This window comes from Anticarsia gemmatalis, chromosome 13, assembly GCF_050436995.1.
Source record: "Anticarsia gemmatalis isolate Benzon Research Colony breed Stoneville strain chromosome 13, ilAntGemm2 primary, whole genome shotgun sequence".
Taxonomy (NCBI): Eukaryota; Metazoa; Arthropoda; class Insecta; order Lepidoptera; family Erebidae; genus Anticarsia; species Anticarsia gemmatalis.
The window spans coordinates 2,574,564-2,633,150 of record NC_134757.1 but is presented as its reverse complement, the minus strand read 5'-3'; the positions used below and the strand labels follow the sequence as shown (position 1 = coordinate 2,633,150).

Here is a 58,587-nt window from a genome sequence, read left to right as displayed (position 1 = left end):
AGAAATATGAAGTAAAACAAGAATCTTTCTGTTGTTGTCCTGAAAAAAAGAATGGATCTTCCAGAATAATACCGTGCGGTACTTGAACAAAACAGACACGTTTTAATTTGCTCTTCAGTTATAATTTGTTTTCAAGTGTTAATCATAATTTCTTAACGTTTGAAATATAATAATATCAAAGTAAAACCGTTCATCTAACTTTTAGTGAAAACCGTGTATCAAAACTCCTAATATTGTGGAAGATATCACCAAAATAAGTTTAAAAGTTTTTAAAAAACCGTCGCTGTCCCTGACCTGCCCCAACCCGCGGAGTGCCCGCTGTGACGTCACCACGCACTTGTGCTGCGAGCTGTGCCCTGCCGCGCGCGACACATTTACTTGCTCCCAGTAAATTTAAGTTCCTGAGCCAGCGACATGGTCAACTACGCCTGTAAAGCTTGCGGTAAGAAAATTCCATCATCATTACAACACCTGGAATGCTCTAAATATAAAGAGAGGTTCGACTTAAAATGTCTTAACTTTACTACGGAGAATTTTAATAAACTAACGGAGAGGGGAAAAAAGCAATGGTCATGTCGGAGTTGTCTGGACTCCAGCCCAAAAATAGGAGAGACTAGTACGCCTTCGCGCACATTGGTTGACTCAGCAGCGAGCGAGAATGTTACAACCACCCGCGGCTCCCGCAGCCAAGCCGGCCATCGTTCCTGTGACGTGGGGACCGAACTCTGTCAAGCTGAGCTACTGAACCAAATAAAGCTGATGAGGCAAGATATACTAGACGTTAAATCCCAGTTAAACGTAGTAACAACAACTCTCAACCAAAAAATTAGCGAATATGAGCGGCGACTCGAGATAAAAGATCACGAAATTGTTGAACTGAAAACGTTTCTCACTAATCTACACTCCTATATTAATACTCAAGAACAATACCAACTCCGAAACGAGCTAGAGATTGCGGGACTTCCGGAAAACAACAACGAGAACTTAATGCACTTGGTGTTAGTCACATCCAAAAAACTTGGAGTGGACTTGTCGGAGTCCGATGTAGACCATATCCAAAGAGTTGGTTTTAAGCGCAGCAACTCTTCGTCTACTCAAGAAAAACCTAGGCCAGTGGTAGTAAAACTGATACGCAAAATAAAAAGGAATGAACTTTTATCTGCGGCTAGAGTGAGACGTAACATCACGTCGGAGGACATCGTCAATGGCCCTCCCTGCAGGCTGTACTTCAACGAACGACTTACTAAGTCCAACAGAAAGCTGTTTAGTGAAGCTCGGAAACGAGCAAAGCAGTACAAGTTCCGCTTTTGCTGGGTCCGAGACGGAGCTATATTTGTGAAAAAAGCGGAAAGTACTAAGGACCAGAAACAACGTGGGATTATTATAAGATCGCATGAGGATCTTGAACAGCATGTCGGCCCTGATAATTTAATGGATTCGTCTCGTCCCCATAGCCAAAACGACTCCTTTCGTTCACTCACTAATTAGTACCAGACGCAATCCTATGAATATAAGTAAACTGTTGATCTTGTCACACATCCTTAAATTTTATTATTGTGATTTTAATTGTAATATAATTATCTATAATACTACCTTATCGCCAGTCAAAACTAATTATCACTATTGTATAATGTTTTTAATTGTTTTCACTACATCAATTCTAATTGTATGTTATTGTACACATTACTACTGCATGACGATTGTTTGTTATATAATTGCACATATTCTTATTCATATTAATAAGCATGGCAAAGATTTGCTAATATTAATACATTGTGAGATCCTTCACAATTGCTTGCTAATTGTAAACATTGCTCTTTATCACTCACTCAGTATCTTCCACCGAGTGGCAAACTTTTTATCGGATAAATTAATCTTAATAACTTTAAAAATCAAAAATGACTTCCTTACAGCACCTTGAAGATATTGATAACTCCTTCAATATAATATGCCACAAAGTTGAAAATGCTGAGCAATGTAATCCAATACTTCAGAAATACAATTTTAAACTTTTAACCTTCAATATTAGAAGCTTGCAACACAACCGAGAGGATTTTTTGGTAACTCTGAAGAGATCTGATTTAAACTTTGATGTCATTGTTCTCACTGAATGTTGGTTAGGTGAGGAATCAATAATTGGCCAAATTGATGAATACTTATCATTCGCTACGTCAAAATTTATAAATCGAGCAGGAGGAGTTGTCATATATGTTAGATCATGCTGGTCTCCAATAATAAACGAACCTGACTTACTTGATGCAAATTGCTTGCAAATACACATACCAAACTTGGTAACTATTTTAGGCATATACCGTTCACCATCATTTTATAATACAGACAATTTCTTAGGCTCACTCGAAACAATTATTAACAATATGACTTGTAGTCCTTGCCATATTCTCACCGGTGACATAAATATTAACACGTTATATCCGGAATCCTGCTCAGATTATCTTTGTCTTATGGCTCATCTGGGTTTCCGAGCTGCTATAGACAAGCCCACTCGTAAGGACGCGTGTCTCGACCATGTTTTTGTTAAAACTTCTGCTAATCTTGAAGCGTTGGTGTGCATGTCTGCTATTACTGACCACGATATGGCGATGGTTGGGATAAATACTAATATTACCAAATGTAAACGACAACGGACATTTCAAATTAAACTCGATTGGAAGGCTATAAATACTGAACTTCTGAATACAGACTGGTCTTCAGTGACTGGCAAGACGTGTCCTTCCGAAGCAGCCAGTACTTTTATCGACATTCTATCGGGTATAAAGGACCGGAATTCTCAATTCATACAAGCGAGCAGACGAAAACACATATTTAAACCTTGGATGACTCCTGGTCTCATTAGATGCTCTAAACACAGAGACAAACTTCATTTGGATGCCAGGAAGAACCCCGACGATCGAACGAAACTTCTAATTTATACACGGTACAGGAATTTTTATAATAATCTAATAAGAAAACTGAAAATACAATATGACTCTAACGAACTGGAAAAAAACAGCGATCACCCAAGAGAACTTTGGAAAACTATTAAAAACATCACGCACACAGCATCAGCCAAACGGCCCACACACAATTTAAGTAAAATTAAAGAAAATGTTGTGAATTCCGTGAATTATTGCAATAAATTTTTCGCTTCGGTAGGACAGCGGCTTGCTAGTCAGATTTTAGACCGTCTGAACGTATCGCAGGAAATATTAACCTCCAGAGTTGTGACTCCCATTGCCGATACTTCAGACTCCTTTTTTGTCAATCCTGTTTGCACAGCAGATGTTGAAATTTTAATAAGAGAACTAAAAGACAACAGTGCTCCGGGACTAGACGGAATTACAAATAAATTTGTAAAATTTGCGAAAGATCATATAGTGGTACCTCTAACCCACATCTTTAACCTAAGCATAGCTACAGGAACTTTCCAGAAATTTGGAAGATCGCAGTAGTTACACCAATACATAAAGGAGGCGCGACCGATGATCCCAATAACTTCAGACCTATTTCCTTGCTCAGTACTTTTTCAAAACTGCTAGAAAAAATAATTAACAAACAACTTGTCGGTTTCCTCGAATCGCATAACCTTCTCTCAAATCAACAGTTTGGCTTTCGTCGGGGCAGATCTACCGAACATGCCGTTACACAGCTAACCAACGTTGTCGCAAAATATCTCGATGAAGGATTGGCATGTTTGGGTGTTTTCCTTGACCTGGCGAAGGCCTTTGACACTGTTTCAATTCCTATTTTACTCAGGAAGCTTGAGGTTGTTGGGATCAGAGGAGTCTGTCTGGATTGGTTCCGTAGTTACTTAACTGGTAGGAAACAACGCACAAGGGTGGAACACTTGAGTGACGAGCACGATGTCGCGTTCGGTGTCCCGCAAGGCAGTATACTCGGTCCTACCTTGTTCCTTGTATACATCAATGATCTTTCGACAAATTGCCCATGAAACGCAGACATAATCAATTATGCAGACGATACGGAGATTATATTCAATGATAAGTCTTGGGATGAGGTACTACGCACTGCACAAGAAGGCCTCACACGTGTATGGGAATGGTTAGACACGAACCTACTAACATCGAATATAACAAAAACCACCTACATTTGTTTCCACAAAACCATTGCTTCCGCACCAGAACCGAGTATGAACCTCGTGGTACATACCTGTGGAACTTCAAGCTGTCACTGTCCGCCAATATCGAGGGTCAAGAACACCAGGTACCTGGGAGTAATAATCGACGAAAAACTCACCTTCGGGGAGCATGTTGTTGCCATGTCTGCAAGAGTCAGAAAGCTCATTTACGTCATGAAGCAACTTAGGGACGTGGCATCAGCAGGCCTCCTGAGGACGGTATATGTTACGCTCGGACAATCCCTCTTGGAGTACTGCATCTTGGCGTGGGGTGGTATTGCGGCCTGCCATCTAATTCTATTGGAGAGAGCCCAGCGTGCAGTGCTCAAAACCATGCTGAAAAAGCCTTTCCGGTATCCTACCGTGGACCTCTTCAGCGACACTCATGTACTTAGTGTGAGGAGATTATTTATTAAAAAAATAACTCTCTTAACGCATAGGGAGGTTATTTCTTCAAACAATTATCAGGACATGGTCGGGAAACGCGTGTTTACTCTCCCCCTTGTAAGAGTTAATACAATCTTCTCCAAAAGGTTCTCCTTCACACTGAAATCTTACATCTATAACAAAATAAATAAATATTTCAACCTCCACCTCCTGTCGTACCACGAAGCAAAGGTCAAATTAAATAGGTAAGGGATTACTCACCTGGACCTATGATGAGACTGAATGTATGTTAAAAAGAATTACTTAGTTGTTGACTGGTTTAATTCTCCGTTACTTTGCAATTATTACTTTTGTTTAAATTAATTATTATGACTGCCTTAGCTTTTAGTGTTCACACTATATTACATCATAATAAATGTTACGATTATTAAATACTTAAATAGATATATATTATTCATGTTAATTCATTTTATCTAATTTAATACTTGTTAATTAACTATTTTAAATTCTCAAATCTGAAATTATATTAAGTAAATGTTACGCTTTTGTTCACTACCGCATAATGTACTGTATAAATACGTACCTGATAAAATTCCCTGCAGGACAGGCTCAGCCTAGTGCAGGGGTTTTTGTCCAATAAGTGATTGGAATTTACGTTTTGATTTAAATTTTATGTATCAAACCTGAATTTGTAATTTCTTTTGGGAATAAACTATTACTATTAGGTACTATTGAATACGCTGCATCTTTACTCAATAGTTCTCAACATCTTCGAAACTCCATTCTTCGCATCGTTGCGTTCTCGTTCTTGCCAGACGTCCGCACCGCGAAGCAGCGCCGCTCCTAGTGAACGCTCACACGTGGAGGACGCGATATTTATGCGATGCACAAGCCGCGAATCGTCGCAACGATTCACGCCGCGCCCGCACAACACTAGCACTGCGATAACATGGTTAGTTGGAAATAAATGTATGGTTTGAGTTACTCTTGTCTTTACAAGTTCTTGTCTTTACTTTTATTACTACGCAAGTATTCCGTTCAATACAATTTCACCTAAAAGTCTGCAGATAGTAAGTCTGCAGTAATGCAGATAACTTTAAATAATACTAGCGAATGAAGTATTTTTTTAGTTTAGTTTGGTAGCGACCGTGGCTTTATGCCTTAGTCCGACAATGACGCAATATTGAATAAAATATATCAAAAATCATTTCTAAATCGAATTCTTTTACTGCTGAGCAACCATGTACAATATTTTACCTCGTAGCTTTTCAGTGATTTTAGTATTTCAAAAAATATATACAGCTGACAACCCCCGCCATCTTGTAAACGTGTTAAATATTCGTCGATGAGTCAGTGTGGCTTGATCTGAGTTATAGGATCTTTTGGGGTCTTTTATAACTTCGCTCAAAATTGTAGTAATAATTGTTGTTTAGTATTCTTCCAATGGTAAAAGTGTTTGTGAATGTTTAACAATGCATAAAACAGCAATTGTTCCGAATGTAAGTTTGGAATAAATGAACATAACAATATCCGTGTATCTTCGTCACGTGTTCGTGTACATTAGTTTGGAGTGTATCAAAGGGTGTGTTAGTGTATAACCATGTTAACGAAACGTGTGAATTACGATATCTTAAATGTGTGCAACCAATACCAACCGCGACCACATCTACGACAGAAATGGTTGCGCGTATGGCTTGTGAGTTACAAACGAAAGTGCAATTGTTTTACCTGACGGCACCCTAATCATCTGCAATAGATGAATAAAGGCTAGACGATCATGACATGTATTGCTGTTGTGTTAAGTGTCTGCTGTACAAGATCAAAATAAGTGAGTATTATAATACAATACCATAAAGGCTCAGTCCTCTACTTCTAAGGCGATAAGCACACGGCGCGCGAAGTTGCGTCTTGCGGGGGAGGGGAGGGTAGCCTCTCCTCAAAAGGAAGGGGCACGGAGCCCCCCCATTTTTGAGAAAAAATGAAAAATACATTTGGAGGTTTGGTTAACCTAAAATCTAAAAAAACTATGTCGATAGGCCTAAAATTTCGGAGATATAAATGAAGGCGCTTCTAAACGGGCCATATTTTCCTGCAATATGTGGTTGCAACATAGTGGCCTGGCCGGACATATTGCGAGCAACTCCAGCCATACTACGCAATATTGCAGCAATGTCTCAGACATATAGCCACACATTTTTGATATTGCAGTGAATGGCCGATATTGTTTTGATAGGTTGCCGGACGATCGCTGAGCTACCGATTTTACTGCAATGTTGCCCGGCCAGTTTTATTGTTGTTTCAGTCGCTCACTTTTGTTATGATATAGTGCATCCTTTTCTACGCGATTTATATGTATTTTATCATTTATTATTCAATTTTTTATCAAGCATTAATTCTTGACATAAATTGTCTAATGTTTTACGCCTATTGGCGTAAGGTCGAATCCACTGTCTCTGCTTTTTCCTTTTTGATTTTTCTCGTAAAACGACATAGGCTGCTGCGACGAGTGTCGCAGCAGCCTATATACCTACGTGGAAGATTTCGTCGCCTATTTAAGTAAGGTCGAATCCACTGTCTCTGCTTTTTCCTTTTTGATTTTTCTTGTAAAACAATATAGGCTGCTGCGACGAGTGTGATTTCGTCAGCCATTATTGCCGGTTTGTGTGGCCCGTTTAGGAGTCTGCATCATGCTCCATACTATTGACAGACATATTGCAACATATGGCTCGGCCATAGATTGCTCGGCCATCGTTGCAATAAAATATTTTTGTGATGGCCGAGCAATAAGTTGCCAATAGTGCAGCCACATATTGCAGGAAAATATGGCCCGTTTAGAAGCGCCTTGAGACATTGCTGCAATGTTGCTGCAATATTGCGTAGTATGGCTGGAGTTGCTTGCAATATGTCCGGCCACTATGTTGCAGCCACATATTGCAGGAAAATATGGCCCGTTTAGAAGCGGCTTAAGAAACGTTTGTTTGGCAACACTGAGTGTTGTATAGTCGGACAACTGACAGTTCCAGTGTTGCAGGTTATTGTTGCTTGATAAATAGTTACGTGGCTAAATTGAACGAGATTGAATACTTAAATAGTTCCATCAGTTTCGATCTTTAATGTCTTCAGAGGACAAAAAAACTTTTGACTTTGTTTTCTTTTTGAGAAAAATAAATAAAACTTGTTTAAGGTTTAGAAATAAATCAAACAATAATTTGTAAAAAAAATATATTCTACCAATTTCACTATGAGTATCTGTTAATAATACTGTCTGTAACATATAAAACAAATCTGTCTGTTATACTATCCATTAAAGAATCCAGCCTGTCAATAAGTGCACTATTGCGTGATCTCGGAGTGTAATTATTATGAAATTCACGTGTTGCAAAAGTTTTCTCAGTCTCTTTAGACACATTGCGTAAATTCGGATCATTGTTTACAATATCTAATAATCTTTGCGATAGTTCACATAATAGCGGAAAACGTAAACTCATTAAATACTTCTTTTAATGACAGTTTTGGGCCAGGATTTGAGGAGATTTTGGTGGTTCTTAATTCTATTTACATTTCTTTAGTACATAATAATTACAAGACGATTTCCTAGTCCACACTGCCTCTTTGGGCGGTGGATAAGCTGTCTCAGGCTTGTGGGCCTTTTACAGTAACGGTCCAACCAATCCTTTAAAACGGGTAGGCTCTTGGGGCGGTCTTTGACCTTATAGTTGTCCTTGGTCAACTTGGAGTGAGGCTAGGCGTCGATAGTGGCATCGACCAGCTCACGCTGATAACGCTTGTCGGACGCACGTGTTGTGGGGCTATTCAGCTTAGGAGCGTGTGTGACTTGTCCGCGCCTCCGTACATTCTATTAGCGAGGTGGCCCTGAAGTCCAACCCCTCGACCTTGAGGTCCCTCTGGACCGTGGCGTTCCTCTCATAACGGGTCTCAACGATCGCTCGGAGCGAGAGGTTCTATATGGCGCGGAGGCGCTTCCTGTTAGACTCCGAGTCGAAGTTGTACCAGGCAGAGGCCGCGTATGAAGTTCTTATAAATGTTGATCTTCGTACACAGGGGAGCTTGGATCGAAAGAACGGATTCAGCTTGCATCACTATCGATTCAATAAAGTTATATTATGTAGTTTAATCTTCTCACTGTAATTGCCTTTCTGAATACATTTGCTGCATTTTAATAACTGTCGAAAGATTAAACAGTTTTAAAATTGGCATGGAGTATAAATTGGGAATCTAAATTAATTTTATTTTGTGAATGTTAACGATCTATTAGGATAAGTTTTTGAGAGCATCATTTTTAGTTAGTAACAAATAGTCACTAGAGGATATTTACATTTTTGATATTTAGTCAAATCGAAGAATGTTTATCGACATCTGCGTTTAAAACGTAAATGTAAACGTCAAAATTGACAAATGTCAAACTCGTAATGTGAACATAAGTATGCTTTATTGTTGTTTTTACGTTATGAACATTTATTTATTCTAAATGAAATAAATGTAATATTTAATCCATTATTATCCCACTTCTGAGAAAGTGTCTCCTCCTGGAATGAGTGAGGGGCATGGCCTTGTGTCCATCACGCTGGCCAAGTACAGGTTGGGGACTTTGTATACCTTCAAGAACTTTTCTAAAGAACTCTCAGGCATGCAAGGTTGCATGACGATGTTTTCCTTATATTATTATGTATATCTCGGGACTACAGAGTCCCGGACATTTGGAAGGCGTGCGTGGGGCCAAAGCCAACAAGTAGAGGACCTTTTTAGACAACTTTAATCTTTAAAAAATGTATGGTGACACAATCTGGTCACTATCCCTGTATGCACTATAAAATGCACCCAAGGACAGTCACTGGACTGTGCGGAACTATGGCAAAACTAACGGGAAAAACTACTTGGGCTATTGGGATGAGGTGCTTATGGACTGGGAAAGTAGTAGGTATTAAAATGTAATTGTAGTATTTACTGTGGAATTCTTAACAGTTTTCCATCATACCTACTTTCTAAATCTTTCTTGTTTTTTGTGCTTATGGTATTGGGCACAAATAAATGTAATTCCACATTATAAAGTAGGAAATTGTTCCAAATCACTGAAATTCTCTTTTATGTTAAATAATCCTGGCCTAGGTATATTCCCCTAAAGAAAAGGATAATGCTGTATCTCCAATTTTATTTTGTCATGATTTATTCATATGCAGCTTGTTGATGAACAACAACAGTCACTTGACTTGACAATCACAGTAATTACACTCTTAAGATCCTGGGGAACACAACTTTTCATTATATATTTCCTATTACTCCAAAATATTTCACACGCAGGTTTTTTTTCACGCTAGGAACCAAAAGTTATAAGATAGAATTCTTTGTTTGATTGATTTGAAGGGACTTGCCACTAGAAATATCACAAAATAGCATTTTCTTTTTGATATTCTTTTTTATGGCTCTGTTATCTAGTTATGTTATCACTTTTGAGCCTGTCAGAACAGCATCATTTTGTTTTTATTGCCGCATGCACAACCCATTTGTACAAACACAATAAACATTTGAACTTGCACCCAATGCCATTTATAAAACAAGAAGAATCAAAATTTTGATCCTTAACTTTATTCTTTATACCTGAGTTATCTGAGTACATTAAAGATATTGATAAAGTTTACAACATTACACAGGTCCATGATTTTGTAACAAAACATTAAGTAACCAGTGTCAATGTAACGAGTAAATCGTAAATAAAAGTATTTATTTGTTTATAATTCCTATTTACATATGTACTTTTAACGTTATACAAAACTAAACTATAAATAACTTTTAACATTAAACTAAACTAAACTATAAATAATTAACAAAAAACAAAATATTTACAATTATACAATATATTTACAATATAAAATATGCATACAAAAGGAGTGTGTCATGCTGGCAGCATTGCTACGTTGGATTGCAAAAAGACAAATAGGGATGTTGCCTCTTAGACGAATAGGCAAGGAAGAAACAAAATTGTCATAGGTTTTAGTTAATGCATCTTAGAAATGAAATGGCGGACCAATAATAGCATCTTCGAGAGGCAAAACCTTGATATTTCCTTATTTGGCAGTTAGCTTATTTGAAAATTCCTCGTCTCAATTACTCAAAACCATTTTCCTTTTAAATACCAAGTAGGTACCTACCATTTTTAATTAGATAGGCCCGTTTTTACAATCCTGCCACACACTTTCTGTGACTGTGAGCTAACATGGAAACCATGTCATTAGTTACTAGTTGCTAAATGCAACCTTTATGTTTTCACAACAGTTTTTATTTGTGCTCCACTTCTTTTAGTCATTTTTCTTTGGCTAGGCTGTACTATTCCACTGGTCATCAAAGGCCTCCAAGGACATTATTTACTGATCAACACTATCGCCTGATTCGTGTGTCCAATTACTATCAAGTCATATAGTGATGTTATTTACTGTTTAGCCCTCCGCATTTAATTGTCATTTAACACAGCAATTCTTTGTCATCATAACGATTTTCTTTACCATTTATTTGTGTTCTTCTTCTTATCGTATTGTTAATGGACAACCTAGTGTTGGAGTTGCTTAAGCCGTCCGAAGGCCTCTTATCTTAATTGACAAAAACCGGGATCGACTATTTTGGTGTCCTGTGCATACCTACATAAATTATTACTATGCTTATTAAACCTGATTGTTGAGAGAAACGTAGACATGCAAAGCGCCTAATAAAAGTTAATAGCAATGTTTCACTAATACTACAAATACTTTGTATTGACCTTGACAGGAGTTCTCTCCTAGCACGTAGCTTTAGGTGTTAGTCCAGTCATTATAGTAAGTTCACCTCGGAATTCGAGATACCCAGCTGTAAATCTGTAAATACTTGTATATTGACATCCTAAAACTTGTCTCAAAACCTACATATGGTAGGGTGTACGCAACTATAAAATTTCAAGGTAACAAAAACCGGTTTTTTGCGCTTTTTTTGTAAATATCTCATTTCCTATGGAATTTTTGCTATGTGTATTCATTATTAATATTGTACAGTATAAAACTATCTACAAATTTTGTTTGCAAACATTTTTTTTACGGTGAACCGTTTTCGAAATAACCAAACCAGTATCACTCTGTCGCGCCGCGACTACAAATTATTATTATATCATCTGAACTCGCGAATTCGGCGCCGCGCCGGCGCGTCTCGACTCAGAGACGACACAGTAGGGATGATCGATATTAAGAAAACATCGATATTGATATCGATGTTAACATCGAACCAAAAGCATCGATGTACGGTAAAAATTGATCCAAAAACATCGATATGTGTAAAACATCGATGTTTTTTTTTAAATAAAATAAAAGCGTCTATAAATTATATTTATGAAAATGATGTATTGTTATTGTAATAACAAAAGTTAAACAAAAATATTAACAATCCCAGTATCTTTTGTCGACTGCGACTGAGACGGACGCGAACGTTGAATTGACGCAGACCTGACACTGTCAGTATTTTTTTTTATCGGTCAAGAAATGTGATGAGATAACTATTCATACGGCATCATCCGATTTTATTGACAATTAGTGTCAGTCATGTAATGTAGTGCATCCGAAATACGCTAGATGACGCCCAATTTTTTTTTTGTATATTAATTTTATAATTTATTTATTATTTTTTTATGACTTCAATTGAAGTTTTCGTATAATAATATTGAAGTCATAACATCGATGTTAAATGTTTTCCAGCTAAACATCGATGTTTATTCAACATCGATAAATATCGATCATCCCTACGACACAGACCTTCGAGCGGCGAATGCGCTACCTACCTACCTACCTACTAACGAGTTAGTTAGTATCACACAATATACCTATAAGTGACATAAGTGTTGTTACTTATTAATCTTTACTTATCACTTTGAGCGTGTTTTAGGAAAGCACTGCGCAGTATTTAGGCGTAGGTACGACGAAGCACAAGCGTCCTTTTTGTCTAAGATTAAATAAAAAACATTGAATTTAGCGTGTCAAGGCCACAAAACACTAGTTCGGGGCACAGTCACACTGGCGCGAATCGGCGTCATATCTAAATAGATTATAGTACATTGAACTGTGCTGCCACGTTGCGTCGCGTGCGCCGCCCGATAGCAGACTTCCTAAGAAAGAAAGGCATTAGTTCTTATAATAGCATTCTTTCTCATTTTAGTTCTATTGATTCGAATATCCTATGACTCGGAAAACCCGGGGGACAAGCTTAAAACTTAGAATGCGTTTTCTGTGTTATTAAATAGAAATAATAGTGTTATGTGATAGGTACTCGAAGATTACTAGGTTTTTTGTGCTTACTGTGTACAATAAATACCTATGTACCAGAGAGGGATAGCGATATATTTTCTATTTTCGTTCATAAATGAAAAAATACTAAAAGAGGAGTTTTTGTAAAAATAATTAGTTTTTGTACAGTTTAAAGTCTTGATTTTATTCATCACTATTGGTTTGATTTTATTCATCACTAATGGTAAAGGCAGAGGCGTGTACCTACATACAATTGTATTAATGTATGCTTTTCTCCTAAATTTATTTGGTTTAGCTACTTCGACAACAGCGAAGCTAGTAATTTAGGACTAGCTGACACGCGCAGCTTCGCTTGCGTCACATAAGAGAGAAAGGGTCATATTTTCCCCCTTTTTGTAACATTTTTTACTGGTACTCTGCTCCTGTTGGTCATAGCGTGATGTTATCATGCCTATAGCCTTCCTCAATAAATAGGCTATCCGACAGTAAAATAATTTGTCAATTCGCAACAGCAGTTCCTGAGATTAGCGCGTTCAAATAAAAAAACTCTTCAGCTTTATAATATTAGCATAGATATACATATAATGGCTGTAAATGAGAATGGATATTTATTGATAAACAAAGCAACAAATTTAACAGTTAATACCTAATTTATTGTCTTCCACAATTTGCGATTATAAACTAAACTAGGAATATGAGATCAATACAGAGAGTCTATTTTCTATAGAAATATTGGGAAGAAGGTAAAAAGGCTTAAGTGCTTATACACTACAATATTTACATAAAATTTAAAGCTTAAAGTCAGTCTTATGTAATATAACCTAAGTATAAATACAACAAATCACATGACATATAGTAATTTTGTTACACAAAAATGTACAAGAATAAATTAATTTACAATTAATTAATTAAATTGTTATTTTTTCACAATTATCATTATTTTGGTACATTTGGTACATAGGTTACCTACATTTATAAGATAAGTTAAAAATGTTAATGAGATTGACACATTTATTTAGTTATTTTTACAATTGGACCTATTTTCACAAAACAGAACCAACCCACATGAAATAACACTATTCAATAATATTCAAGCATTTCTTATAATTAGGTAGATACATATTTGCGCGCTCGTTCGAGTGTTTTAAGTCAGCTGGGTTACACCAGACGGAAGCAAAAGTAATGTCAAATCGAACTTTTAAATTCCAAACTAGCGCGTGATCTAATAGGTACCTAAAGTAAATACCTAACTCTAATTTAAAATAATAAAATAGTCTAACCCCCGGTTTCTAAGGCGCATTTAGCAGTAGTTTATCTATACAATAGCGTGAGATTAAAGGCAGTTTAATAGATAAACTACCGCTAAATGTTTCTAGTGTTTAAACACAGTTATAAAAGTAAGCACTATTTTCGTAAAATGACGATGTAATTATCATTGTCGTTTTAAGAAAATCCTTCAAGTAATAATGTAATAAAGGCATAAACGATCGACGATTGTAATATGTTCTTAGTTCATTCTAAGGCCTATAAAGACGGCTTTAACATACTCTAGGATTATTTTCGTGCAAACTTATATCACAACTACTACACGTAACTAGTCGGATCTTAAGAATATTTAGGTACCTACTAAAATATACATATAGGTAGGTACTGTCGATGAACATGCACAATGTTCAGCGAGTTTTGGAGCTCACTGTTTGAACGCTATACAGTCATTAGAGAAAATATATAGTACATTTATAGGTACTTTCATATTTTCCGTAATCATTGGCTTCCTGGGAGGCAGAGTATGCCAGTGATAAAACGGCCTATGTGATATAATTTTATGCTTGCATTTCATATTTTGTTCATTTACAAAAAAATTAAGCGATTTTAAAACTTGATCCTTGATTTCTCATTTGACTTGTTACAACTGCATGTTGTCATTAAAACAAATATATTTATCTTTGATGAGTCATTAAGTACTCTTGACGCGCCGTAAGTTTTATTCTGCATGCTTACTGCCGGCAGTATCTATTCAAAAATTAAATTCGGACTGCGCGGAGCAATCCGTCCGGTTGAACCGGTTTGTCACAATAAGGTGCAGCGCAGACGGCAGACTATCCGTGACGCACTTTTTAGTCTGTGAAAATAGAACTTATGCCATTATGTGCAGTAACGCACACAACGCGCAAAAAGTCCGGCAAGTTTAGCACAACAAACAAAGAAAACTAATTGTTTTCTCTACTATTTATAATGTACCTAATTCAATTTTGAATAGATATTATGACTAGGTCAATTGATTTATGGGTATGCGTCACATTAAAAGATTAAATTGTATTGCACTAAGTTTTCTTAGTGGCTCGACCCATATAAAAACCCAACACGAGAGAATTTAGGAACAACCGATTCGATGATTTTTAGCTATCCATAAAATATAATGAAAATTTTGACTGTGCGTTTAAGAGTAACCTAACTTACCCCCGGTTTCTAAGGTACGTTTAGCGGTAGTTTATCTATTCTATAGCGTTTAAACTCATTTAAAAAAACGCTATTGAATAGAGAAACTACCGTTAAAAGTACTCAGAAACCGTTGGTTAGTCCTGTGTTTTGATATAGGACTTCTAAAGATAAAAAAATTGATTATGCATTAAGCGAGAACGTACTTCCAAAGTCATCTCTTATACCTCTCGCCATCGTAGACGAATATGCTTGAGAGCATTCTTTTATCTCGGACAACCGATGCCACACTTCCATTGAATGTCAAACCACAATATTGGAATAAGTACTTAAAACAAAAAAAAGAGACCAGTTTCAAAACTTACGAATAAGTTTTCACAGTAATGATACACGAATTAAGTCTACGCCGACTGCATTCCAACTCAATCTAAAGTACCTATGGCATTGAAATGTAAGCTCGTGCTTAATATGAAACGACGCGTCGACCACGTTTAGACGATTATTGAACAATTATTATTTATGTACAATTCATACATACTTTAACCCCCGGTTTCTGAGGTACATTTAGCGGTAGTTTATCTATTTAATAGCGTTTAGACTCGTATAAAAAAAAGCTATTCAATAGATAAACTACCGCTAAATGTACTCAGAAACTAGGGTAAGACGAGTTAAGATACAGCTGGCGTTGAGATAGTTAAATGTGCAAAAAGTCCTTCTAAACTTGATTTCTCAGATACTTATCTGTGAGTGATCAAACCGGTAGTGAACTTTAAGAAACAGACGTTCAATGTAAGTGTAACCTTGGAAACCCGATACAGAAGCCTGGTCGCAAACATAAGCCTCTAAGCCACCGAATGACATAAGAGATCCCGATGGACCGACGACCTTACAAAATGTCCGAGTCAAAATATTTACGACCGCATATCGAACATGGCTCGTTGCTATTTTTATCCACTTGTACCTATTTAATAATAGAATGTAACGTATTTATGGTTAACGCGAAATGAGTGAGGATATTGAGATAGAATACTAAACATTGGAAAAATATTTTTGGCATAATTAACAGCAGCCGCGCGGATCGATCTCTGAGGTTGCGCTACACCTGCCGAGGTTGTTCTGTGGATGGGTGACCATTTTATATATATCGAATTCCTCCGTGTTTCGGTAAGCACGTTTAATTGTAGATCTTTGACAGTCGTTAACAGTTAGTCAGAAGCTTGAAGTCTGACAACCCGTCTTACCGAAAGGTATCGTATTATAACCCAGGCAACTGGGTTGTGGAGGCCCGATAGGCAGTTACTTCATATAAAATAAAATATAGGTAGGTACCCACGTTTCTCCACTAACCTACTTGGTTTTATATTTAGTTACGTCACAGATATTCAGGGTTGAACCGATTAGTTTTTTTTTTGTGCCAAGTTTCGCTTTCGTTGAATTATATCAGGCGCCCAGATCTGATGAGTCGATAAAAAGTACGGCATTTTTTATTAGAGAATATTATTCTTTGTAGTCGGTGTAATTGCTAATACTATTCATATTCACTTGATAACTTTGATGGCGGCTCCACATTATTGCCGTGAATTCACGCGCGTATTCTCGCCGTGAATTCACGGACCGACTCCATGCCCTCCACATTCACGGAATGCTCACAATAGTTCGAAGCCCTCCGCGAAATGGACGTAGAAGCTGCTGCTGCGATAACTTTATTTGCTGTGTTCCTATACCACTATATAGATGTCAAAAACAAGAAAGTTGTTGTTCCTCACACCATTTTTCTATAATCTGAAAAACTGAGCGCATTATACGGTCCGTACCCCTTTATAGTCCAGAGTAAACTGCGCCGGGGCCGTGAATGTGTATGTGTATGCGTGGACGCCGCGCGAACCCTTTGTCACGGGACTTTAATACCGACTCTGATCGGGGAACAGGCGTGAACGCGCGTGGACCCCGTGAAAACCGTCCACATTCACGTTCGCGTCTGTTCACGGAGCTTCACGGCAATAATGTGGAGCCGGCATGACAAAAAATTAGCAAACGTATAGCTGTTCGAAATGAGACCGTATATTTTGACTCTTAGATTCGCGCGAAATTAATACGAGAATTTGATAAAAGTCTTCGTTATACGCTGATCAAACGAACTAGGAACAAACTACAACGCCATAATAAACAGCAAATAATGAAATAATGTATGAATCATGATTTGACAATAACGCTAGGTCGTAAAACATAAATACAAGTTAGAACATCTTAACAGTTATAATATAACATAAAACATCTTAGAAGAGAACCTTGTCACGCACGATTTATATTGATCATGGTAATTGATTCTAAGTACGTATTTCCTAAATCTTTATTTATGAAATACCTACTCACTACAGTTACTTTTAAGTGTGTCAAAATGAACACAGATAGCCGCAAAAGCCTACGAGCGGCTGATATGCTAAAACAGTGGTTCCCAACATATGGCTCGCGAAAAATTATAAAATTTAAAATTTTCGGGATGATTATTACACTTTATTTTTAATATACTAACAAAGTGGTCCCTGCTAGCAAGAATAATATAAAAGTGATCCCGGAATAAGAATAGGTTGGGAACCCCTGTGCTAAATACTGAATTTAGTAGGTATAGGTAACTCCGCAGCTCCGCCAGCTGCGAACCACACGAGGCTCTCTATTAAGTTGATGGATTAAAGTTGTTAAGTTTCGATAAAATTTGTTTCGAAACAGTGTTATTTACACACATACGAGTATATCAAGACGGCTGAAAATAGCCGGCTGAAAACAGCCGTCTGAAAACAGCCGTCTGAAAACAGCTGTCTGAAAACAGCCGTCTGAAAACAGCCGTCTGAAAACAGCCGGCTGAAAACAGCCGTCTGAAAACAGCCGTCTGAAAACAGCCGGCTGAAAACAGCCGTCTGAAAACAGCCGTCTGAAAACAGCCGTCTGAAAACAGCCGTCTGAAAACTGCCTACACCTTTGGGTAAAAACCCAAAGGTGTAGGCAGAGTAACATGATATACTCCCGGTTCACAGCTATGTATCATGGTTCATACGTACTAAATAATTTGTTGCTGATCTGTACGCTGATTCTTGACTGTGTTTTAAAAAAATGGTTCTTTTTCTCGACTCCCCTTCAAGCCATTGTCACAGATTCTTCGTATCTAAGGGAGTTATATGTAAATATTAGCTATCTTGTTATCAGCTGTTTTAACAATCATATACAAATTAATACTGAAAAACAGAATCTTTACTGGCTATAAAATATTGTAGTATTGATATAGAGCCTTCAAAGATCGTTTGTTGGCATTTTTTTTAAATAAAAAAAGACTGTAACCCATTATTATTGTACAATTGAAATAATATTTATTATTTAGGTACTCTAAAAGGGAATAGACCCGAATGCTTTCGTACGGATCACTTTAAACAGCCAATAAAATGCATTTCCATTAACTACATTTGGCATGCGTAGGTAGAGTTTTTTTAAACTAGATTGAATAAATATGCTCAGTAGTCACTGTAGTCAGTATCTATATAAAAATAAAGAAAAATGTAATTTACTGCTAATAATAAAGACGAATTCATACTTACAGTTTACGTCGTATACAAACAGGAGCACACTGGCCTCTTCGTTAGGGGTTTTGCAAAACACAGTTACATTGAAGTCTTTAAGAACTTTCAATAGCCAAAAACTTATAGTTTAACACTTCCATAGATGATCAGCTTCAAAATCAGTCTTATAAAACAGTAAATTTGTGGTTCATGGCCATTATAGTCAAAGTCACGGGTTCAAAGCTTTACCACTTTTAAACTTGATTGCTACAATCACTATAAATCAGTAATTTGCAACTGTAGAATTGATATTAATTACTTCGTAGACTTCGAAGTTCTTCTGAAGCCGCTTTCTGTAGCGCCAAGCTGGTATGGTACAAGCTTCCAGCTGTATCATACTGCTTACTCGTCTGATAACAGACTTGCACCATGAACTTAAAATATGCCACGCATTTGATGATAAAGTTTGAAGGTAAACAAATGCTGTCCCGAAATTGAGGAGTTACGTTTCCGTCCACCACACTGGCCACGTTCAGCTTTAGGTCTCTTCATTCTTAAAATGTTTAGATTACTTCGAAAAGTAACGAAATAGATTTTTAAAGTCTATTTCTTTAGAGTGTTACAACAAACATCGATTAGCAATATCAACCATAAATCAAGTGAGATGTATTATAACCATAGTGGGTAAAATTATTTGTCAGTATTTTTTCTTTGCAGCTGTACTTTTGCCAATTTAAAATTTTATATACAATAATCACTTAAATCTGTGTCTTGACTAAATTATTGTATATCACTAGTAAAATTTGCAACAAATTAAAGGTCTTAATCGTTCTGCAGCTCAGAGTAGACTATAATTTCTCCATCCAGACGTATCGGTTTTATATTAAATATTACGTACCGAACTGATACGTTGCGCAATTTATTGTTGCGCTGCAATTGTTTTGTAATTATGCAATTGTTACAATTTTGATGATACATTCTTTATTAATATTATGTCACCAAAGTCAAGCTTTGCTAGCTGTACCGAATTTGCAGTTGCAAACACGATGTAAGATACCCAGAATCTCATTTGCCGGGAATTATGTTAGTGCGAAGAAAAAAGACTTTAAAACAATTTTCCCAAGTTCCTTTTAGTTTCCCACCTAGAGGTACATGTAAATTCTCTATGTTTTAAAAAAATATCCTGCTACTATCTGATGGGATTTAAAGGATAAACGTTTATAAACTCCCGCGACTTGTACCTACACATAATATCATAATGCAACGGGTATTAAACGCAATTGATAATATAATTAAAGGGTAGGATACCTTATTTGTTTTCCCGACATTTCGATCGAATTAAATCACGGGCTGACTGATAAGGGATGTTGAGACATTTTTAGTCGATGGTTTACCTAAAACGGTTATACATTAAATGAACTGACCTAAATTCCTTACCCATAAAGCATTTTAAAATAAAGTAAGCAAAATTGCCCCATTGCTGTGTCATTGTACGGCACAAGTCTTCTCCTGTGAAGAGAGTAGGGTTAGTCACAACTGAGTCATTCATGATTAAAATTTAATAAAACATAGAACTAATTTTATTAAATGTTTATTTATTTGGCTCACTAACTACAAAACACTAGTTTAAAAATAATTTCTTGTGTAATCTGCAATTTTATCTGCACACAACCGAAAATTTTGGTTCGACGTAACAATTATTTTAAATATACCTACCATATAAATAATGTTTACAAGCTCTAACTTTTACGCCCTATTTTATCTTCAGGAAACGATCATTGATAAAAACAACTGAATTTCGTACTTTTTTACTTGTTGCGTGATTTTATGTAGTTATATGTATGTTACTATAACACAACCATCTAGGTAAATTATGATGTTATTTTTCTCACATGAACGAAAAGCTCGTCTTAGCATAGTTTCATACTTTTGGTAGTTGAATGAAAAAGAAGTTCCTTATTTCTAATAGAATAATACTCAAAATCGCTAATAGTGACATAATTCTCTTTAAAATTAATGTGTTACGTATAAAGTCTTACCCCCTATTTTACCCTAATAGTAAGTGAAGTATAATATGCCTACTACTGTATATTTTTTACAAAATTTAAGTTTTTCGGTCAGAAAGTCTGGGATAGCAGTGGTGAGTCAGTGATTGTGTGACTCAGAACTTGTGTCTATAGATAAAATAATAAACTTAGTAATGCATTTGAAGATGTTTAATTAAAAGGTTATCATAACGTTAAATAGGTATATGATAATGGTGGCTGGATCTATGGTCTTAGCGGCAGTGTTTTACTCAATCTGGGAATCGATCCCGGGACCTCGTGGTTACTCGGATACCCTATCGACCGCACCAAAGAGGCTGTCACTTCGTCTATCCGATAGATTACCAGACACTTATCTATAAGCTATGAAACTGGTCCTTATTATCTATACTAATATTATAAAGCTGAAGAGTTTGTTTGTTAGTTTGTTTGTTTGAACGCGCTAATCTCAGGAACTACTGGCCCGATTTGAAAAATTCTTTCAGTGTTAGATAGCCCATTTATCGAGGAAGGCTATATATCATCACGCTACAACCAATAGGAGCAGAGTAGCAATAAAAAATGTTACTATCTTATGTGACGCAAGCGAAGTTGCGCGGGTCAGCTAGTTATAAATAAATGTAGTTGTGAGGTACCCATAGCCAGTTGCACTCACCGATCGGTAAACGATTTGTGGGTTAAACAGACCTTAGTGTTGACATACTAGGTATAGATGGGTGACCGCATAGTGGTATTTGAAATGGGCGTCTTTGTGCTTCGAACTTTGGCACTAAGTTGACCGCTTACCATACGATAAGAAGAACAAAAAGGTACTAACCTACCAGAATTTATGGTTATATCTAGGCCAACGACATCATATCGGCACTGTCACGAGTGGGATTCGAATCTAACACACAATCGTAAATCCGATGCCCCAGTCTTTGAGTCAGCACCTTATTTATTTACTTATTTCCTTGTTCCTATTCTTTATAGGAAAACATGACTGTGAAAAATATATATATAGAAATGAAAACATTACTACGTTAGTAGGTACTTACAGGTAAATTGATTCGTAAATTTGTGATAACTAGATAAATAAATCGTTACTAATATTATAAAGCTGAATAGTTTGTTTGTTTATTTGAACGCGCTAATCTCAGGAGCTACTGGTTCGAATTGAAAAAATATTTTTGTGTTGAATAGACCATTTATCGAGGAAGGCTTTAGGTTATATAACATCACGCTGCGACCATTAGGAGTAGCAACGAAAAATGTTCCAAAGCGGGAAAAATTGTGACGTATTCTCTCTTATGAGACGCAAGCGAAGTTGCGCGGGTCAGCTGTAAATAAATATAAACCGTTGATGTCCCACTACTGGACAAAGGTCTCCTCCTGGAAAAAGGGAGGGCTTAGACATTGAGTCAGTCACGCTGGCCAAGAGCGAGTTTGGGGTCTAGGGATACCTTCAAGTTCTAATGAACTCTCAGGCATGCAAGGCTGCATCACGGTGTTTTCATTCACCGTTGTTACAAGTGATATTGATTTCTTATACAATAGATCATTATTATTTTCCCACGCAAGTGGTCGCAGGTTCGAATCCGAGGCAACACACCAATGATTTTTCGAAGTTATGTGTGTATTAGAAATAATTATCACATGCTCCAACGGTGAAGGAAAACATCGTGAGGAAACCGTGTATACCTAAAATTTGTTTAATACATTTATCGAGGTCATGCAAAGTCCCCAACCCGCACTTGGCTAGCGTGGTGGATTCAAGGCCTAACCCCTCCCTCATTACGGGAGTAGAACCTTGCCCAGTAGTGGGACATTAATGGTTTAAATTTATTATTATTTTCTATAGGTACCTACCTACCTATATTCAATGTTGTCAATCACTACATATTTTATACGGTCTCCTCGCCATGTCTGTCTGCCTTTCGCGATAAACTCAAGTTTGCTGAACGGATTTTCACGTGGTTTCCAGTAATAAGCGCAACGATTTCCGAGGAAGGTTTAAGTATCTAATTAGTAATTTATAACCTGGGCATAGCAAGGGTGGGCCGCTAGAAACAAAAAAACCATGTTGCAAGTAACGAAGAACAGTATATGGCACTTTTTTGATAAGGCTATCCACTTCATCAAATACTTAATTAACTTTCTTTCAAAAGCTATTTTTTAATAGACTACGTTAGATTTGTAATTTAGGGCCATAATAAGTTTTATAAGTTTATAGATACTAATGAATTAACTGACCAAACTAATCTTTAATTGGAACGCGTAAGTTCAGTTTAGAAGTCATAGCCATTGTTTGCGCCGTTTCTTTGCATCGTTTCACCAATTTATACATTAAAGCTATAAATACATTCGATTTTTCTTGAATTACGTAAATAAAATTCATAAATTATGTATAGGGGTATTCAGAGACTGAAGAACGCCCCTTGCGAAAACTAACCTTGCTTCATTCCCACCCATACATCTTGTCATGGATTATATCATAAATTACACAATTATTATCACGATTGAGATTCACAACATTATGTTATCATGCTGAAATAAGTTGGGGGTCTACTTGTCGTATCTATTAGCCTTAAGTGAGTGAAAATAACAATAATAATATGTAATAGTCGATAATCGTTGATAACGACAAATAATAATCTATATGTAATGTATTAAATATTGTGTCATGTGTGTTGCGCTATTGTTGCGTTATTTATTCTAGTTGATTGGTTGTTTGTCGTTTGGTTAGTGGAAAACCTGGTGTCAAAGTTGTTCAAGCCGCCCGAGAGGGCTTTGACATGGCTTAACGACTGTTATCTTAGAAGACCATAACCGGGACCGACTTTTAACGTGCCCTCCGAAGCACGGAGACGCACAGCTCGAATACCACTCTGCTGTCACTTACCACAGATCGTTTACCGATCGGTGAGCGCAACTGGCTATGGGGCTATTAAAGTTGATGGCTTGATGGATCTATACGGGATATTAGGTTTTGGTTGAAAAAAAAAAAACCTATTTGAATGTAGTACTACATATATTAAATTAAGAACAGAAATGATTTCTTGAGAGTTCAGAGCATGAAGACAGCGGGTATGCCATACCATTTCATTCAGATGATGAAGATGTTTGTCGCCAAACTCACACTGAAATATAAGGAATAAACATTACAGATTAAAATGACCAGCCATATTTCAATGACATTAGAGCCGTATTTTGCACTAAGACATCGTGATTTATATGGGAATTCTATCTTATACTTAAATATGTGAACATATTGTCAACTAATCCGGCTATAGATATGCAATGAAAATAATACTTACCCACAGTAATAATTCCACGTGAATTGAGTTGCTGGCCGACGTTAGTGTTAAAAAAATATGATAAATTTAACCCAAAAATGTCCTACTGCTAGATGCGAGATGGCCAAGTGCGGGTTGGGGAGTTTCCATGCCCTTAGTAGGTACATGTATTAAACAAAAGTTTAGGCATGCAAGGTTTCATCACGATGTTTTTCTTCACCGTTAGAGCAAGTGATAATTATTTTTAATACACACATAACTTCGAAAAGTCATTGGTGTGTTGTTATATTTGAAAACTTAAAATTAGTTGTACCTTTGTACTATGCATAAAATGATAATGATTCAATTGCATCATGTAAATACGTTAAGGTTATTCACCCAAACGAGTGACTCAGAAAAGAATTGCTAATAGTATGGTTATAACTGACCTCGGTTATATATGTATATATCATTCTAAATCAAACCGTTCGTGTAAAACAATCTTCTTATTTTAAAGCACTGGATCCGTTGGCCATGAAAACCTGGTATTAGGGTCGCCAACTATACTGTTTTAAACAGTATTATACTGTTTTTCATTAAAATATGTTTTTTCCTGTTGAACAAAAAAAAAAGTACATACCTATACAAAATACCTACTTTTTTTTGTCTATACTAATATTATAAAGCTGAAGAGTTTGTTTGTTTGTTTGTTTGAACGCGCTAATCTCAGGAACTACTAGTCTGATTTAAAAAAAATATTTCAGTGTTAGACAGCCCATTTATCGAGGAAGGCTATAGGCTATATATCATCACGCTACGACCAATAGGAGCAGAGCAGCAGTAAAACATGCTACAAAACGGGGAAAATTATGACCTATTGTCTCTTATGTGACGCAAGCGAAGTTGCGCGGGTCAGCTAGTGTATGATAAGAGCTGCGAGCATTGGAATAGAGCATTTATTCATTTCATGAAAAATGAGCTCCTCATTTATTTTAATTTCAGTTATAATTGCTGTGGGTCATAGATTAAGGGTTGGGCTAGTTTGGGTAAAAACTTGGCTCTTTTTGAGATCTGATTACTTTTTGACAGTGCGAGCTGTATATGGTCTCGAATTTTACATGAAAATATAACGATTTATGTCAATAGCATACTTAATTGAACCACAATATTGAATTTGAATGTTTATAAGGGAGGTAGGTGTGTATTTATATCGTGTGTGATTAAAAATACTTATTGAGAATCAATACTCCGCGTATACCATTGAAAATTGAACCTTCATTAAAAACTTACAAGACTGCTTTTAATTCAGTAAAAAAATAATTTTTTGGCTCTCCCAAATCAATATCATTTTGTCCTATACCTACATTAAAAGTTAATTTTTCCTTCTGTTTTTGATCTGGTATGCTCTATAAAAACATATTTCCCGTAATAAAATATGACGACACGCGAGCGAAGTTGCGTACAAGACCAGACCTGTATCAACAATACGAAACAAAGTTATTGTGTGATAAAGCCTGATCATTGATTCATACAATACCTAGACATGATTGCCTACAAGATAGAACTTGTGTCAACATAAATATTGCTATTACTGATAATGTTATTTGCCATGCAACTCGAGTGAGTCACTAGGTCTAGCATTTTTCGTTAATCCGAATTCTCTTTATAGCTGACCCGCGCAACTTCGCTAGCGTCACATAAGAGAAAATGGGTCATAATTTTCCCCGTTTTTATTTAAACATTTTTTACTGGTACGGTACCTACTCTGCTCTTATTAGTCGTAGCGTGATGATATATAGCCTATAAGTATTTTTCAAATCGGACCAGTAGTTCCTGAGATTAGCGCGTTCAAAGAAGCAAACAAACAAACAAACTCTTCAGCTTTATAATATTAGTATAGTATAGATAGATTAGTATAGATATGCGCGGTTATTATCACACGTCTGTTGCCCGGTTTCTGAGACACATTTAGCGGTAGTTTATCCATTGAAACTATCATGATATCAGCTTAAATGCTATTGAATTAAAAATTATTTGGCCAGTAAAACCAGTCACTCGGTACCCTATTAACGTGTAGTTCACGGAATCATTCGTTTCGAACACCGAGCGGGCGGGTGATAAACCGGCAGTGTGAGTAGGGTAAGGGACGCGGAGTATCCAACTGGAGGTACCGCGTCCTGGCCACTTTATGGTGACTGTTGAAGGAACACCGTCAGGTTTTTAGACGGTATGTAAAAAAGCCGTAACGCCTAGGCGGCGGGAGAGCCCGACAGACCCCCGCTTCCTCCCTGGAGCGGGACATGCAGTAATGCATTTTGCTGATAAAAAAAAGCCGTAACGCCTAGGCGGCGGGAGAGCCCGACAGACCCCCGCTTCCTCCCTGGAGCGGGACATGCAGTAATGCATTTTGCTGATAAAAAAAACCTATAATTTATTCAAATAGGTCTAATATTGACACTTATGATAGTCGTTACAATTACTGAATCTACCACTAGCTCGGAAAGGGGGTAGAGCCTTATGAGAAGAGCAAGCAAGAAACTCACGGCCACTCTTTTTAATCGCCAAATGATTTGCAATGTGGTTGATACAATAATTGATCATGCGAGGCGCTGCCAACAATCATCGATGTAGACTAAACGTCAATTATGTATTTGGTCATTTGTTGCTTACAAAAATGATAAATTCTGCCTAGTGTTTGGTACTACACACCAGTACTCGTATACTGTATTAATTATTTTAATGAAGCCCGGATACCATCTTAATGGTTAATAAACTAGCGATAAAAGGCTTTCCTGTGGTTCGCAATCGCTTAAATTTTACGTCATCATCACAATTTGAAACAGACTAACAATCGACGGTCTCTCTTGTTCTGGATTGTATCACTATATTTCAATCAGTCCACCTATCCCATTGCTTAAAAACGCAAACATGTGTTATCAATATTCCGCGCATGATTTAGTCAGATTTTGCGGTAGATAGGAACATAGCGCTAAAAATTATTCTTATGTAAACCTATGAGTGCAAATTTTAAAAAAAGCTTCATGAATGAATTAACATTTATCATTATAATTTCCATCTGCTTATACCTACCTACCTAATTTACCTGTTTGATTAAACGGTTCTACTTGTTTTGAGGCACATTTGAAATCGCGAATTTTATCGCCTGCCTGGAAATGTAATTTATTTTTGCAAATAATTTATTATTAGCAGAAAGAAATTGAAAATCTGAAAAAACAAAACGCAACAAAATTCTAATCAGTACTGATTTCTTGACCTTTGACCAGTAATAGAAGATGATCTAATTTCGAAGGCTTATTTCCATCACAATTTGTCTGGTGTCAGACTCCGTCGCGTCGTTGTATCAAAGAATCACGTGTATATCTGTAGGTATATCTTATGCGTGTATATGTTACGGTCAAAACTCTTAACCAGTCAAAAATTCAATGACTAGCAAAATCAGTCAAAAGTACTTTTTACCCTAAAGCTTTATTGAATGATATTCATCTCATTTGATATTACATCAAGTCGCAGGAGCCCCGCTTCTCAGGGCTTCCCTTTCTGGGTGGTAAAAAAAATTACATGAAGGCTAAGCCTTTTAACCCAACCGACTCATGTTGTTCAGGCAAAAGTACTTTTGAATGAGTTTGTTAGATACCTACTACGCAGCTACGTACGTGGCCGGCGCAAGGGCAATGTTAGGTTGTGTTAAGCGCGCTCACCGAGGCTTCAGTCGACAGTCAGTATTCTTTCCGTCTCGAAGCGTGTCGGACGTTTCCCTGAAGATGAATTTTAAAAAATTTTTCGCTACTCTCACTGTTGTTTTAAGTGGATTCGAAGTGTCGGGTTTACCTACTTCAAATAAATCACTTATACAAGAAAAATATAATTCCATTTTAAACTATCGAAGTTCCGATGTGCATCAAGTGGACAAGAGACATAACATTGTTGTTAGCACGTGTTTCATTGGGTCATACCAATATGCCGGAGAATGCAGGTCATTAAAAAAGTAAGTGATTTTGTTTTGTAAAAAATATTAGGTCTGTGTCACGCTGTCGTCGGCACCAAATCGCACAATTTTGTTTATTAATATTAGTGTTAAATTAATTGTCGACAATTACCTAATAATACATAGTATTCAACTATAATTATGAATATTGAATTTGGACTTTTTACAAGAATAATGAGTGATAAAAAAAATGCTCTGAAATTACGCTTAAAACGCGACATGACGTACGTACCTAATAGTAAAAACGTAACGTAACGAACGTAATCGAGCTCTAGTGGACTTAGGGATGCATGAAAATTAATGAGGGATTTTACGAAAACTAATTACGTTTTTGGAATCTACGCCGAAATACAAGCTATCAATATTGATTGCCTTGAATATACTTAACTTAACAGAGGCTGCAATTTTGTTCCAGCAGTTGTATCTGTTAAGGTGACGTCATGCTTTATCAGGTAACGTTGTTTTGCATTTTGCATCTTGTAATAGGAAGGAAACATAATAATATAGTCATTTTCTCTTTGATGCTTCTTCTTAAAGTACCACTTTGTTAATTTGGCTTGAACTTGAAAAAGCTATCCCAAAGCTTCATCTGAAGTAAATTTACGATCTCAATTTTTACTCAAAAGACTGTTTTTGGCTTCCTGAATATCCGGTGGATCTTGAAGTAGGTGTCCGAGGATTTCAACTAGGTATTCCTACTAAAACAAAAACCCATTAATATTTTATACAAAATTTAGGGCTCCAGAACTCGAAAAACACTGAGTATATCAAAAATGCCATAACATAAAATATTTATATTTGTAAATAGAATTCAAAAATACTCATTTCAGTCCTTATGTCCCATTTTGACGATTTCAGCCCACTGTGCGCCGGCGACGAAGTCGCTTACGACCTCTTGTAACGTGCGCCAATGTGAATAGCTCGAACTTAAAACGCGGCTCGCCTGCACCTAGAACACACTCTTGGCGCCAAGTGTACGGTCTATATCTCTTTAAAATCTGTGATCTTTAAATCTACGAACCGATATTTTTGTCAATGAGTCAGCGGACTTCATTGTAATGGCAACATAATAATTTGTTTGTAAACAATACATAAGTAGGTAGGTACAATAAATTTATAACAAAGAAAAAACGAAAACGTTTTATAAGCTTATAGAGTTTTTAACAAATTAATTATTTTAATTATAAATAAGACTGATAGCGTTAAAATATTTTATTTGCTTTTGGCCGCCGAAATTATAATATACTAGATGAAAACCCGGCTTCGATCGGGTCAAATGGAACTCTTAATATATGCATAGGTAGTTCTATTGCTGTTATTGAAAAAAAAACAAAGAGTATACCATAAAAAGTGTCAAAAACAATATTTTCGCCAACCGTCAACGATTCAAAACCAAAGATGGCGACTGCGGTTTGTTTGTCAGTGCCATTAGAATTTAACGAAATTCTTCATAATCCGAATTTTGCGATATATGTTGTCGAGCTACTGCCGAATGCGTCCAAACGATGCGATTGACGCACGAGCCCCTGTCATGTGCGAGTTGCTGCCGGGTGAGCAGGCGAGTGAAAAAAAAAAATTGTTGAAGTAATCGGATGCGAGCTACTGACTCTCGCACGTACGAGTTACTCTGAAGGCTTACTCGTACGCTAGCTCGCACTGTGTAAACCAGCCATAAGGTTTCGACCGAGTCTACCGTACCCCATGACGAAATTATTAATACCGTAAAACGGGGTGAATAGAAAAAAAAACAGGAAAGTTTTCAAGGCCAATATTTGAGTACTCCTCGTTGAAGAATTTTGTTCAAATTTTAAAATGCGAAAAACTTCTCTGCGGTGTCATAATTGTTTAAATGTTTAAATTGATATTTATACCCAAAAAATCGTCCTCGAATGCTTTAATATCGACGCCCAAAACTTTGGATTTAAAGTGGGATTTCTTTTTTAATGAGTTGTTTGAAGTGTTTATCTCTTTACGTAAGGCGCCCATAGCCAGTTGCGCACACCGGTCAGTAAACGATCTGTGGGTTAAGCAAACCTTGGCGCGGTCATTCCATAGATGGGTGACCGTATAGTGGTATTTGAACTGGGCGTCTCCGTGCTTCGGAGGGCACGTAAAAAGTCGGTCCCGGTTGTTGTCTATTAAAATAACAGTCGTCAAGCCATGTCAAAGGCCTTCTGGCGGCTTAAACAACTTTGACACCAGGTTGACCACTAACCATACGATAAGAAGAAGATCTCTTTACGTGTATATTAATCTATAAAGATACAATATTGTTAATTGAAAAAACGTTTTTAAACACAGTTTTTCCATTCACCCCTTTGGTCGTTTCCATTTACCCCTATCGCTGGGTGAATAGAAATTGACCATTTTTTTAATGAAATATCGTAAAATTATGCATATTTTTGGACAAATATGGGTTTAACTCTTTCTTTATGGCGCCGGACATGATATAAAATAACCCGACAATAAAAATAACAAGTTATTCGCAACAAATTTTTAGGACAAAGTTGAAAATCGTTTCTATTCACCCCGTTTTACGGTATAGAAGAATATAGAAGATAGATGATTTCCTCAAAGAGACTGCATTTTTCCCTGCCACGGCTGACCAAAACTTCATTTCTTTTTGTCAAAGTCAAAGTCAAATATTCTTTATTTCATAAACTTTAACAAGTATTTGAAATCGTCAAAATATTTTTTATCTACCACCGTTTCGGAAAAGCTGTTGCTCGTGAGAAGAAACGGCAAGAAACTCACGGCTTGCTCTTTTTAAATGTCAATATTTGCAAATTAATAACAATGTCATAATAATGAAATTTAACAAATTAATAACAATGTCATAATATCAAATTGTAACACATTATTTTGAAATAGACTTGGTAGAAGCAGCACAGTCCCAAGCTTTGTTATCATCTAAATAATCTTTAATAGTATAATATCCCTTACGACATAAATTACTTTTAACTAATAACTTAAATTTATTGAGACTTAAATTTTGAATTTCACTCGGGATTTTATTGTAGAATCGCACACACTGACCTCTGAAGGATTTATTTATTTTTTGGAGCCTAGTGGCTGGGATAACAAGTTTGTTTTTATTGCGTGTATTTATGTTGTGCATGTCACTCTTTTTTTTAAAAAGGGCGATATTTTTTTGTACAAATTAAATTTTCATAAATATATTGACTTGCCACTGTCATTATATTTATTTCCTTGAATTTTTCCCTTAGTGAATGTCTGCTTCCTAAATTATAAATTGCACGAATAGCCCTTTTCTGCAGCACAAAGATGGTTTGGGTGTCGGCAGCATTACCCCAGAGTAGAATTCCATAAGACATGACACTATGGAAGTAACTGAAGTAGACTAACCTAGCTGTTTCAATGTCAGTAAGTTGACGAATTTTTCTGACCGCGTAGGCTGCAGAACTAAGTCTATTCGCCAATTGTGATATATGAGGTCCCCACTGTAACTTACAATCTATTGTAATGCCTAAAATTTTAGCATTATCCACAAGGTCCAACATATCTTCCTTCGTCTTTACTGCTGTTTTCACTGGTTTGACATTAGGTGTTACAAATTTTATACATTTAGTTTTTTGCTCGTTTAAAAGCAAATTGTTAACATCAAACCAGTCTACCACCTTTGAGATAACAATGTTCACGTCGTCAAGAGTGGTTTGTTGTCGTTTAAGTTTAAACAATAATGAAGTGTCATCTGCGAACAGTACTATCTCGTGACTATCCTTAACAAGATGTGGTAAATCATTAATATAAACTAGAAACAAATAAGGACCGAGTATTGAGCCTTGAGGCACCCCTATTTTAACCGCAGATCCCGCAGATCGCTTTCCGTCAACCTCGACCCTTTAAATCCTATTATCTAAATACGAGATAAGAAGATTCAGTGCCGAATGTTGTATACCGTAGTGATGTAATTTCCTGATCAATGTTTCATGAGGAACACGGTCGAACGCCTTGGACAAATCACAGAAAATGCCGAGAGCATCGTGTGAGTCCTCCCAGGCGTCGAAGATGTGGTTCACAAGCTCAACACCAGCATCGATAGTGGAGCGACCCCTTGTGAAGCCAAATTGTTTCCTATGTAATAAATTGTGTTTAGTAAAGAAACAATGCATTTGATCGAATATTAATTTTTCAAAGATTTTACTAAATGTAGGCAGTACTGAAATAGGTCTAAAGTTAGTGGGGTCTGATGTACTGCCTGACTTAAATAATGGTATTACTTTACTATGTTTCATTAGCTCAGGAAACACACCACCATCTACGCACTTATTAAATATTAGAGCTAATTGGGGCGCAACTAGATCAATAATAGATTTTGTAATGACTAGGTACTGAATTACCCCAAAGATCTGCAGTATTTTTTACATTAATACTATTAAAAACTTTTATAATGTCCTGATGCCAGACATAGTCAAACCTAAAAGTAGTGTTACACATAGTAACGTTTTCTTTAAGAATGCTTTCAGCGACAGTGGGTGATGAGTTCAAAGATTGGGTAGTCGAGATTGGAATGTCTGTGAAAAATTTTTCAAAAGCATGGGCTACGTCGGAATCCGTCCTAATGGTTCTGTTACCAACACTCAAGCAATATTCACGATCGTGGCCCCTTACTCTTCCAGTCTCACTATTCACTACACTCCAAGTCATTTTATATTATTGAACTCAAGTAGCGAGCCTTAGCAGTTCTACAAACTATTCTAAACAATTTTGAGTAATTCTTAACATACGTCTGAAATCCTTCACTTCTATTATGATTTCTCTCTTCATATAGTTCAAAAAGCCTAGCTCTACTCTTATGTATACCTAAAGTAGCCCATTCCCTAAAGGTAGCACTGTCTTGGACCGTAATTGTTCTGGAAGTAAATACTGAATCTAATTCAGAACAAAATAGTTTAAAAAAATTATTATATAACTTGTTAGGATCATTATTATGTTTTAAAAATGGAAGACTACAAGCTAATTTATTTTTAAAACTTTCAAAACGATTAACGGTTGTGGGAACAATAGTAATCTTTCTTTTAGCCACATGTTTAGTCTTAGCATCAAATGAAATTAATTGTCCACAATGATCCGAATCTAATTGATTAATAATTTTCTTATCATTCATTTTGATATTAGTGAAAATATTATCCAAACATGTGGCTGTTGTGGCAGTTATTCTTGTTGGCTCCAAAAACAAGTATGATTGAAAGAGAGCTTTTAATACATAAACTAGAATTCTCCAATAAATTTATATTAAAATCTCCAGAAATAATAACAAATTTGTTTAAATTTGTTACCTTATTTAAAACATCTTCCATAATACTCTCAAAACTATCATACAACGCAGAAGGAGGCCTGTATACACTCAATACAATAAACTGTTCTGCCTCTATACAAGCTATTTCTGCAGTCTGTTCAACAGAGAGAGAAACAATATCATGGCGTTCCTTGTACTTTAACTGTTTATTAATTAATATGAGTGAACCACCATGTATGGAATGTTCCCTGCTGAATGAACTGCCAACCTGGTGATTATTGAAGTTGAACATGAATTGATTGCTTTTTAGCCAATGTTCAGTTATGCAAAATATATTAATACAATTACAATTCATGAACAATTCAATTTCTAGCTCTTTGCCCATAATTCCTCTAATGTTCTGATGCACCAGGTTAATTACATTTCTATTTTTCTTAATTATATTAGGGCACTTTTCAATCAATTGATCTATTTTGTAAGAGGTTACCTCTTTTGTCTCATGATTTAATTTAAATTACATGTCATGTCAACATTCATGTCATAATTTTTATTTGGAATGTCAAAATTATTAGCCAAATTACTGGCTAAGTTATTAAAATTTGAAATGCCAATATTATGTTGCTCAATAGAAGCAACTTGTTTAGCCAAGTTCTTGGCTGTCATAGAAATACTAATGAAAGTAAGAATAAACTGGATTTATTTGCGTTTGATTCTGGCAATGTTATTCAAATGTCAGTTATGTCGAGGAGTTTTGGCGGGCTTTTCAACTATTGAAATTGTGTCTTTATTTCAATTGTTGCATATATTTAAACATTAATATATTCCTCCTAGGTAGGTACATTACATAGTTAAAAAAATATAATGATACAGTTTACAGGTCCCAGTGCTTGATATCTAAGCCTTTTTAGAATACCAATCTGTCTATTAATTTATTTTATCTTTTGTTATTTGGCAAAGGAAACTGAGTACACATCCATCTAGCGAGTTTTGAATAACTACGTGAAAAATTGTTGCTTAACATGACGTGTTGAGTAATATATACATTCAGCTAGAGTCTGTCAAATGAAAGTAGACACTAGAAAAGAGCGGTAAATTCAAAAAAAATAAATATGGTAACCCTAATTTTTCGACTGATTATCGACTATAATGCATTTTGATACTTTATTTTTATTTATTATTTTTTTAGTCGACGCCCGCTAAGAACTAGTCTTATGACGTGGCGAACTGCACAAAAATAGGAACAGCGAACACAAAGAATAGCCAGATTTAAAACTGATATATTATTATGTAGATCTCATACAAATATTTGTTACATAGTATTCACTACTAGTTAAGTATTTAACTAGCTGGTGAACAAGAAGCAGAGTACCCGAGCGGTAGTCTTGATAATAATATATTTGATAGAAATAGAATATTATGACAAAATTATCAGGTAATAAGTAAAACAGCTAGAATATTTTTAATATCAATTTTATTCAGAGTAATCAAAATCAGAATCTAATAATTCCACCTCCAGAGAAACGTCCCACAGTGTGTTATAAACCCTATTTTTGTTTCGTCGTCTTTTTATTGAATTAATCGATAGAGTATACCATTCTGAGGATTAGAGTAAAACTCCGGGCTCGCTAAGACTTGTACTTTTTTCGTTATTCAATGTCAAAGTTCCGGAATATCCGACTATTGAAAAACGAAAAAAAATTAATTACAATTTAACGGAAGTACTTATTCCAGAATTTATTAATTCTATCGAAAGAAGATATAATAGCCGACCATTCCACCAATTCCTGAAGCTTTAGCATGAATAGGTCGAGAGATATGAATTTTTTTCTCATTTTTCGTTTTTATTTTTTTATTCATCTAAACCGCCGTAGTAGGTGGTCATTCCTACATCAAAAAATTGCTAATACTTTCTTTTATTTGCAGTATTATTTCTAAAACCTAACTCGTTGGTTTCCAGGAGATATTTGAAATTTTAAATTTTACTTAGGGTTGTCACTTTCGAGTATCCGAAAATTATATAAGATTATAAACCTTTATTTGAAAAAAAAGTTAAGGCAAGCCCCCCGGCCGTAGTTCTGCACGACGTACCTCAGTCACGCCTTACTGAGGTTGTTGAAGTGCAGAGTACGGTTACGGTATTAAGGTTGACTGGCGCTCAGTCCCCTAAAATTGTTCCAACTCCAGATGGAACAACCATTGATTTTGCTTTTTAGAAAAAATCAACAAATATAATTACATAATATGTGTATAAATTATAATAAATAAATTGTTGACGAAAATAATTTTATCGTATTTTTTAAATAAAAAATCGACACAATTGATGTACATACATGATAAAATTTGATTTAAAATTATAGATAGGTATATAATTCATGTAGATATATAAAATACATTAAAAATTATTCTTAAAATTGTTATGACCACAAAAATTACAATAAAATTGATTTAAAAAAAAAAGGTTGTAAATCATTATAAAATTTTTTTTCAAAAAATATTTTGAAAAAAAAACAAAATGTTGTAATAGTACTTATGTTGAATGTTGATTTATAGGTATACTTATGAGATATCGGAAAGGATTTTCTTTCATTTACTATAAGTTGAGTCTTTTGAGTTAGAATTTATAGACAGATTCCAAATAAGTGTATCAATCAACATCATACCAATTTCTTAATTTGTTTTTTAATTTCCTTTATAAAATTACCCAATCTTTGCCATTTTAAGCCACAAAATTATGATATCTTGTTATGGTCGTGATATAAAAGCTAAAACTTTATAAAAATAAATTTATTTAATTTTGATTGAAGTGGCAGCCCTATATGCGGATATTTCGGATATTACTAAACTTTCAAATATCTCCTGGAAACCAGCGAGTTAGGTTTTAGAAATAATACTGCAAATAAAAGAAAGTATTAGCAATTTTTTGATGCAGGAATGACCACCTACTACGGTGGTTTAGATGAATAAAAAAATAGAAACGAAAAATGAGAAAAAAATTCATATCTCTCGACCTATTCATGCTAAAGCTTCAGGAATTGGTGGAATGGTCGGCTATTATATCTTCTTTCGATAGAATAAATAAATTCTGGAATAAGTACTTCCGTTAAATTGTAATTAATTTTTTTTCGTTTTTCAATAGTCGGATATTACGGAACTTTGACACTGAATAACGAAAAAAGTACAAGTCTTAGCGAGCCCGGAGTTTTACTCTAATCCTCAGAATGGTATACTCTATCGATTAATTCAATAAAAAGACGACGAAACAAAAATAGGGTTTATAACACACTGTGCGTCCGACTCACTGGTGCCACTGTCACCAACACTAATTATAAAACTGTCTAAATTTTCTTCGACAATTCTGTCTCTTTGTTTGTATTTATTTTCGACGTGAATAACATGATCGGTCATTTTCTTCCAATCCTCTGGTGTAACATTTTCAAAAGATTCTTTGATTAAATTTTCCAACTGCAATGTGGTTAGAGCTATATTTTTACTTGCCACTTTTCTTTTTGCTAAACTCCATACAAGCTCTATAGCATTTAGGTCACAATGGTATGGAGGCAAGCGCAATACCTCATGACCATTTTGGGATAAAATTTGGTCAGCTTCATATATTGGCTCTGGTGTGTGCCGTTTCACTAAACATAGTAGCTCATTTTTCGAGTGATAATCCTCAAATGGGACACCATTTAAAGTAAGCCATTCCTTTATTTCATCCTTTCTATTTTGTGATGTAGGGGCTTTATTGATAACTACTGAGTGGTAGCTAGCGTTATCCATGATAATAACACTTGGCTCATGTAAATTCGGTACAAGTTTTTCCTGTAGCCATTTATTAAAATTTTTGGCATTCATGTCATGGTGGTAGTCCGCCATTTTAGACTTAGTGCTGAACACTAATAATGAATTAGGTACAGGGCCTTTATCAGAACCGGCATGCACAATTATGAATCGTTTCCCAGATGAAATGTTTTCAATAACACCACTGGTGGAAGGTCCTTGCCAACTCTTCTTTGGTTTATAGTTTTTATGGACATAGGTTTCATCAAGATAAATGATCTGTTTTCCTTCTGCTCGTTTCTGTCCAATAGTTCTTAGAAAGCGATGTCTCCAAGCAGCTATATCATAACGCTCAATTAATAATGAACGTTCATTCTTATTTTTTTTAAACATATAGCCATTAGCTAATAGTATTCGACGCAAAGTTTCATGGCATCCTCTAAATTGAATGCTATCCTTCAAATCCATCAAAAGGGATCTCAAAGTAGGAACCTGTTTCCTAAAAATATAATATTCATTAATTTTGTTCCTTATAGCATCTAAATCAAAATTGTCTAAGTTTGACACAGTGCTTTCATGGGGCCGTTTCTTCCCTGGGGTTCTCCACACACCACCATTGATAGAACCTTCCTTTTTAATTCTTTTAAGTGTTGTAACACTCACACCTGTAAATAATAACAAATAAAACAAATATGAGACATAATAGAAAATTTAAAAAATTATAAACTATATTATATTATATTATTATATTATTAACTATTATTATATTATAATTTCACATAGTTCCTTAGTGCCTCTATTTAAATCTTGTATTGAAATTGCTTTTGTATGTACTACTGAATACCTACCAGTGAGTGACGCTATTTCATCCAAGTACTGGTTCTGGGTTTTTATCAAGTCTTGCTGCTCTAAATCAGAAAGTTCTTTGAGATTTCTAATTATTTCTTCTACCCCAGACATTCCTTCCATGTTTTCTGTCGAAAAAAGAAACGTTTTAGCTGAATATAGAACAGAAACAATATTTTAAGAAGCACTACATAGTTACAACAATAAATTAGACATTTTGCATATTCTTTAAATAAGTATCAAAGTAATGAAAAATAAAATTGTAAGTATCAAATTAATTACATCGAACTTACCTACGAAGTTCTGCACCACACGTAAACAAACTTGCTTCTGCTGGTATTTGGCATCTTTCTCTGATTTTCTTTCATCATATTTACAAATCATAGTATATAACAGTTCTCGCATTGGACTTTTAATCGTTTTGTTCATGTTTGATAACTAAATAGCGGGATAAGATCACTTTTAAAACCTCCGTTCACCTCACTGACAACTTGACTACAATTTTTGACACTGACATAACAGACATATGAAAAACATTGCCAGAATAAAACGCAAATAAATCCAGTATCTACTTTCATTAGACAGACTCTATAGTCCATTTTCATTCATCCTAAATGAAATACCTATGTCAAATTAACTCGACAGTGAAGTAGCCATGCATAATTAATTTGTGTGAGCCGATTATCGAATACTATTGCGGTTAAAGTGTAATCGATCGCGATAATCGATAAGAACTTTGAACTAGGTACTTATTGCTAATATTAATTTTCGCTAGGATGAATAAATAATGTTTTAAGGTTGTAAAAATAAAACTAAGTATTAAACTATTCTTAATAATATATTTATTCGCAATCTGTTTCGATTGACGAACAGGAATATACGAACCAAACAACGACGCGATTTTTTTGATTTTTTTCACAAGATGGCCGCAGTGATTTATTTTTTTGACAATTACTAAGTGTAAACGAAACGAAACGTTCAATCCCTAGTATTGAACGTTCTGTTTCATGCATCTAATTTTAGGTTATTGTTTTTTCTGTGCCTTTTTTTTATTTATTCAATATGTATAACGCATGTTTTAGATATGATTTGAATATAATCAAGCGTTATTGTTAGCTTTAGAAATTAATTAGTCATTTAAAAAAATATTATATCTATCTGATTTGTTGAAAATAGTATGAGTGTGGGTCAGCGTTAGTGATGCGACTCGAGTCCACTTTTACTACTTTATACTTCGAGTCGCATCACTAGTCAGCGTCTCATGTCATGAATGACTACCTACTTATACTCTTTAAAATATAGCAGATAGCTTGATTAAAATGACAGTTCTAAGCAAAACAGAGCACACAACTTTGTAGTGAGGTCTAACGAGTATTACAAATTGAAACACGAAAAATCTGTCTTGTCTAGCATTATAACTATTTTTTAAATACAGATCCTCAATTAGAAATCAGAATAATTCAATACAATCAGCCTTTAAACTAAAAATCAGTACTATTTTCTTTAGTCTTAAAAATAAACCTAATAATTTTCAACCTCTCTACAAGGCTACGTCATGTTGCAAAAATTTTAGTGAGGAGACACAATAGATAAGAGTAAATCATCTGATTAATCGTTAATCGCGAAGTACACTTTGATACCTACTATTCGTGACCAAGAATTAATAATTAATCTCCAAGATTGTTCCAGCGATTCTGATGATAGCGATGAGGATGATACTGATTTAGGATGCGCACTATTAACTGCGCATCCTATATTACTATCATCTTCATCCCTATCATCAGAATTGCACCATTAACTGGATAAATTAATTTTATTTAACTTTAATTTTATTGTTTTATTTAATTGATCCTAATTAATACTAAACTAGGAGAGGTCTCCGTGCGGTGTTAAAAGTAGGGCTGGTCGTCCTATACGAATTTGCTTAAACAATAAGATTCACAACAACAATTCGTAAAAAGCTAATTCAAAAATAATTGAATCGAATATAATTGATTTAGATTCGATTTTTTCGCTATCGATTTTGATCAATACTTCTACAACCCTAGTCAGAACAGTTTGACATCTGTCATTCTAATCAAGCTATATTTTAAAGACTATAGTTTGACTCGTGTTAATCGTGTTATCCAAGTTAATCCAAGTGTTATCGTGTGTGCTGTGAAGTTCGGAAGCGTTAAATCTTTTTAGAAAAAAAATCAATTTAAACAAAATGTTCGCTGCTGTTACTGTTGTTTTCTTATGTGTATACGAGATTTCGGGTTCACCCATGTTAAGTCAATCAGACATTAAAGCAAAATATAATGGAATAAAGAGACATGTTACTAGCACGTGTGATGCCGGGTTGCATCTATATGAAGGAGAATGTAGATCAGTAAAGGAGTAAGTAAAATATAAATGTTTATCTTATTGATGTACTATCTTAGGTTAGGTTATTCCACGTGATCGCGTCCCCGGTATATCCCATGTTTTATTTCAGTAAGTACATAGTATTCATATAGGTATCATAGCGTACCAAATGCTTTTCCGATCCGATTTAATTACAAACATTTACCCAAACTTTTGCATTTAAAATATTTGTATAGATCTAGATTTATAAACCCTTTTTTAAACATGAAAGATTTTGCATGTGACGTCATCCGCGTAAAACTTTCGCGGCGTCGATTATTCATGCAGAATCTCATCAGTGATTAAACATAAAAATAAAAAATATATGAATATGTATAGTGTCAGTGACTATTTTTATAGAATCATTTAAGACAACAGATTGAAGTATTGCCTCTTTAAGCACGGTAGTTTTGGCTCACCAACTGGGCTGCCGGATTATTTAAGTGATTAGACGGCTAATATGAGATAGTTTATAGCCTATAGCACTCAGGAATAATGCTGTGTTGAAGTAAATGTTTATTTACTAATACCTTCAACAAACTTAGTAATATTATATTGGCTCAGGTCATTTTATATTTGGTTAAGTTAACTCAGTGATATTATATTTGGTTATAGAGTAATGCTTTGAAATATTTTCTTGACTATCATTGAACTCAATGCATTGTGTGTATTGGTAATAGATATTGGGTATTGGGGTACAATAGAAGGAGGTAATAAAATTTGTGGTGTTAAAAAAAAGAAAACATTTTAATGTCCGTCTGCTGGCCAAAGGTCTCCTCCAGTGATAGGGGAGGGGTTAGGTTAGGTTAGTGTATATCTTATTAGTGTATTTTGAAAATGGCATAGCATAGATAATTTGAACATATTTACAATTTCATTATTTTTCTTTGGTTAACTCATCCAAAAAAAGTTAAAATGTATTGTATTATTTGAAATATTTGTATATTGTGAACATAATTGTTTGGGGGAAAAATAACACATGCATAGTTTGGTTAGACTGTCACAATCAAATATCACAGTCAGTTCATTTAAAGAACTAAAAAAACAATAACTAATTAAATTACAATCAAACTACTGCACTGTTAAGTATTTTAAAATCAATTACGGATCTAAAAGAATTAACACTCAGTCTGGATTCATAATGAACTTCTTAAAGCTAGTCTAAATACCTACAAACTCAGCTTCAAAGTCATTCATTAAATTTTCGTCTCTTTTTATACTATGTCATGTCACTGGCTGTTTGAGTGGCTTAAAAAAAATGTATCAATGATGCTATTTGGTTTCCTTTGGTTGGGTGCCATGGTTGTTTAACTAGTATCCCACACACAATGTAAGAACTGGTTTTGTGACTTGCTTATTATTTATTGTAGTATTTTGTGATGATGATTGTGCATGTTATTCATACAAAAAATACTAAACTCATTTGGATGAAACTTGCAAGGAATAATTCTCTCTGTATTCACATGAAAATGGGAACTATGTTGGTGAAACTAGAGGGTGCAGCTAGTAAATCAATAAAGCAAAACATATCATATTTTATTAATTTATTAATATATAATATTTTATTAAATGTAGGGACTTCTTTTTTTACAATGTAGAAATAATGCACTTTTTGTTAAACTGCACGCTGGTCAAAATCCTTTGTTTGTTGTTTCGCAGGAGTACTGAACTTTCCTTAGGGTTTAGATCCTTATGAAACCATTTGTCGCACTGTACTCTCGGATTTACCTGAAAATAATAATTGCATTGTTAAGTATAAAACTAGTCGCTCATACTATAAATATTTGTTCATTTTTCATAACCTCTATCTATGTATCTAATCAGCCCGTATCCACCCACTGTTGAGTATAGGCCTCCCCCTCAGCACGCCACTTTATACGGTCCTCTGCTTGTCTCATCCATTTTGGCCCTACACATTTAACAATGTCGTCCGACCTTCTAGTTGCAGGCCTTCCTTGAGACCTTCGCCCATTCCATGGCCGCCGTTCAGTGATTGCTTTGGTCCACCTGCCGTCTTCACGTCTAGCCAAATGTCCTGCCCATTGCCACTTAAGTTTGCGACTTAACATAACCTCAAATGTATTATATCAAATATTTCATGATTAAACCACTCTTGGATAACACATTACTATTTGTAAGAGTATACTATGATATGTACATAAAAGATACTACATTAATTCATAACGAACTAGTCAGATCCGCTGTTATAGTTTATAAACGTCTTCCATTTGCGTGAGCAATTGTTTGGTTTGAAATTTAGCTAAACATCGTATAAACTTCATATCATTTTACGAGTGCCGCTACGGAATGTTTTATTCATTTTTCAAATGATTATATTACGTTTTTGGATAAAAACTATTAGCAAAAAATAAAATAAAACCAACTATGTTTGTTTACATTGCAATGACAATAAATTAACATTTGACAAGCAAGCGTTTTGTTATTCCGTTCTATGGCTCTGTGATTTAGCACTTTTGAGCACAAGATTCACTTTAAATGAAGTGTTGCCAGCAACATAATATAGTTAGTTCCACAAATATTTATCTCTATTCTTTTTAGACGGACTGTAAGCAATTTTGAAATAATAAAAAAATCGTTATTTTCACAGAAATCTACTTTTTATTGTTGTTATAATCGACTAAATAGAAAGAAAAGTATTTTGATTTCATAGATTATTTTTCATTTACATCCCTATAACATTTGTCTGTTATCTATAGACTGTAACTTTATGGCGCTCCTAATTAAAACATTTTTGTTTAAAATAGGTGTATAATTGTGAATGTCTTAGTGAATATAACAGTAATCGTTGGTATATATCTATAATTAAGTTTCCCTTATGACTTAATATACTGTTAGTGTACATCCCTGACTGCAGCTTCTTGCAGGATCAATAATTGCATCAACCATACTGTAAATAATTTGTTTATGGGAAAGGGTTGGCGTAGCCGTAGACTCTTGCTAGGGTTAAATTAAGGTTCCATCTCCTTCCTAGTCAGTAATAGATTCAGTAATTGTAACAGCTATCATAAGTGGGTTTGACCTTTGAATTAATTAATTCAATTTTTATTATTTTTATTGATCAATTGTTTTATTAATTCTGAGTTTTTGGTCCATACAAGTTTTTGAAGTTAGTCAAATAAACTCAGTTATCTGTGGCTTTCAATTTACTTAACTATTACAGTTTTATTATAGATACAGTAACATACATATATATACACAAAGATATAATCTATACTACAGTTCTGTACAGTATACCATAAAAAATGCTTTTTAATGACCTACATATTGTATTGGTAAAATAAAAATATTAATTTGAATCATCAAATATGTTAGTCATGGAACCAATTCTGAAAACTCATACATGTATCATTTGAAAATTCTTAGTTACCATATATGAATAAATTGTCTTTTTTCTTTACAGAATCATTCAAATGCAAGGAGGGGTATATGATGAAGAACTATTCAAAGCCCTGAACATTACTGAGAAAGCACTGAAAGAAGATAATTTTCGTGCAGACGGCATTACTCCTGCTGAAAAGCATTTTACTAATAAACATCTCGCTACTGACCGTGTGCAAGAGAAGACTGAAAATACAGAACACAATGAAGTAGAAAAACCAAGCAAAGAACTTGGTCTTAATGTCATTCCAATTAATAATATCATTCCGATTGATAAAAATAAATTTAGTAAGGAATCTAGTAATGAAACAGCAACAGTGGCAACAACACTTGACGTATTGCCAATCTTACCGTCAGGCCGTCATGATGACCATAAAATTGAACACTTGCATATTACAATTCCGAATATGCAAGCTGAAAGCTCAGCTCCTACAACCTCTAAACCTGATTTGCGTAGTACTACTACATCGAAAACTGATGCCTTTTATAATGCAGTCGAAAATTCTACAATGTCAAGTCCATCTTATTATGAAATTGAATCAAAAATAATTGTAAAGGTTCCATACGTGTTTCTTATCGTCGGTGTTGTCTGTGCTGTAGTCTTCAGTTACCTGTTTAAAGTTCTGTAAGTATATTGAAGATCATATTTAGTAGTTCATTTTACATTTTCATAACATGATATTGTTATGTGGTTGATTCAAAGACGGCACCACCTCATTCTCTTCTTGATCAGTTTGAAACCACATTTATTATTTTACCAAAGTTACAAGTTGCCACTATCTGGATTTATAGGTTCAATTTGCACACCTAACTAAAATTTGTTCCATCTCCAAATATTTGTTCTGGGTTCATACAAACTAACCACAGACTTAACAGGTTTATACAAGTCCACTGCGCTATTGTTAAGTCCAAAAGCAATGAGCAATAGTGCAGGAGTTGCTTTTTAGGGAAATTGAAATAAATTGTTTGCAAATAATTCTTTATTAATTTTACTCATATATTTTCAGATCCAGCCGTCCCAGAACAAACGGAGACAAAGGCGTCGAAGAGGCCTTTCTTCCCTCGTCCCCATAAAGTATTTTATATTTATTATCCCCCTATAATCATACATAAAGGTGAAGACTTTGAGTAACAAAAGTAATTTTTTTGAAAATTATTCTTTACATATGCTGTTAAATGGGGAAATCACGTCTAACGAATACCGCTAACAAATTACAGGTGTTGACATCCCAGTAGAATTTTGTAATTGCTGAGATAATTTAGAGCACTGTGAGAGCAGATATATTTTTTATAAAAATATTGTAGGTGAGGGAAGCAGCGATACTTACGTATAACATGGCAATTGAACGCAAAAACGTGTTAAAACTGGGTGTAATAGACAAACACAGGCAGGATCGAGCTCATTTTCAAAATTGGAACTATTCCAGTAGATCCCGAACTGGGTTACTCATCGATAGAATAATGGCTAACAGAAAAATATTTAAGAACCAGGTATAGTGGTGTCAAAACTACATGGATCAGATAAATATGAACAGCTTTCAAAACCATCATGAAAATAAACACTGGTTGTTTTGGGAAAGTTACAAATAGTTTGAATCTTAGATCGAGTCTGCCAGTGAGGATCGAGAATGTTTGTATAAAAATTCTGTCCTAAGTCACAAACCACGCCGACGAAGTCGTGGCTCAAAGCTAGTCTGTAGTAAAGTAATTATTTAGAGAACATGCTTTTATCTATTTTTAGTTACATGCCATGCGGGCCTTAGCCTGGCGTGACACGCTAAATAGAAAATGTAGATGATGTGCTTTGTCAGGTAATATGACAAGACAGTGATAAGAATGGTAGCTTTTATAGTAGATTTAATGAGTGTTTGATACCTGTTGATGAAATTACTAGATGTGCTATTGTATGGTAGATATACCAAATGTTATAGATATGTTTATATACAGGGTGATGTCTAATTGCTCACTAAAATAATGCATATCTAACAACGGAGTAGTGATATATACACATATCAGATAATGTACTTTTGTTAATTGTAATATTTTATAAAATATTTTATGTTTTGATTATTCCTAAAAATTGAGGCTAAATTTTAAAGATGAATCGCTGTTCACACATTTCTGAAGCAAATGAATAATGTTTCTGTAAAAAAATCGGTTGCATACCAACTCGTTTTCACTATCATCCATGTCAGGAGCTTACAATGTCAGTTTTTCAATAGTTTATATAGCATTGAAAAATAGCACATGTACTGTATTTCTGCTACGTCGTGTGTAAATAACGTAGGAACAAACAAAAGGGTCAAACACGTAGGAAAATATGTATTTTTTCATTTATAGGAAGAGGAATTTACCTTGTTAATTAAAGTATTAATAATTTAGTATTCATTAGAGAACTAGGTCTTTGTATGTATGAATGTGAATGAGGCAAGGGAAATTTGTAAGGTTGGTACCAAGTGTCGTTTTTTAAAGTCTGCCTAAAACGTACTGAAAAAAGGCGTGATATACGTGTATATGTATGTATTTTATTAGGTTTTTTCTGTGCCATTATAAAAATTTTAATTGAGATTTTTAGAGAATAATTCATTGCTTTACAACAAAAGGGTCACAAATCAACTACGACACAAATATAGATTTTGAAAACAATGTGTCAAGTTTAATTTTATGGAAATTATGTAGTACAAAATTTGTGCTTGACCGGAAACCCTTGTACGCCTATATAGCCCCGACTCAGAAATATGTGAACCGCGCTTATTCTCCTAAAAACTTAGTAATAAATGTTACAGACAATATTAATATAATTATTATAAATACATACCCTCTTATTCATAAAAATATGTGAAGTTATGACAGGCTTATTTTAGCGAAATCAAAGAGAGAAATCATATTTTAGTAGTTCTTTAACTAAAATAGGCTTATAGTGTGTTTATGAATAAGAGGGTTACTATATAATAATATATTTAAGCTTTTCTTGCTTTGAACAAACACTGTGAATCTCTTTTGAATTTATTTACTATAATTATTTTTCTATTTGTTTTTGTTGTATAATGCAGTTTATTTAATAAAAACACCAAATGTATGGTACCAAAAAGCTACTATTTATTGCATTTATATAAATATTGTCAGATTGAATGAATATATTATATTAAGAAAGAAGAGTGAGAAGGTAGCATATGTATGTTCTGAGTCAAATTTGTATCTACTCCAGTCACATTCATAACTTTTAAACTCTCGCGTTGCATGTTTAATGTATAATAGAATACGGGAATTAACGCGAACACGCATTTTACCTTCAAATGCCTAACGTTTTGGCGCAGGTAAAATGCGTGTTCGCGTTAATTCCAGTCACATTTTTGGAAGCATTTTGTTCAATTTCAATATTTAAAGTATTTTATATTTTGTCCATTTCATTTAGGATGGGTATGGTGACATATGTCAAATTAATTCTTATAGAGAAGTGGCCATGTATAATTATTTTGTGTGAGCCGATTATCGAATACGATTGCGGTTAAAATGTAATCGATCTCGATAATCGATAAAAACTTTGAATTAGGTACTTATTGCTAATATACATTTTCGCTAGGATGAATAAATAAGGTTTTAAGGTTGTAAAAATAAAACTCTCATATAAAATCGTATAAAACTATTCATAATAATATATTTATTCGCAATCTGTTTCGATATATTCAATATAATCAAGCGTTATTGTTAGCTTTGGAAATTAATTAGTCATTAAATAATATATATATTTATCCGATTTGTTGCTAATAGTATGGGTGTATTGGAACACATCAAATGTCACTGTACCCATCCTAAATGAAATGGACTATAAGTGCAAAGAAATTTTGCACACATTGTGCATTGTTTTTTTACCAATAGCAATAATTAAATACATATTTCTGTACAAAAAAAACAATTTAAATGCGACTGTGAATAAGTACGTGTTTTTGACGCAGATTGTAAAATTTTATCAGTATTGTTACTTTTATATTTAAATGTTTTTTAAGTTACTAGCGGTCGCCTAGAAGGTTAGGGAAATAAAAGTTTACTTTCTCAGTTTTTACGCCTCGGGGGATAATTTTCCAAAAACACTGAACCACGTCTTTATTTATTTTTTACTAGCTTTTAGCCGCGACTTCGTCCGCCACCTGAATTTTCCCATGGAAATGCGCCATTTTCCCGGTGTAAAAAGTAGCCTATGTCCTTTCTCAGGTATCACAATATCTCCATAACAAATTTCATGCAAATTGGTTCAGTAGTTTAGGCGTGATTGAGTAACAGACAGACAGAGTTACTTTCGCATTTATAATATTAAGTAGGGATTATAAACTTGAACGGGCAGTTCCACTCTTTTTAGCTTCAGTAAATGTAGAATTTTTATACAAACTTTCATCTCCTATTTTAACCCATTAGTGATGCGAAATTCCAAAAATCATTAGTACTTACACTAGAAAAGGAACTGTGGTGCCAAATTTCAAGTTTCTAGTAAGTAGTCAGTATTCGGCCAGTCATTCAGTGTTGCCATAGGTATAGATATAAAACTCGGATAGTATAATACTCGTGCTTTGTTACCACCTACTAGTAATCAAGTTTTAAGTTTAACTTACCCTTCTCAGACTCTCTGCCAACCGTTAACGAGTTACTATTATTATAAGTATGATAAATGTTACGACGGCTGCTGTCTCTCAATAGTCTATGAATGTTAGTGCTGTAACCAAATATATGGATACTTAGTTGTTAATTTAGTTAGTTTTAAGTGTAACTATAATAGTTGTTATTATTATTTTATAAAGCTGAATTAATAATATAGCCTTAATGTAGCCTAATATAGCCTTATTTCTAATAATAATATTGTAATGGCTATATTATTATTAGAAATAAGTAAGTTAAAACATTATTTTGTTTTTATTTATTATCCTCAAGAATTAGTGATAGCTGAGTGGTATAAGTTGGTACCTCCCACGCAAGTGGCTACAGGTTCGAACCCGTACTCCATACAAATGACTTTTCAAAGTTATGTGTGTGTTATAAATAATTACTTGTTCCAATGGTGAAGTAAAACATCGTAAGGAAACCTTGCATTCCTAAAATTTAATTATTATAGTACCTAATTAATATAAGTACAAATGTTGTCTAACTAATTTCAAAAATGATTATTAAAAAAATATGACAATTACCAATTTTGTTTCACTCAACAAACCAAATGTCCTGAAATTAGTTAATAAATGATAGTCACTCTTCGGCAAGTTTCTCAGATTTTGATAATCTAGTCAAACAGAAGGCTTAAAGGTATACGACTAAAACGAAACGAATGTAACTTTCATTTCATAGCTGTATCAGGTTTTACTGTACAAATTGGCATAAGATTTTAGGGAATATTACCGCTTTTAGGTGGCCGGGCTGAAATATAATTTCAAGTGATTATTCTTTCTAAATATGTATTATAATTTAAAATGAAAGCGTTACATGTATTCTATATCTCTATATCTCATTATGTACTGGTATTAGTTTTTGGTAGGTGTTGCAGTTTTACTGTTTTATATTAACGAAATAATTTCAGCCCGGCCACCTGCAACCGCTAATATTTCGTATGCTATTGCATTTTACGATTCGATTTTGTGTTACATATGCATAAATTATATAGTACATTTAATCTGTAGCACAATATTGCCAGTATTTTTTGTAGATTAGTGGGAAACAAGGTGGCCGGGCTGAAAACGTCAGGCTGGCCCGGCCACTAAGAAGTGCACGTAATTTCTTTTAAAAAGAGTTACATTGAAAATGAAGGTGTTACATATATTAGTATACTCGGGTACATTGGATTGATAACAATCTCATTATTAAATTCCATGGGGCCGGGCCAGCCTGACGTACATTAATAATTTAGTATTCATTAGAGAACTAGGTCTTTGTATGTATGAATGTGAATGAGGCAAGGGAAATTTGTAAGGTTGGTACCAAGTGGCGTTTTTTAAAGTCTGCCTAAAACTGTGCCATTATAAAAATTTTAATTGAGATTTTTAGAGAATAATTCATTGCTTTACAAGAAAAGGGTCACAAATCAACTACGACACAAATATAGATTTTGAAAACAATGTCTCAAGTTTAATTTTATGGAAATTATGTAGTACAAAATCTGTGAATCTCTTTTGAATTTGTTTTACTATAATTATTGTTCTATTTGTTTTTGTTGTACAATTTTTTTTTTTTTTTTTAAAGACAACTCCCGCACTAAGAACTGCTCTTGTGTCGCGGGGACTTTTACAAACATACAAACAACGGACACAAAGCACAACCAGACCCGAAACAATTATTTGTGGATCGCACAAATAATTGTCCCGTGTGGGAATCGAACCCACGACCTCCCGTTGCAGTGGTATCGGCGTGGCGACCTAAACCACTGCGCCACGGAGGCAGTCTGTAGTTTATTTAATAAAAACACCAAATGTATGGTACCAAAAAGCTACTATTTATTGCATTTATATAAATATTGTCAGATTGAATGAATATATTATATTAAGAAAGAAGAGTGAGAAGATAGCATATGTATGTTCAGAGTCAAATTTGTATCTACTCCAGTCACATTCATAACTTTTAAACTCTCGCGTTGCATGTTTAATGTATAATAGAATACGGGAATTAACGCGAACACGCATTTTACCTTCAAATGCCTAACGTTTTGGCGCAGGTAAAATGCGTGTTCGCGTTAATTCCAGTCACATTTTTGGAAGCATTTTGTTCAATTTCAATATTTAAAGTATTTTATATTTTGTCCATTTTATTTAGGATGGGTATGGTGACATATGTCAAATTAATTCTTATAGAGAAGTGGCCATGTATAATTATTTTGTGTGAGCTGATTATCGAATACGATTGCGGTTAAAATGTAATCGATCTCGATAATCGATAAAAGCTTTGAATTAGGTACTTATTGCTAATATACATTTTCGCTAGGATGAATAAATAAGGTTTTAAGGTTGTAAAAATAAAACTCTCATATAAAATCGTATAAAACTATTCATAATAATATATTTATTCGCAATCTGTTTCGATATATTCAATATAATCAAGCGTTATTGTTAGCTTTGGAAATTAATTAGTCATTAAATAATATATATATTTATCCGATTTGTTGCTAATAGTATGGGTGTATTGGAACACATCAAATGTCACTGTACCCATCCTAAATGAAATGGACTATAAGTGCAAAGAAATTTTGCACACATTGTGCATTGTTTTTTTACCAATAGCAATAATTAAATACATATTTCTGTACAAAAAAAACAATTTAAATGCGACTGTGAATAAGTACGTGTTTTTGACGCAGATTGTAAAATTTTATCAGTATTGTTACTTTTATATTTAAATGTTTTTTAAGTTACTAGCGGTCGCCTATAAGGTTAGGGAAATAAAAGTTTACTTTCTCAGTTTTTACGCCTCGGGGGATAATTTTCCAAAAACACTGAACCACGTCTTTATTTATTTTTTACTAGCTTTTAGCCGCGACTTCGTCCGCCACCTGAATTTTCCCATGGAAATGCGCCATTTTCCCGGTGTAAAAAGTAGCCTATGTCCTTTCTCGGGTATCACAATATCTCCATAACAAATTTCATGCAAATTGGTTCAGTAGTTTAGGCGTGATTGAGTAACAGACAGACAGAGTTACTTTCGCATTTATAATATTAAGTAGGGATTATAAACTTGAACGGGCAGTTCCACTCTTTTTAGCTTCAGTAAATGTAGAATTTTTATACAAACTTTCATCTCCTATTTTAACCCATTAGTGATGCGAAATTCCAAAAATCATTAGTACTTACACTAGAAAAGGAACTGTGGTGCCAAATTTCAAGTTTCTAGTAAGTAGTCAGTATTCGGCCAGTCATTCAGTGTTGCCATAGGTATAGATATAAAACTCGGACAGTATAATACTCGTGCTTTGTTACCACCTACTAGTAATCAAGTTTTAAGTTTAACTTACCCTTCTCAGACTCTCTGCCAACCGTTAACGAGTTACTATTATTATAAGTATGATAAATGTTACGACGGCTGCTGTCTCTCAATAGTCTATGAATGTTAGTGCTGTAACCAAATATATGGATACTTAGTTGTTAATTTTTGTACGTTTTTTATACTGTTTTAAGTATAACTATAATAGTTGTTATTATTATTTTATAAAGCTGAATTAATAATATAGCCTTAATGTAGCCTAATATAGCCTTATTTCTAATAATAATATAGCCATTACAATAATTGTAATGGCTATATTATTATTAGAAATACGTAAGTTAAAACATTCTTTTGTTTTTATTTATTATCCTCAAGAATTAGTGATAGCTGAGTGGTATAAGTTGGTACCTCCCACGCAAGTGGCTACAGGTTCGAACCCGTACTCCATACAAATGACTTTTCAAAGTTATGTGTGTGTTATAAATAATTACTTGTTCCAATGGTGAAGTAAAACATCGTAAGGAAACCTTGCATTCCTAAAATTTATTTAATACATTTATTGAGGGCATGCAAAGTCCCCAAGCCGACTTTGCATCCCTTCAAGAACTTTTCTGAGGAATTCCCAGGCATGTAAGGTTGGAAATAAAGTCATAAAAATATTTTTCTGACATTTATTTATATGCAACACAACAGTATAATAAATATTAAAATTAAATATTGTTTCAGACCATTTTTTTTAATGTAAGTACCTAATGTACAAATGTAACGAAAATGTTCAGGCAGCTGTAAAATACAAAAAAATCTTATTATGTAAAATAAAACTAGAAACTAAATTACTAAACTATATTGTCTTAGGTAGACCTTGAAAATACCTACTCCTAATCAATAGATTTACATCAATAAATAAATACTTTCTTACAATTAAAAATATGACTAGATGAATTAACAAATTGCACTAAGTAAAAATAATTATTATAAATGCCTGACCTGTATGCGCAGTACACATCTCAGTTGAAAACGTAAAATTATTGGTCACTATTCAGTACATTACTGCTTTGACGGAACGTGTTAATCACTATAATCTAAGAAAGAAAACAATGTACAGCATATTGGTTTCCCAATAGCTGTCTACGAGAGCCCTGCCTGTTTTTGCTTTCAGAACCAAAACGGATGAAGGTTTTTAAATATTAGGAAACTAACAGTATTCAAATTTGAATGAGCGACATAAGCGTAAAGCAATATACATAGGTTTTTATTGCCACAGGATTATCACGGTTTTTTTTAAACTGTCTGCATTAATAATATTTTTAAAGGCGACTCCCGCACTAAGAATAATAAATTGCTCTTGTGTCGCGGGGACTTTCACAAACAACGGACACTAAGCACAACCAGACCCGAAACAATTATTTGTGGATCGCACAATTAATTGTTCCGTGTGGGAATCGAACCCACGACCACCTGACGCAATGGTAGTGGCGTGGTGACCTTAACCACTGCGCCATGGAAGCAGTCGATACTCGATAACGAAGGTGTCGAGGTAATGACACATGCATTATTTATATATGTATTAGCTATGCCAACTATAACTGACATCGTTATAGCAAATATAATGTGTCGTTGCCCTTCGCTCCGTCATCTGGTTGACCTTCCATTGATAGTGTATTGGACACTTCAATTGGTCTAATACAGTTAAACTGATTTTTACTAGTAGGTACCGTACCTATTATAATTTCACGGCTCAAAATTCTAAATTAAAACTATAGTACGCTTCAGAGGCGCGTTTCCATACAACCATTGACTGTCGGCAACCGGCTATCGACCAATTTTGTGTGGAAACCTGAGCATCGCCTCTAGAGGGCACCAACGAAACTATTTTTACGATACATTTTAAATGCCAAACTCTCGTTACTCGAGTCGAGAATCTCGCTACAAGGTAGCACCTACGTTCTAGCATATTAGCCAGAAATTGCGTCAAGTGTATTTTTACTACCGTCAAAGCAGTACCTAACCAAACAACGTCGGAATGTAAAAGTTTGAATATTTTATCACCTCTTAGCACAAGGCTTTACTATAGGAAATATTATGTTACACTGATATATGATAGCTAAAAGTGCCTAAAATCATAGTCAGTCACTAGGTTATATTTACGAGTATGAAACAAGCGTTATATTTGAGATAACAGTGATTGCAGTTTATTGCACAATGTTACATTACGCATTGTAATGTTGAATAATATGATTTCAAGTTTCAACTAGTCGGAACCATTCTACGGAAGCCAGAATATTAGGTACTGCAAACGGGTCTGAGATACGACAACGGCTGGTTCAACTTAGCAACAAATATACCTTGAACCTTTAAATCAGTGGTTCCCAACCAGTGGTTCCCAACCAGTGGTTCGCGGAAGTCAAAATATAATGATTATTACCTACACTCTATTTTTAATATACTTACTTACGTAGTCGGCCCTGCTAACAAGAATAATAAAAAAGTGGTCCGGACTAAGAAATGGTCGGGAACCCCTGCTTTAAATCAACCATATAACGTATAAAGCCGCAATAAGATTGCACAAATATACACTATCAAATACAGATTGAAACTATCAAACATATTGCACAATGTTTTAAACACTATACGATAATGTTGCACGATACATCATATTGTACAAGTTTACTGACCGTCTAATGGTAGCTAAGTATCCGTTTACGGTAAACTTGTGTGTACAATCTACGATACTTTAAATTAGTGAGGTTTTGTCCCAATGTGGCTTCCGGTAAATCCATGGCAAATTTTGTCCTTACTGTTATTTGAACCAGATGTAGACTCTGATGGTGATTGATAAAGAGTCCTATTCCGGTAAGCCGCGATTCTTCTCCAATATTTTTTCATGACGAGATCAAATAGGAACATGATCATGGCCGGCATTGCAGGTACAGCTTTGAGGTAGGTCAAATACAACCAGCCGTGTATATCGACCGGCTGATAAATCTCAATTTCATTCTTCACTCACAAGCAAAAAACTTCGTTCATTTGTAGTCATAGTCGTCGCCATTTTTTCGTCTTTCAATCCTGAAAAATGAAATAAAATAATTGTTAGTCACATTTTTAAGCTTAAAAAAATGAGAATTTACTACTTCGTTTTGGTCTTATGACTTAGTGACTAAGAAATATTTTTCTTTATCAACTGATATTATTATAATTTGGTTTTATTCCACTGTGCGAGAGTGTTATTATAGTTTCAAATAGTGAGCTTAGAACACTTTTAATTCCATCAAAATCTTTACTAGTAATGTTATATGTACATAGGTAGGTAGGTATATCTATCTATAACTAAATAGTGCGATTCTGTCCAAGTAGGCTAGACTAGGTATTAGAAATTTTGTATAAAAAAAATATCTGCGCCCCTAGCGTAATTTTGCAAGAACTATGTTCTTCAAAGAAGCCATTTTCTACCTAACAATTAATTAATACTTATAATTCTAATAAATAATATTATTTGCTGGAACGCGTTTAGGGGTAATTCAAATTTCTAAATAAAATAATTTTAAAATTGTTAATCTCTCTAAATAATTTAAATAACGCATATTGAATATTAAAAATCAATCGAAAACTAATCAACAGAAGTGCTAATAACTTTGTTTATTTACTTTTCGTGATTAAAACCGGTTTTTATGATATTAATCTGACAAAATATTTATACCTCAGTTGTTTTTAACGCCGCACGACCGCACTAACAACTAAAAACTAGTTAATAGCCTTTTTTATGTTGTATTATGCTGATAATGATCTTGCCACCGCTTTTTATGAGCCAATAAAATAATGCCCAAACAATAATTTAAGTAGTAATGCTTAAATAATTTTTAAAAGCTGCCCGTCTCGGCTTTCACTTAACAGCGGATTAACGGGAATAACTATATTTTACTGACAACCGTATTAAAATCGGTCAAGTGGATTTGGAGTTTATCGAGAACAGAGAGAGAGAGAGACATACGCGACGAGGGGACTTTGTTTTATACTGATAGTGCTTCTAAATTCCGATAATGACTACAAAATTACTCACTCTTCAGGTGTCATGCAGGTATGCTGATACCAATCCTGCCCTTTAGGACACCGTCCGTTCCTGATAACTTGTCTTTTAGTCCGCACTAACTTTTCTGCAATACCACTGATGGGCAAAACCGTTTCTTTATTATGCAAACTGACACTTGCACTACGAACAACCACTTTAGTATCGTATTCAACTGGTAGAGTGTACGTTAGAGTTAAACTACAGTATAGAAATAACACGATAAAGGCGACCGCAGCCATTTTTTTTATTATATTATGTGTCCAACACAGTTCGAAGTGGTCTCACTACTGGCCATGAATGAGTCTGATTGAGTATTTATACAGCTGCTCAAACAAGTGTATGTATTTTTCGTGACGTTTGTTACGATGCGTCATCTCAACCAGTATTATATGATGATACTGGCAACTAATTGCTTTTTCTTAGCTTTTCCTTAATAATTCAGATAAAGGTTACTTTTTTTCTATTCTAAATCAATAGCGCGATTCTCTACGATCGGGTAACAAAGTTTAACATTTAAAATGTCCTACAAAAATAGTTCTTAGGACGCCCGCTAGAGGCGCTAATCAGGTTTTCATACCAAATTTCTCGATTGGTAGTCGGTTGTCGATGGTCAATAGTGGTAGAGGAGCGCGCAGAAGGCATTTTCCTATGTTATCGGCTATCGGCAAGCGGCTGGGTAGCGATAAATTTATTATGAAACACTTACCAAAGCTCATAACAGACTTTCCAGGAACTTTTTTTGTAACTTTATATGCCAAATGTTCAATGTTCGATAGTTTATAGTATCGACTGTAGGAAATCCTACTACAGAAAATTATTGTAGTTAATTATTACAGTTAATTTATTGTAATGTTAGTTCTAGTTTAATTAATGAATTCGCATACCTACATACTTATGAGCAGTTTTTTAGTAACTTTGTTTGATGTAATTTTTATGTATTTGACAATCCTTTACAATTCGCGGGGCGGAAATGTACAATATTTTTCACTTTTTTTTCACTATGTACAATTTTTTTCACGAACGGGGTTTCAAGCCGGGGTTTGCAGTTCCGACATTTTTCGAAAAAAATCGATTTTCACATTATAAATGGGAAAAATTACAAGTTTATACATACTAATGTATGAACTCGTAAAACTCTTTGGCTTTAAGAATCACAAATGAGTACACGGTTCATTAGGTTTATTTCAGTGAGCTCGTGAGGTACCCAAATATCGAGCTTTTTTGTGTAGAGAAAATATTTTTTTAAATCTTTTCTTTTTTGGATTTAGCTTAAAATTTGTCTTTTTCAGTGTCTATGGTAAGGTCGTAGACCCCAAGTGATCCGCGTACCACATTATAAGAGAGTTTATTTAGGAGTATAGAAGCGGTTACCAGGCAAATATAAAGCTGTGAGTAATTTGTGCAGGTATTATGAGTAACGACTAAGTTTTTTCATTACAGGTTTGGTATTTCCCACGTGGGCCACCGGCGCGTGCGCAACTGGTTTGAAAATCCCTCGCTCGCGCGTTTGTGACCTCTCATTAGCCTTTTCGCTTTAGACTCAATTTATCAACCACTCAGGCCGCGTTTCTCGTTTCCATATTATAATACACAAGAGTCCTCTGTGGCGCGGTCGGGAGTCTATGTGACTGCCGTGCGAGAGTGCCGGTAAAACCCTATTACTTAGCCTCCGCTGTCTGTCGACGTTTCGATCAAATTGCATCGACTGTTATGTGTACAAATCGCGAGAGTTTATTATATATATAGCTTAGCCTTTGTTCCAAGCTATGTTGGAGCTGGCTTCCAGTCTCACTGTATGCAGCTGAATACCAGTGTTATACATGGAGCGACTGCGCGAGAGTTTGAAATCGTTAATAGTCCATCACGACCATCGCTGTTGTTAAAATGTTTACATACCCAATCTGTACTTCAAGCTCTTAATGACGTGACTTTAAAGGGAAAAAGTGTCAATTTGGAACCGATTTCCCCATGACGTTTTTTGAGGTAAAAAAACAATTAATCCTGCTGCGTCAACCGCGGGTATTACTGTATTCTCTCATGAGAACTTTGACCTCCAGGTGCCTGTGACGTCACAAGGTATGACATAGCTGTGACATTATTATTTTATTTATAACTAGAGGTCGTCCGCGACTTCATCCGCATGGAAACCCGTCCCGTGTAAATCCCGTTCCCACGGGAACTCCGGGATAAAAAGTAGCCTATGTGTTATTCTGGGTCTTCAGCTTACCAAATTTTATCGTTATCGATTCAGTAGTAATTGCGTGAAAGAGTAACAAACTTCCATACATACATACTCACAAACTTTCGCATTAATAATATTAGTAGGATTTATAATCTTTATTATTCGTATAATAAGCTATAAACGTAATCTAAGCCCCACAAAACCGTTAACACAGCTTGTCTGTGGAAACTAATAAAAACCCATTAATGTCCCACTGCTGAGCAAGGGACATCCCCGTAATGAGGACTCCCACGCAAGTGGTTGCAGGTTCGAACCTGAGGCAACAAACCAATGACTTTTCGAAATTATGTGTGTATTAGAAATAATTATATATCACTTGATTCAACGGTTAATTAAAACATCGTGAGGAAACCTTACATGCCTAAAAATTTGTTTAATACATTTATAGAGGGCATGCAGAGTCCCCAACCCGCTCTTGGCCAGCGTGGTGGACTGATGGCCTACCCCTTCCTCCTCGTTTGGGAGGAGACCTCTGCAGTGGTACTGTAATGGGTTAAAAAAAAGGTGTGACCACCTTGATCATAGCGCCACGGAAGCCGTCATTATTAAGTACTTATACTACAACACTGTAAAGT

At 34.8% G+C, this 58,587-nt stretch overlaps 2 protein-coding genes across 5 annotated transcripts; one reads left to right on the top strand and one right to left on the bottom strand.

Moving 5' to 3' along the window:
* Nucleotides 1-5,732: 5,732 nt before the first annotated feature.
* LOC142977492 (uncharacterized) lies at nucleotides 5,733-48,933 on the top strand. Of its 4 annotated transcripts, none has more exons than XR_012959703.1 (3): nucleotides 5,733-6,350; nucleotides 43,780-44,382; nucleotides 44,765-48,933. XR_012959703.1 is itself a non-coding variant. In XM_076121394.1 (3 exons), exons 1-3 carry the CDS (start codon nucleotides 27,723-27,725, stop codon nucleotides 44,829-44,831), a joined length of 1,038 nt encoding a protein of 345 aa, XP_075977509.1. In that variant the 5' UTR covers nucleotides 27,689-27,722; the 3' UTR covers nucleotides 44,832-48,933. The 4 variants fall into 4 exon arrangements, 2 of the variants coding, with proteins under 2 accessions (XP_075977509.1, XP_075977510.1); XM_076121394.1 differs by lacking the exon at nucleotides 5,733-6,350 and adding an exon at nucleotides 27,689-28,090; XM_076121395.1 differs by lacking the exon at nucleotides 5,733-6,350 and adding an exon at nucleotides 40,034-40,352.
* Nucleotides 34,370-38,617, bottom strand: LOC142977677 (uncharacterized). The gene is made up of 3 exons (XM_076121750.1): nucleotides 38,267-38,617; nucleotides 37,976-38,101; nucleotides 34,370-37,792 (listed from the first exon to the last, which is right to left on the bottom strand). Exons 1-3 carry the CDS (start codon nucleotides 38,400-38,402, stop codon nucleotides 36,591-36,593), a joined length of 1,464 nt encoding a protein of 487 aa, XP_075977865.1. The 5' UTR covers nucleotides 38,403-38,617; the 3' UTR covers nucleotides 34,370-36,590.
* Nucleotides 48,934-58,587: the final 9,654 nt, after the last annotated feature.

What these genes read in the sequence shown, in the direction of transcription:
- LOC142977492 (XM_076121394.1), top strand. Translation starts at nt 27,723, where the DNA reads ATGAGTTTGTTAGATACCTACTACGCAGCTACGTACGTGGCCGGCGCA. An exon ending in GAATGCAGGTCATTAAAAAA is followed by an intron (nt 28,091 to 43,779) that starts GTAAGTGATTTT and finishes TTTTCTTTACAG; the next exon opens with AATCATTCAAATGCAAGGAG. An exon ending in AGTTACCTGTTTAAAGTTCT is followed by an intron (nt 44,383 to 44,764) that starts GTAAGTATATTG and finishes ATATATTTTCAG; the next exon opens with ATCCAGCCGTCCCAGAACAA.
- LOC142977677 (XM_076121750.1), bottom strand. Translation starts at nt 38,402, where the DNA reads ATGAACAAAACGATTAAAAGTCCAATGCGAGAACTGTTATATACTATG. An exon ending in TGTGGTGCAGAACTTCGTAG is followed by an intron (nt 38,102 to 38,266) that starts GTAAGTTCGATG and finishes TTTTTTCGACAG; the next exon opens with AAAACATGGAAGGAATGTCT. An exon ending in TGAAATAGCGTCACTCACTG is followed by an intron (nt 37,793 to 37,975) that starts GTAGGTATTCAG and finishes TATTATTTACAG; the next exon opens with GTGTGAGTGTTACAACACTT.